Below are 72,089 nucleotides of genomic sequence, written 5' to 3'. Positions count from 1 at the left end.
ACATCTTATTTTAGATAGTTCTTACTTTGAGCATGATGTAAGCTACTTCTTTTCTGACTTTATTAATGAAATAAGCCATTAGCCACAGCCTAATGGATATTAATTTGAAAAAACAAAACAGGTTTCCCACTATATGTACAACATGTTGCAACATATAGTGTATCACTTGGAAAACCTAAAAATCACCCAAAAGGTGAAGCCGTCATAAGACTCTCCAAGTTTTTTCAACAAAGCTAACCACAAACTGAAAGGACCTGTTTTCAGCACTTAAGATGCTCTATTCTCTTAGTTTGTTTCAAGTTTTGTTTCATGTGCTTTCAATTGTAAACCTACTCTTCCCAAAACGGAAGCTGTCGTAGGTATATCAAATTCTTAGTAGTTGTTAGCTAGTTTACCTTTCAATCTATTAAGTGGTACCCTCAGCAAGATTTAGCTTAGGTGTATTCGTTGTGTTTGGCTAGAGGTAGTCAACCTTAGTGTCCTTGGCTAGAGTTAGTCAAGTAGAAGTGCTTGCAATCAGAGTATTGTAAGTGTGGAGGGACTACAAGGGTTAGTTTCTAGGCTATATAAGTGTTACTATAAGGGTGAGGGAACATGGGATTTAATTTGCTAGTTTATGATAAAGTTGTAACCTAAAGTTGCTCGTGTAGTGGAGTTTAAATTCTACTAGGGTAAATCGTGATTTTTAATCCCTTGAGCATGGAGTTTTCCACGGTAACATCCTGTGTCCTTTACTTACTGCATTGCATAAGGGAACTGGTACTCAACCAGGTCTCTCATAAACTGTTTGATGAGCACACAGCCGACAACAATTGGTATCAGAGCAGGTGTTTTCTAAAAGTTTAACACCTAGAAAGAATCTATAAAATGGCAGCGCCACCAAATATGGAAGAAGGACATTCTTTCACCAGGCCACCTAGATTTAATGGACAATACTATGGGTGGTGAAAGACTAGGATGCACGATTTCATCATGGCTGAACACTCCGAGTTATGGGACATCATTTGTGATGGCCCTCGTATTCTCATGAATCGAGATGAAGGGGGTGTAAAAACCACCCAGAAAACCAGAAAAGAATACTCTGAGGAAGATAGGAAAGTTGTTGAGAAGAACTTTAAAGTAAAAAAGATCCTTGTCTGTGGAATAGGAGTAGATGAGTACAACTGAATCTCATCGTGCATAACTACTAAGGAGATCTAGGAAGCCCTTCAAACTAACCATGAAGGAAAAACATATGATGAAAATGAAAGTTTAATGATCCTAATGGAGTTGTAATGGTTGGAGAGTTGTTTTAGAAGTTAATGTGATTTGACTATAGTCTTCTTGCATTTATGGAAGATAATGTTGCTAATGTGTAGATTGTTGGTGTAGTTTATGAAATTGAAAGAAGGAAATATGTTGTTATTGTTCTTGTTGAGTTTGGAAGGTTTCGGGTGAAGTAGTATGTTGGTTGGGTTGTTTGAATGTTGTGTGAATTGTTTGAAGTGTTCTTGAGTCATGTTAGAATGATTCCGAATTAACACTTGGATATGAGATCATTGGTGTTAGCTTGATTATATGTGGTTGAATTGAATATAAATGGGATGTTGTCGAATTATGTAGGAGAAAATTACTAACGTTAGAATGCGTCTTGAGTTGATTGTTGAAGTTGTTAGTATGATTGTTGGTATTGTAGTTGATAATTTGGCCGAGTTGAATTCTCGGATTGTTGTTGATAATTTGGCCGAGTTGGATTCTCGGGGATGGTTGTATTTACAGGGGAAATGCTGCTGAAATTTCGGCAGAATATAAATGAAGTCATTTGAAGGACTAAGACAAGCATATGTCGATGAGTCTAATGATTATGTCAATTCTCTTGAATGTACACTAGCAAGTTTGGACGAATAAGCGTAGCTAATTGGACGTGGGACAGGTATGTAAGGCTTACCCTTTCATTCTTTTGGCATGTCCTAGAGCTAAGTAAGGTATGATACGTATCTTGGGGTAATTCTATTCTTGATTCCGAGCTTGTTTACGATTCTTATTCACTTCTTGATATGAGTATGCTTAGTATAGTCGAGATTATTATATGATTGAATAACCAGCAAAGCATAAAGGGTTCTTGTTTTTAAAAGAGTTCTATAAGTATTAATGCCCCTAACTTTCGTAGACAATCTCGGATTGCTTTAAAACGTTCGTAGAGGTTCCTATAATGAATAACGTTCCTAACCTTCATATGCTAACTCGGATTGTTTTGGAAACGTAGCGTAACGATATCCATAATGAATCCATTCCTAGATGTAGGATATCCTGAGTTATTTGACCTCTTAAGCCTGAAGGGGCATTCTCAAGTTGTGCGATTTCATAATGTTGTCTAAATCCCGAAGGGGACGTTCATAAGGTCTTTCTCTTGACTATGCATTTTACATTTAAATTTGTGAGTCTCGAAGGAGACAAATGAAAAGGGTTTGATTTCAAACATGACGTCCATAATAGTTTTTTTTTTCTAGATGATTTCATGACGCGACTGAGCGTACTATATAACGTATGGCCTCGGCTTAAGTCTGAGTGTGCTATGGCCTCAGCTGATCACTGAGTGCGCTATGGCCTCAGCTTATGTCTGAGCGTGCTGTATAATATATGGCCTCAGTTTACGTTATGCTAATTGAGTTGTGCATATGGTTTCACTAATAATTTCGAGGAAATTAGTTTTATACTAAAGGAAACATAAAGTGAGATTTGAATAATGTCCATAACTTTCTTATGCTAACTCGGATTGACTTGAAACGTGTTTATGATTTTACTAATGATTTCGAGAAAACTAGTTTTATACTAAAGGGAATATAAAGTTTGATTTCCAAAACTACTCCGAAGGGAGTGCGAGATTTTACTATTTAGACTTTCAAAACCACTTCGAAGGGGGTGCGAGATTTTACTAATTAATTTTTCAAAACCACTCCGAACGGGGTGCGAGGTTTTACTATTTCATTCCATTTACGACTTATGTTTACATTTCATGCCATCATTATTATTATTATGCCCGAAGGGGCCAGGATCATTATTATTATGTCGGGACCGGCATGCCCGAAGGGGTTAGGGTACTATTATGTCGAAACCGGCATGCCCGAAGGGGCCATCATTATTATTGAGCCGGAAGCGTCATGCCCGAAGGGGCCATCATTATTATTATGCCGGAAGCGGCATGCCCGAAGGGGCCCTTATCATTATTACGTCGGAAGCGGCCGTCCGAAGGGACAATTATGTTATTATGCCGGAAGCGGCATGCCCGAAGGGGCCATCATCATTATTATGTCGGAAGCGGCCGTCCGAAGGGACTATTATGTTACTATGCCGGAAGCGGCTGTCCGAAGGGACTATTGTGATACTATATTTATATTGTGTGTTCTAGAATTTGGGTATGTTGTACTTATATTGTGTATGCTAGAGTTTGTGTAAGGCACTACATGGCACGGTTCAAAATGCTATTCCAGGTTACTCCCGGGTTGTTCTTAAACTGGTTTACTGTTACGCCTCTCCTTGTTTATGATTCAGTGATGCTTTACATATTCAGTACATATTCCGTACTGACCCCCCTTCCTTCGGGGGCTGCGTTTTATGCCACGCAGGTACACCCAGATGAGTAGAAGACTTTGCTAAAGGTGTTCCAGCGGGATTGGCGAGCTCCATCTCAGTTCAGAGTGTTGCCGGGTCAAAGTACTTATGTCATGGTATTTTGTATATGTTAGAGACTTTGCAGACAGTGTCCTGTGGATAGGGCGTCGAGAAGTGCGAATCATTTATAGATGTTAAAAGAGTATGTATTTTCAGATGACTTCAGTTGATTTGAAGTACGTAATTGATTGCAAGTTTTTCATAATCTGTTTAAAGATAACGACTTCTATTTGGAAAAGTTTCATGTTTTAAAAGTTTATGAAATGACAGGTTTTGGTAAAGCGAATGTTTAAGGGTTCACTCGACTCTGAAGAGAGTCGGGTGCCCATTATGCCCTATCAAGGTTAGGGTGTGACAATAATGCACGCCTCACACACCACCTACGCATGCCTCCCACATCCCCCACATGTCCCTACCACGTGTTGCCCCCATATTGGCTGGTTAATTAAAAATACCATTCTACCCCAACTTAACCATCCTAAGTGACTAAAATGACCCTCCGCCATCCGAAACCCTAATCCCTTTTCTCTATGCGCCGCCTTTTCTAACGTTTCCCATGGCAGAAAACATTTTGTCACCTTTCCCATTTTCGACCTATTTTCAGCCTTTCCTCAGCCTAGTTCGAATTTTGCCCTTCTCAATTTATGTAAAAGATTTTGCTTTTCTGCTAAATTCAGCACCTCCTAGGGAGATTTTCCAAGTTCATATATCAAGAGAGTCAAATATCTCTGTTTCAGACCAAGACTTCTCCATTTCGGGCAAGATCTGAAATCAAATCTTCAATACAAGACAAATCTTCATGATTTTGAGCAAGGTTGACATATGTTTACCTCTACATTTTGTTTTCCTTTTCTAACGAAATCAGATGCTTTTGGCTTTGTCCAAAAAAAAAATAGCTATGGGATTTGCCCATAGAGATTTCTTACTGTTTGAAATCCTCGTTTTAAAAAATCCCGCCCAAATGTCGACCTAACTGTAGCTCGCAACTATAAATACCAGTCCTTGCATCCGTTTCAAGAGGTGGGAACAGCCACGACTTCTCACCCTAAAAACAACAGCTGCATACCATTCGAAATTACTATATTTTCACCCCCATGTTCGAAACCTTGGTTTAATCTGAGCGTGCCCATATTCGTCGTCTTTTGAGCGTGAATCCGCGACCTAAAGCCTTCGTTCACTGCACCCAAAAAAGGTCAGTTCTATTCCTTTCTTTTTTTTCTCTTTTCAGTTCCGCTTAGTTCTTGGTTATGTGTTCGTGATTCTGCGTTTGTGATTTTTTTTCAAGTAGAAGTCTGCCTATAAAAATGTTACTGTAGACTCAAAATATGTTCTGTGTGGGGTTGAATTACTTTCCGTATAGGAATATGCATTAATACTCCTTCTTCACTTGCCTAAAGATTACACATAGCTTGTGGAAAATATGTTTGTATGTAGCATGTTGTTAACATTTTTATGAGAAAACTGCTTCACCAGTGGCGTATAATGTATACTGTTTTGATGAATCTGTTGGAGTATAACAAAAAGAGACCATGTTCTTTAGGACTTTCAAGCAATGTATTATTTGAACAAAAGTAATATTTCCTTCCACATCTCAGTCGTCTTTTCAATTCTGTGTATTTCGATTATGTAGTTAGAGTAGTTTAGTTTAAATCTATCTATTAAGCTACTGGTTGCGTAGTATAATTTTCTCTTTTATTTCTTTCTTTATTTCCTCTCTATTTTGGCATTTAGTTTAAATCTCAGTTATGTTTGTTGGTGGCTAAAAATTTGATATGAACTTAGCATGATCATATTTCGTGAATAGGTATATTTACTGTCTTAAATTCATAATAAAAGCACAGCGTAGTATGAAGATTTCTGGTCTTGTTTTGGTTTAGGAAGTATTAAACCAAATCATATTACATTAGGTTGTCTTGCTATTTTTATTACCTGTTGAGTTGCGATAGAGGTATAGAAAAAATAAGAATTTAGTTTCAGCATTCCACTTTCCATATTGAGTTCCCTTAATGCTTGCATTTCATTTTCGGTAGCCTAACTGGTTTTTTGGCATTTCACTGTTTATCATGCTTTCCCTGTGAGACTTGTATGAGTGTCGTTTGTTTTAATCCCCCTTTCTGCTATTTTATTGATCTATTTCAGTCTTTGTAAATCGGTGCTATGCCTCAAATAATTAAGTTTTAGTTCTTCTTTGTAAACTCTATTAACTCTTGAACCATGACTTGAAGAGGTAGAAATGTAGTCTTTTATCATAGCACTCCTAAAGTGCTAGTCTAAAACTGTTTCAGGGGAATTTCCTGCTGAATTTGTTTTTCTACTGACTTACGTCAAAAGAATTGTTAAGTTCAAATAGGTCTTGTTCAGTTTTTTTCTTTCACTTTCTCGTTTAACGAAACAACATGATGGATAGTGTGGCCAGTTAAGGTTTCTCTGCTTTGTGGTGTTGTGAGATTAGCTCAAAAACATGAAGATGTTTTAGTGTTGGTGGATTTAGCTACTGGTTATTGTCCTTTTCATGTTGTACTCATTCGGAGCAACTGACCATTGTGATTTTAGTGTTGGTGGATTCACTTTGTGTAACTGAATGCTAAATCAAGGTTGGGCTTGGTGTGTCTTTAAAACCAACTTGCTAAAGAATCCCCTTTTGAATATTTTAGTGCCAAGATGATAAATTTATTGATATGCTTCCTAGTTTCATCACTGCCTCAACATCCCTTGTTTTTTTTTATTCTCAAGACCATTGAGATTTTGTCTCTTAGATGTTAAGGTGTAAGGTTAATTTCTTATGAGAATCTGGAACCTATTTTAAAATTATTGGAATGTCCTACTTCTCAATTTGGTTTTCAAAATTTTGCCAAAAAACTGATGATATTTTTTTCATTCCCAAATGTTTAAGCTTCTGTTAAGAAATCAGCGTTAAGATATTTTTAACGAGATGGGCGACATGTTTACGAGTAGGTCTGAATCCGTAATATAGCCAGCATGTTTAGAGTGTATGTTAGTAGTATGGGATAACTCTGGATTTGTATTTGTGTGAAGGTATCGTTTCTTTAGCTAAAACTATGATATAGGATTTGATATCTAGATCATGCTTACATGAACCACTAGCTAAGTTAAGGTTAAAATCTAATCATTAAAATGATTTATACAATATCCCGTTGAGCTCTCTGTATTTTAGTTTGTTGTTCGCATTTATGTTTCATGTTCATTTCTCTTGCATCTTGTTGTACCCCTATTGGTTATGCTTTAAGAAATTTATTTCTGCCCATGTATTTTACTGAATCTGTCCCTTTTCTAATCCTTTATATTTTTCTTTTCTTTGTTTTCATGATACACTGGAGCACTCTTGACTCTTGCGTCGAGACTCGACATCATCGCTAGGCCTGAAACTTGCATTCACATATTCAATAGCATTCCTCACCCCCTTAAAATGCACCCAAACAGAATACAAAAGCAATGGATATTCCCTCCTATCGTGACGATAGAGTTTTTTTTTCTTTACATATTTCTTCCCATTTCTCTTGGCTCGCTGATATATTTTTATTTCCTTGCATAGATCCGTTTAAATTTAGAATACTTCAAGTAGTTAACCATATGGGGATAGTTTAGTGATAATGGATAGTTAGAGTTCGAGTTTTCCTTCAAAATAACGTATTTAAAGGTTTAATAATTTAGTCTACTTTCGTCGGTTCGAGAGTTTTTTAGTTACTCTTTTACAAGGTTAAAAATGTGGTTGAATGATCCAATTAAGGAATAAATTATATTAACATAATGAATTGTGCTTTATGCGAATTTAAGTCAACCTAACCTTTCTAGAGTCATCAGCCTTAATTAGGATGAAAAGTTTTGAAAATGGACAGCATTTGTATTCTTGAATTAACATCACGTGGTGCTCTCATTGTTTTTGTGTAAATTGCCAACATTTATTTCTAAAAGTTCAAACCTTTGTTTAAAAACAATTTTCTAAACGTATAAGACAAGATTTCCTATAATGCCTCATCATTTCATTTGAGACTTAATTAATTAATCACTTTTGTTTAATTATGATGTCCACTTATGTCTTTCTATTCATTAAATTCGGCTAGTATACTAAGTACTAAACCCATTGTGTTATCAAATGAAAATCTTTTTACTTAATCACCTAATTACTTAAGATGAAATACTTTTTCTTATATTACCTATAAAATATAAAAAATACTATTTTTGTTGCAATTTCTTATATTTACCTATGTTTGGTTGGTAACCGTAACTAACGGATTCTTAAAGAATGCTTAACCCCTTCCCTTTAGGATAACTAAGAACCCTTACCTAGAATCATTAAGTTAAGTAGACCATTAATCGGAGTTAATTTTTAGCATTACTTAGTTAATAATTAGGTGTCCTAATTCATCGTTAAAATAATTAGGTGGCGACTCCTTAAGTTAAATAATTAGGAATCACCAATATGTTGTACTATACTTTGACCCGGTTAAAAGGGGGTATAACACCCGTCTTTATGATGTTACATACTCTTTGTAGAGGCTCGTAGACAGTTGTGTATAGCTAGATGTCTCTCAGCCTTGTCGGCTCATATTTGTATACCATTTTGATAGCCTTGTCTGCTTATGTATATATATGGGCGTAGTTGATGATGTCGGTATAAAAGTGCCTTAGCCCGATGAAATTTGTATTATTGATGCCTAGGAATTGTGAGTTAGCCAGGTGGCTCACCTAGATATGATTGTGAAGGTATGATGAAGGGTGCTCGGGGAGTTAGTTCCGGGTGCCCGTCATGGCCCTCCGGTTGGATCGTGACAAAAGTGGTATCAGAGCAGTTCGTCCTAGGGTGTGTCTGCGGGCCGTGTCCAGTAGAGTCTTGTTTATGTGTGTGTTACACGCCACACTTATAAACATGAGGCTGTGGGCATTTAAGAATGAATGACCTTCCTTTCTTCATAGATCATGCGATAGAGCCATGATATAAGAATTTCTCCTTTTCTTAACCGTGTGTTATGTTTTTCTGCGATGCCTATAAAGAGAAAAGCTACAGCAGCCCAGAAGGGCAAGACAGTGGCAGGTAGGAGAATCGAACGGGTACCGCCGACCGATTTAGAGGAGGGTGATTCCCAGAATGAGGTTCCATCTCGGTCCTCTCACTCACTGCCTATTTTAAAGGAGCATGAGAGAGCCTCAGCCCCAGCTCCGACCACCCCAGTTCCTCCACTAGATGCCTCAGGCCAAGAGATGAAAGTGGCTATCCATTTGCTGACTCAGTTAGTCGCCGCTCAGGCCCAGTGGAAGGGTATGGGTCATGGTGATAGGGTTGTTAGTGCCAAAGCCCATGATTTTATTAGCTTGAACCCTCCGAAATCCTTTAGGTCAAAATAGGATGAGGACTCTCAAAGCTTTATTGATGGAATGTTGAGGACACTTCGGTTAATGCATGCTTCAGATGTCAAGTCGGTAAAGTTGACCTCCTATAGATTACGGGATGTTGTGGTTCATTGGTATACGGTTTGGATGTCTTTTAGAGGAAGTCAATGCACCTCCGCCGGTATGGCAAGAGTTTGTGGATGCTTTCCTTCGACACTACTTGCCACCAAAGGTTTGGCGGGCTAGAGCTAACAGTTTCCTGAATCATAGACAAGGAAGCATGAGTGCCCTAAAGTATAGTCTCTGCTTCAATTCTTTGGCTAGGTATGCTTCGGCCATGGTAGCGGATATGGGAGATCGTGTGCACCGGTTTGTGAGTGGCTTAGGGCCACATTTGATGGATAAGTGCTTAACCGCCTCACTTCAGGATGGTATGGATATTTCTCGCATTCAGGCACATGCCTAGAATTTTGAGGAACAGCAACAACAACAAAGAAATGAGTGTGAGCATGATAGGGGTTATAGTAAGAGGGCTAGATCTCCGGGTCCGATTAGTGAGTTCAGAGGAGGGCAAAGGTAGCAGTATTCTAGGTATTTAGGCCATTCCATGACTAGTGCGACTCCACGATTTGTGGGCCAGAGATTTGATAATCCTATTCACTCTGTGTCGGGTCAGAGTTTCAAACCTTCGGGTTCTCAGTACAGGGGTGAGTCGAGCCAGGCAAGACCACCCCTACCATGATGTTCTCAGTGCGGGAAGCTACATTGGGGTCAGTGCCGATTAGGTTCAGATGCTTGTTATGCCTGCGATCAGCCATGCCATATGATGAGTGACTGTCCTTCGAGAGGTAGTAGAGGTACGGTTCAGGCCACGGGGTCAGCAGCTGGGTCTTCATCATCTATACGCCCTCCACGGCAAGGCTCACTAACACCAGTTAGTCGTGATAGAGGTAAAGGAGGAGCGCCCAGTTCGAGTAGTCCTTAGCATCGTATCTATGCACTGGCTGGACGACAGGATCTTGAGTCCTCCCCTGATGTTGTCACAGGTATATTATCGGTATTTTCTCATGATGTATATGCATTGATCGATCCAGGATCTATATTGTCATATGTTACTCCTTATATTGCTGATCGATTTGGGGTAAAACCGGAGTCAATTAAACCTTTCGAGGTATCTACACCCGTTGGTGAATCGATGATAGCTAGTCGAGTATATAGAAATTGTGTGGTTGTGATTTGTGATCATCGTACTATGGCTGATCTACATGAGTTGAAAATGGTGGATTTTGATGTTATCATGGGCATGGATTGGTTGGCTTCTTTCTATGCCAATGTTGATTGTAGAACATAAATGGCTCGCTTCCAGTTTCCGGGAGAGCCAGCTTTGGAATGGAAGGGAAATACAGCGTCTCCGAGTGGTAGGTTTATTTCCTATTTCAAGGAAAGGAAGATGATTGCTAAAGGTTGTATTTATCATTTAGTCCGGGTTCAAGATATAGAAGTCAAATCGCCGACTCTTCAGTCTGTCCCTGTAGTGAATGAGTTTTCGGATGTTTTTCGGGATGAGCTTCTAGGGCTTCCCCCAGAGCGAGAGATTGATTTTGCTATTGATGTGCTACCGAATACTAAACCCATATCTATTCCTGCTTATAAGATGGCTCCCGCAGAGTTGAAAGAGTAGAAGGAACAATTGAAGGACTTGCTTGAGAAAGGCTTTATTAGGCCTAGTTCATTGCCGTGGGGAGCACCGGTGTTGTTTGTAAGGAAGAAAGATGGCTCCTTGCGAATGTGTATTGATTACAGATAGCTGAATAAGGTGACGATCAAGAATAAATATCCACTTCAAAGGATTGATGATTTATTTGATCAATTGTAGGGTGACAAATGGTTCTCAAAGATAGATTTAAGATTCGGGTATCATCAGGTGAGAGTCGGGGAGAAGGACATTCCAAAGACAGCCTTCAGAACCAGATATGGTCATTTCGAGTTCCGGGTAATGTCGTTTGGACTAACTAATGCACCAGCAGTGCTAATGGATTTGATGAATAATGTGTTCAGGCGTTTCCTAGACTTGTTTGTGATTGTGTTCATTGACAATATCCTGGTATATTCTCGGTTCGAGGCAAAACATGCAGGTCATTTACGTACTGTCCTTAGAGTTCTTCAGGCTCGGGAGCTATTTGCAAAATTTTCAAAGTGTGAGTTTTGGTTGAATTCAGTGACCTTTTTGGGGCATGTTATTTCAGCTGATGGTATTCGAGTGGATACCCAGAATATTGAGGCTTTGAAGACTTGGCCAAGGCCTACAACACCTACGGAGGTTCGTAGTTTTCTAGGCTTGGCAGGTCACTACAGAAGATTTATATAAGGCTTTTCTTCTATTTCTGCACCACTAACAAAGTTGGCTCAAAAGGAAGCTAAATTTCAATAGACGGATGCTTGTGAGCGTAGTTTTCAAGAGTTAAAGAATAGATTAACTTCGGCCCCGGTTCTGACACTTCCAAAAGGAGCGGAAGGCTACGTAATCTATTGTGATGCTTCAGGCATTGGGTTAGGATGTGTGTTGATGAAGCATGGTAGGGTGATTGCTTATGCTTCAAGGCAGTTGCGAAAACATGAGAAACACTATCCAACCCATGATCTTGAGTTAGCTGCGGTGATTTATGCATTAAAGATGTGGAGACATTATTTGTATGGTGTTCATGTTGATATTTATACGGATCACAAGAGCCTTCAATATATTTTCAAGCAGAAAGAGTTGAATTTACGGCAAAGGCGATGGTTGGAGCTGTTGAAAGACTACGATGTTAGCATTCTATATCACCCAGGGAAGGCGAACGTCGTAGCTGATGCTCTTAGCCGTAGATCTATGGGTAGCTTATGTGATGTTCAACCAGAGAAAAGAGAGTTAGCACGTGAGCTCCAGCAGTTAGCTATCCTAGGGGTTCGGGTAATGGACTCGGGCAATATGGGAGTTACCATTCAGAATTCAGTTGTTTCATCACTACTGGTTGAGGTGAAAGAGTGCCAGTATGAGGATCCCATGCTAGTTCATTACAGAAATGTATTTCCTCAAAAGAAAAAGTCATCCTTTGAGATTTCTGCAGATAGAGTTCTCTGATGTCGAGGCAGGTTGTGTGTTCCCGATGTTGTAGGATTACGTCATCAGATCTTGGAAGAAGCCCATTGTTCCCGTTATTCTATTCATCCCAGAGCAACAAAAATGTACCATGATCTTAAATCCATATATTGGTGGAATGGGATGAAGAAAGACATAGCGGAATTCGTGGCTCAATGTCCTAACTGCCAGCAGGTGAAGATTGAGCATCAAAAGCCCGGCGGACTGTTGCAAGCTATAGAAATTCTGACTTGAAAATAGGAAGTGATTAATATGGATTTCATCGCAGTCTTACCTCATTTTCGGCGTAAGTATGACTCTATATGGGTAATTGTGGATAGACTTACGAAGTTAGCTCATTTCCTACCAGTCAGAACTACATACGCAGCTGAAGATTATGCAAAGCTTTATGTCAAAGAGACAGTACGATTCCATGGTGTTCCAGTATCTATTATTTTCGATAGAGGGACACAGTTTATAGCTAATTTTTGGAAGTCTTTTGAAGAAAGTTTGGGGACTCAGGTGAGTCTTAGTACATCACTTCATCCACAGACTGATGGACAAGCTGAGCGTACCATCCAGACTCTCGAGGATATGCTACGGGTGTGTGTGTTAGATTTTGGAGGTAGTTGGGATGATCACTTATCGCTTATTGAGTTTGCTTATAACAACAGTTATCATTCCAGCATCCAAATGGCGCCGTATGAGGCTTTATATGGGTACAAGCGCAGATCACCAATTGGGTGGTTCGAAGTGGGAGAAACTAAACTAATAGGGCCAGACTTGATCCAGCAAGCCATAAAAGGTCAAGCTTATACAAGATCGATTATTAACAGCTAAGAGTCATCAGAAATCTTATGCAGATAATCGTTGACGAGACTTAGAGTTCCAAGTGAAGGACTGGGTATTCCTGAAGGTGTCACCGATGAAGGGCATCATGAGGTTTGGTAAGTAGGGCAAGCTTAGTCCTCGGTACATTGGGCCTTATAAGATTGTACGCAAGATAGGCCAGGTGGCTTATGAGTTAAACCTACCTTCGGATTTGGAGTCAGTCCATCCGGTTTTCCATGTATCGATGCTTCACAAGTGCATTGGAGATCCTTCCAGAATTGTACCTGTAGATGATGTCAAAGTCACCGAGCAACTGTCCTACGAAGAATTTCCCATTGCTATTCTAGATAGACAATTTCGGAGACTCAGAACCAAAGATATGGCTTCAGTTAAATTCTTATAGAGAAACAATAATAGAGAGAAAATGACCTGGGAAGCTGAGGAAGATATGAAGTTCAGGTATCCACATTTATTTCCACCTCGAGAGGAGACTCAGGCAGAGGTGCCATTGTCCTCGGGTATGTAATGCTTTCTTTCGATGATTTCTTGGTCGTGTGTGGCCATTATTGTTGTTATTATTGTAGCCCTATGAGGCGATGTATATTTTGGGTTGCTGTGACAAGGTGGTAGTGGCATATTACAGGGGAAACTCTGGCTAAATTTTTGTAGCACCCCTAAAAGTCTAACATTCAAGGACGAATGTTCCTAAGGGGGGAGGAATGCTACATCTTGGAAATTTCAAGTTGTTTGCATTATGAGTATACTAACGCGAGCCTAAAGTGGATGTGAAATATTTATAAGGTTAAGGAGAGTATTTGCTAACTTTAAGTGCATACATTAAGGTTTTGGAGTCATATGAATCGTTGGAAGCTAGTTCGTCGAAGGAAGGGGAATTTGAGCCATGTTTTGGGAAGATTCCGCATTGATTGAGCTATACCTTGTTTAGTAATGTCTTGAGGGGAGAGCTATAGGGCCCCTTTAGATGGTTAATGAAGTGTTACACAAGTACCAAGAAGGTTCCATAAGGATTGGAAATCAAACAAATCGAAGGGAGGAACTTATCGGAAAGGGGCAGTTTGACGGACTATTTGACGTACCGTAGGGTGTTTGACAGCTCGCCAAATGGTGAAGCCACCACTGTGAAACGGTCATAGTGAGGCCTGTTTGGATGGGCTATTTGATGGTCCATTTGACGGACCGCGGGACGTTTGACGGTCCGTCAAAGTGGCCGACGGGATTTTAAGTGACGCTTTATATATTTCGTCATACCTCATTTGGGTTCATTATTTCCCCAATTCAGATCCTAGAGCTCTCCAAAACCATCTCCCCAAGTTTATAAACTAATCCATACCAAATCCAAGAGGATCAAGAGATTCAAGTGCTAAAAAGCTTAGTAGGGTTTGTGAAGCTCAAGGTTTCCTTCGGTATTGATATTGGAGACTTCACTTTAGTGGAGTAAGTTGATCCAAGGCTTGTTCTTGTGTGATTAAGGTAAGTTTTTACATCTCTTGCATATGGTTAAGGTTGTTTGATTGTTGTACCATTTGGTTTAAGGAAGAAAAATAAAAAGAGAGTTCAAGTTCGAATTTGAGGAAATTATGAGCTATAAGTTAACTTGAATTATAATTCTTGGCATGTTATGAGTATAATCTTGTTGTGGGTGGTACTAATGATGTTGAGAAAGTGTTGTATACAAGTGTGTATGGGATTGTGTTGAAATTATTATTATGAGTGATTATAAAAAGAAGTTTTGGGGATTGAATGGAGCCTAACTTGAATAAAGTCTCTTAATTATGGTATTGTTAATAATGTCGTTGTTGATTGGGAGTTATTTTGCAATTTGGTAGAAGTAGATGAAATAGGGGAAATGCTCCCAATTTTAGCTAGCTCATGAATTATACTGGTGTGAACTTAAGAATGTCTTTGAGACCTAACCTTGGCATGAACCCTCTTGAATGTAGATTTCTCGGGCTTTGGAGGAGAACGTTAAGTAGTTAAGAAGACATAAAGGTATGTAAGGCTAATATTCTTTCTTAAGGCATGATCCCATTGTTGTATAACTACACGTGAAATTCATAATGTCTTCCATGATGACTCCATTCCTAGAAGCGCTAAAGCTCATGGTTCTTCCTACTCTCATGATATCATTGATCCCATCCTATGATAGTTGATCCTCTAAGGAAAGATATAGTGATAATGATGATGATGTTGCTTTTACTTATGTAATCCTATATATATATATATATATATATATATACATACATACTCGAGCCTGTATGGCCGGGTATGATATCTATTGCACACACATCACTGATCAGTTGAGTATGGATAACACCGAGCCTTGTTAAGGCCGGGTACGGATGACACCGAACCTACATGGTCGGGTACGGTATTACTATATGTATATGTATATGTATATGTATGTGAGGTCTTCTTTAGAAAAAGGGTAAGTAAATATGATAAACGTCTCAAGAGGTATAAGTGGCTCTTCTATCTTATGTTATCCTTCATATTTTTATCATGTTACTACTTATGCTTTACATACTCAGTACATTGTTCGTACTGACGTCCTTTTTGTTTATGGATGCTGCGTTCATGCCCGCAGGTGGATAGGGAGACAGACTAGACCCTTAGGCTAATTCATCAGAGATTCCTTAGCGAAGCTCCATTTGATTCGGAGCTGCAGTTGTTGGTACTATTCTTTTGTGTAAATACATGGGCATGGCGGGGCCCTGTCCCGTCTTTATGATGTTACATACTCATTGTAGAGGCTTGTAGACAGTTGTGTATAGCTAGATGTCTCTCAGCCTTATCGGCTCATATTTTGTATATCATTTTGATAGCCTTGTCGGCTTATGTATATATATGGGCATAGTTGATGATGTTGCTATAAAAGTGCCTTAGCCCGACGAAATTTGTGTTATTGATGCCTAGGAATTGCGAGTTAGCCATGTGGCTCACCTAGATATGATTGTGAAGGTATGATGAGGGGTGCTCGGTGAGTTAGTTTCGGGTGCCCGTCATGGCCTCCGGTTGGGTCGTGACAACTAAGTGTAGAGTGAGTACAGAGTAACACGTGTACTTAGAAGTATCGTTAACTGACCCTAAACTAAAGTGATGACAAGTATTGGTCCTTCCGATATTCACCTCTATACTTCATTAGTAATAAATTTTACAGTTTATAAATGCTTAGGCAATTAAGATTAGAAATTCCACATTTCAATCAAGTCATATAGCTTGGTTCTTTCCATAATTCATATAAGGTCACACAATGTAATACAATCAAGTAAGGATGGTGTGCAATGCAATGGCCAATATGCACCAGTAAACACACGCTCCTGCGGTAAGTTTCATATGACCCATGGGGGACTCATGAGGTCCATATACTCACTCAAAATTCGAGATCTCCCAGATCACATCGGGCATCCAGCCGATAGGCTATCATATCATCATCACTCCAACCAAGTACCATATCCAGTCTCTACTGACCATCCCTTATGATTTATCAATAACATTCCAATGATATCATATAATGTATAAAATGGATACAACATGCAATTACATAATATCAAGTTAATGCATAGTTCATTTTTCATGATTTAGATGAGTTGCGGACAGATGAATGCACAATGAATCAATATCACAAGTATTAAACGAAACAAGTAGATTTAACACTGCCAACCAATGCCCATAAGCTTGGTATTCTTTGCTTCACAAGATTATTCCATTTATTAATTACCTATAACATGACACCGGTACCCACACAAGTGCTCGTCACCACAAGAGTACGGGACCCCAATTCCCCATTACCCCCTTTAATTACATTAACCAACACAAACACTTCATAAAGAGTCTAGTAAGTCTCAACTTGCCTTAATTCCAAAGTCCGACAAGTCAATCCACGGCCTTTCCCTTCATTTAAGCTACCAAACTAGCCCAATATGTTCAAATACCGTATCTACGTTAGAATACAAATACGTAGATGCTCATATTGCTATACTAATGTTTCGGGTCCAAAAAGTAATCCCAAAACTAAATCCTGAGCCACGAAGGTCAAAACTATAATTTTGACATATATTCCGCTTACCCATAGTCTAATTAGTAAGAATTCCAAAAATCATTGAAATCTAACAACAATTTGACCTCCAATTTGATAATTGACATGACACTCATTTCCATGAAAACCCCTCATTTCTAAGATCTAAGCATGAATAAAATCACCAACGCAATCATGGAGAAATACTTAGATTAAGGTTAGAATCTTACCCCCAAGTCGAATCTTGAAGAATTCCCTTGAAATCATGCAAATCCAAGCTCCGTAGCTCCCAAAATTGATTTAGAATGAATGAAGTTCGAAGGTGGATTTAAATTCTGCGCAGCTAAAAATAAGCCTTCATGATCGGGAGGCCCACATGCCGTGATGGGGAAGCATGATTTGGACCAACTTTCCCTTTGAGCGATTGCGACCTGCCCTCTCTTCCTTCTTCGCGTTCGCGAGCCTTTCATCGCAATTACAATGAAGGAAACCAGAACTGTTGAAACCAGATTTTTCTGGCTTCTCCCAATTTTCGATCCAATAACCGAAACTCGTCCGGGACATCCCAGACACAAAAAATATGTATTTCAGTCATAAAACACTCTACAAACCTGCTCGCACACTTAAAATACCAAAAAGAGATCGTCTTAGCCCGATGTTGACCTAGGTCAGCTCCAAATCCTCAAATTAGCTAGTTTATCAATCAACAACCCAAATCACACCCGAACACCTCGAGACCCAAACCAACGACTCAACTAAGTCATAAATCAAGTTTCGGACCTAATACAACCGACGAAACTCAAAAAAGACTCATTGACCCCCGATATTGATTTTGGTCAAACTTTTTCATTTCCCTAACTTAGAAACATCTAATTTCACTACAATTCGATCTGAAATCCAATTGATTATCTCGGGAACCGCTCCACCCATCCCTGCAAGTCACAAATACCAATTTGAAACTGCAGGAAGGGTATTTTGGAAAAAACGAGTCCAAAAGCTAAAAACGATCAAACGGGTCGTTACAATTAGAGACGATGATGGGACATATACATTTCTGTAGTTTGGGTAGGCGTAGTTCTAGGATAGGTCTTGTTCAAAGTAATATCAACCCTGCGATTAGTAAATTAGATTCATAACAATCAAATACCCGTCGATAACTCACCGGATTGTTAGCAATCATAACCCTAGGATCTCTTGTTCCCTTGCACTCTTCTCGTTTTCTCTATTTGTTGTTTTATTTTGTCATATTAGTTTAGTTAATTTACTCCCTTTCTAGAATCGCTTGAAGAAATAAGCCGTAATAGTTTGATTTAGTAAATAGTTAAATCATAAGTCCTCGAGTGGAATGAGACTCTAATTATCACTTTATTACTTTTCAACCACGTACGCTTACGTTTAGTTGGAACCGACGAAGTGCATTGAATCATAGTATACTGTAATTACTGGTTATATGATATTCATAATATACGAAGAATAACATACCGCAAATACTATTGAATTACATAGTGATTGCTTGTATGTTAAATGATATTACTGGTATGTTAAATACATAGTTCAAACAAATCGTGATCGCATCTGAAGATGAAATTGAAAAGAAAAAAAACACAATTAAAAGATCATCACTATGGCTAATTATTTTTATTTGGCTAAAAATAATAAATCTCTAGCAGTTTTTTGTGGCTTTTGCCCCCAAAAAATATACAATTGAAATAAATAATCATCTCTAAATAAGATATAAAAGAAGTTGGAACTCCATTACTTTGATTTAAACTTTTTTATTCGAAAAATAATGAAGCCTTAGCCAATCTCTTTTATAAAATGTACTTTGAGGAATCCATTAAGGAATAATATCATTGAAGAACTACGCGACGGACCTCTCGAAAAACTCGAATTTGCGGCTTTTGGATGGAAAATACTTGTAGGTGAAATCTAATTTTGAGCTTAATAGTTCGTGTAGACCATTGAATAAAGCTGAAACTTGTGTTTGACTATTGTTTTGGTGACTAAAATGTGAAGAAGCAAAGTTAACCATCATTGATGAAGCTTCAAGCTTCAAATTTGAAATTCGGGTTTGCAAAATCAGAGTCATTTTCGACTGGCTGTTGTTTCAAAAGCTTGGAACATCTTGAGAAGGTTATATCTCAAGTTTGGGACAATTTGATACAATTTTGGTGAGATTCTTGATCTAATTTCATATTGAATTTCGAGGTTGAAGAAGAACGTTGTAGTTCCATATGTCATTTTGTATGTCGTATGTATGTCTATATATGCACTTGTACCTCATATGTACATCATGTGTGTCATATAGATAATATTGATGCACAACATAAATAGAATATATGCAAGATATACACATGATATATACGCGATATACAGATTATATACATGAACTGAAGGCATCCTTTACGCTACGAAAACACATTTTCTCTCATTTTTCACACATTATGCACCATACCACCACTAGAAATAACCACCAATCATTCCACCATAACAAAGCAAAAACCATTTTAATACAAGGAAAAAAGGAGAAGAAAGTTTCAAAAACTTGAAAACTTCAAGTTGAAGCTCAAGTGAGGGATAACGGTGGTTTCAAGTTTTTCTTCATTGGTTCTCACTCCAAAAAGTGTAAATCGTGAAATTCAGCTTCAGATAATGATATTCACAATTATAATAACAAAAAGCAGCAAGTTCAATTCTTCAAAGAACCCATGTATTGTGACTTCACTAGTCTAACTTCTCAAACTGGTTGGATAATCCCAATTTGATTTCAGTAGGCGACTACTCCACGAAAGATTGGGAAGGATAAGTTTTACCTGACATGGAACTTGAAATCAAGGAATACAGTGGTTGACTTTAATTATTACAAAACGAAAGATAATGTTAAATTGGGTATACCTGAAAGCGTCGATAAAAAAAAATGTAATTGGGGCTCCTAAATCATGACGTGTATAAAATTCCCAAATAACAAATACCACAAAACCTAGTCAGTGTAATCAAATATTAGATCTCTTCACCTAATAATTTATCTTCTATACAATTATAAATTCCAATACGCTAGAGTAACTACATGTCACTCAACAAGTCCATATCTCGTACTCTATTAGTCTGCACGTTCCACTCCTAATTGATGTTTTTATTTTCTCTTTCATCGTAATCTTAATTAATGTTAGCTTACGGTGCTGGGAAGATGAACCATGGTTTCTGTTCGAGTGAACCAAGGATAACAGAGATGAAAATATTTAGTCCAAAAGCTGTTTGGAGAACTTCATCTTTTAAAATAAAGTTACAGCTAAAACAGTTTGAAATCTGCACAATTGTCATATTTATTAGTTAATAAATGGAATGAATGAAGCATCATTTTTTCCCATTAGTTAAAAAAGGAATGAGTCGCGCAGCTTTTTAGTTTTTAAATTTTATTTTACGCCTTCTTCCTGAGAAAACTCACTCACACCTCACATGTACGCTTTTATACCAACCCATTAAATGCCTGACCTGTGCTTTGAAATAAACAGTTACTCTATTACTTAAAACCATGTTAATTGATTCTCACCTCTATGACTTAGAGCCTGTTTGGATTGGCTCATATTAGGCGCTTTTAAGCCAAAATAACTTTTAAGCACCTTTGTAGTGTTTGGATAAGATAAAAACAAGTGCTTAATTTTTAAGCCAAAATAACAAAAATAAGACAAAAGTCATAAGTTGGGATTCATAACTTATGGCCTATGCTTATAAGTCATTATTTATAAGCTCATCCAAACAAGCTCTTACTATGATCAACTAATGTAGTTGAGGACAAATACTGTAAGTCTGTTTTTTTCCCCTTCTCTTGTCAATGGCATGGTAAACCATAACAACCAAGGAACAAGGTCAAACAATTATATGATCATCGAGTATGCCCTATGTACCAAACTAATGCTCGCTTATACTACATGTATGAGATGCGTAGAACTAGTTTTGCTATTCCATATAAAAGCGATAACCACTTCCACTAATACAAATGCCAAACAACTAGCCGATTGATACGTGTACTACAAAGTGGACAAAGCTGTCGTATCAATGGTTCATGGATCGGGCAAAAACCCAGTCGATTTGGTTCTTGTTGAACAATCAAATATACTCATAATTTTTACAGGTATGTCAAGATAGTTCACGTGGAACCAATAGACATGGGGAACTGACCTTCTGCAATAAAACTACAGGCCTTGGCAATTACATCAACAATTTTCTGATATTTCCATGGATCCAAGACAGGTGAGAGAGCACTTCTTTCATTTCTCTCACTCAAAATGACAAATCAGTCCCCTAATAGTATACAATCTGAGTGTGGTCTCTTCTGAGAAGTAAAGTATTACGAGAACGGTGCAGCTGAATTTGGGTGGTTAAAACAGTTGGGACAGGTTGGTGAAGGGGCGGATAAATAGGAAAAGAAGGAAAAGAAAAGAATGACACATTATGGTAATCTCAAAGAATCTTGCCGCCTCAAGGGGATACCCTCTTGCTCAAAACCGTTCTCCTCGTCGCCGTGCTTCGGAAGTCGCACAGGCAGCATGACAGGACCTGTATTTGATTTCATAAAAAGATGCTTTGAGAAATTGGCACAATCTACCACAACTATGCCAACTTAAGCACCAGAAGAAAAACTGCAGAACAATGTTACCTTATTCAAAACAAACAAACAAACAAAAAAAAATCTAGAACATACCATCAACCATGTCTTTGGTTTTGTGAAGAAGAAAAGTTCCAGAAAGAATTGTCACAAATCCACACATTTCTGTTACGATTTGAGTAGGATTTTGCCTATCCCAGTCCTGTTCATTCAAATACAATAGAGAAGAATAAGATATATTGAGGCTACCATCAAAAATAATAAATATGCATGTTCAAAAAGCTTCACATTGTCCTGAAGCATTAGAACAAATTGCCTTCAAAGATTCACCACTCAAGACCTCAAAATGTTATTAAATGGCCAAAATGCCGAACTTCATGCATGTCCCTGTTTATTGTGTTCAAATGAACTGAACGAAGAAAATCATATTTGGGCACCTCCTCCAATTGGCCACAACAGAGGACCAACTATATAATGAAACAACCAGGAGAAGGCTTCGGCAAACTTAATGTGCCACCAAGTTCAGTTCCAGCACATGTAGTTGCAATTCACAAAGCAAAACTGAACACTAAAATGTCTAAGATCAGTGAAGGAATCACCTTGAACATGATTACACTGGCTAAAATAGTCAAAGAGGTAAACATGACATAGTATATAGGAGACACAACTGCTGTATTGAATGTGTCCAGGGCCTGCATTGAAGATTCATCAAAGAGAGCGTGAGGGATAGATAAAATAATGACTAAAGATCATGCAAGGAAAATATCACTTTTTCCTTTCTTTGGGAGGATAGATCCTTAGATGAGTACAAAAATGGTTGAATTTCATCAAACAAGTCGAGCTCAAACCTTAATAAGCTCTGCTCAAGTTGGTACCTTGGTTAACTATGGGAATTTAAGCCTAATAGTAAATTCTCCTCCCTGTACTGTTCTTCTGGTACCTTGACCAATTTTCTGATTTGGTCACTTAACACATAAGAGAAAATATGGAAAAACAAGGTTAATTCTTTCTTGATTTGGTAAGCGGACACTCTTTTTGAACAAAAAAATAAAGGCTGAATGAACACTCTTTTTGAACCAGGAGTAGTTGTTATATAGCGACGAGATGATAATTCCCTTTACGAAAATAAAAAAAACAGCTTTGCATTTTCTAATTGGTTATTTTCATTTCTACGATGAACCTAAGTTAAATGTATGCTTTAATCATGCCGCATCTTCCACATGAGACTGTGTTGAAAGAGCAAGTGTAGACTGGCATAATCTTAGCAACATATGCATGAATTCCCCGATAAGTAGCAAGATATGCACAAATTTATTAAGTGAACTCCAGATATGATGGAAGAACTTAGAGCAAAAATTCATTAAGCAGATAGCAAATATGTTGGAAGAAAATAAGGAGATAAGGGAGGACACACCTTATTCAAATAATTCATTTGGGTAAGAACACACACAATGACAATTAAAGTAAAAGCCCAAGTCTGGGGATATATTAGCTGATTCGTTCCTGATAAAGTCAATTTCAAAGCAATTCCAATTGCTTTGACACTCATGACCTGTTACAGAAAAGCTGATATCTCAATAAGAAAAATACATATGGGAAATAGGAAAAACACAAATACACAATTTTTTTTTTTTTAGAAAGATAACAAATACACAAATATTTGGAAGAACCAAATCAGAAAATTCATAGTTACATACCGATAAAGAACCCATTAGTGAGCACACTCCGATATAAAACATAATGTGTGTCTGCCCATATTGGGGAAGATAGTGGAATATAAGAATTAGGACAGCTATTATGACCACCACTGCATAGAGGAGAAAAGCTGCAGGAGATTTAAAAGATGTTAAGCTCGAGAGATCAGGTAGAAAAAGGAGAAACAAACACCATCAACATGAACCAAGAAACTACCTGGTTCAGTAGCAAGATCCCACACTTCCTTCACAGATTGAATCTCACGTTCTTGTGGAGCATGCAGCACTATTGTGGTGGAGCCAACAACACATAAAGCACAACCTAAAATTCCAAAGGTGTGTAGCTTCTCTCTCAAAATAATGTGTGCGAGCACAGCACTGTTGTTTACACACAAACTCGTCAATAATCAAACCCTAAAGTTAAATCTGAAATGAGTTAAAACTTATACTATACCTGATTATAATACTGACTGCACCAAGAGGAGTGACTAAAATAGCAGGGGCAAATGCATAAGCTGCAAAATTAGCTACCTCTCCAATAATCACTGTTGCAATGCAGCAAGCAGTCAGAGTTCTATCTTCAAGAATCAGACCCCAGCAAAATATTCAAATCTAGACACACTTGTCGGAAAACAAAATAATCAGATCCAAGTACAATGAAAAAGAAAAAAATATGGTTGAACAATTTAATAGGAAGCAAATTTTCATTGGAGACGGTATACATCATATCTCCACAGAATGTATCAAGAAATAAAGTCAAACACGGAGTATTTTATCTTCCATCTTAAACTTGTATAGATACTTCAATTATAAGTATTAACACAAGAGTTTCAACAGGTACCAAGTAGATAGGAGCCATGTCGATCCTGCATAAAAGACGTACACCCCAAAATAAGTACTAACAGCATCTTCATTCCCTCCTTTTAACTAGGGTTATACCAAATAATGTCAACTTTACCATTGTATGTTTTGTTGCTTTTTAGTAAGAAAATACAAGCGAAATGGTAGGGTAAGAACACAAGGGGTCACCAGATTTTGGTCAACCAAACTTCAATTCATGTCAATGGAACCATTAATTTCTTAAGAAGCAGTTGAATTCCAAGTCCATGCAGATCTTGCCAACGTTAACAGCATTAACATGATGCTTAGGGAAGAAAGAATTTTCATCAGTTAAATGGGAGAACAAGAAATTAACAGATTTCATATAGGTTAAGCAGAAATCAGATGGGTCGCCGTAATGCCTTATCTAGTGGCTGCCTCTCTCAAGTTCGAAACCCACTGGGTGCAAACAATTTCTGAGGGCCATCGGACTGGGGTAAAACCCTGAATTACCCGTGGTGCACTTGCGGGAAACTCCTTGCCCCCTACACCTAACCTTGAACCACCAGAGGCAAAGCCACCACTGCCAACACCCCCCTCCCATGGGCAAAGACAACCTTCATCTAGCAAAAGAGACCATTAATACATCATATTTTAACCTAATCTTACCTTCTCAAATCATAAAGAGACCAAAAAGCTGTCCTACACTTCCAGTTTTACCCTTAGCCGCACAAAAGTTAGGGTATGTTTAAAACCATAAGTTTCAAAAGTCTAAAATTCACACAAATGTTACGGCATGTTTAAGACCACAGGTTTCAAAAGTCTAAAATCCGCGCAAATGTTACGGCATGTTTAAGACCACTTGTTTCAAAAGTCTTCCTTTATTTCTTTAACACTGTGGCAAGGGAATATTTTTATTTTATTATTTATTTGGGGAAAGAAGAAGAAGAAGAGCCAAGAACACTTACTTTATCAAAAAAAAAAAAAAAAACTAATGGAACCGTAAGATTCTTATTCATTTCTAAGGCAAGAGATTCTAAGGCAAGAGAGAGGCTTAATCACAACATGCATATTACAAGAACATGCAAGATGATCTAGTGGGGCAATAAAAAAGTTAAATCTTAATCAAATAAAGCACAGAATTTGATCTTTTTCAAAGAGCATGAATATTAGCATTTAACAGTGATAAATATGCAACTCAATGCATAGAAGCAAAAGGGGGTTTTCCCATTTCTTTAGTTTTACAGGGGATAACAAGTGAATCCATTAACTGCACTGTAGTATATAACTCACTTGTTATCATGCCCACCCACCAAAGCGGCTCTTGCAGGTATGAGTATCCTCCAACTCCTGTAAAAATAAATTATGTTAAGTCACAGAAACAATGTATCACCAAATGGTGATTTAAAGAAAGCACTATAAGCCACGTGGGGGATTGAAAAGGCACTTGGTAAGTATAAGAATCCTAAAAACCTAATGTGAATGTAGATGGAAGATCAAATATCACATGTTAAATTTTCTAAATATAAGTTCCAAGATTAAGCATTAGGCATACTGCCCTCAACTGGTTGATCAGTTGCTCTAAGTAATGAACAATCTTTCAAACAAATGTTTTAGGTAAAATAATTAAAACAAAGCAATGTTAGTACTAAGAAACAACAAATGCAAACAGGGTTAGCAAAGACTTATAGATGGATTTGTTGGTTGACCATTTGAGGCTGCACCACACTCACCAATCCACCACAGCACACTAAATACCACTTGAAACAGCATCAATTATTCTAACATTTTATATATTCACTGGATTCAATCAAGTCCAAATAGCATCGGAAGGACAATAAGATGAAGATCATGTTTAAGTAACATCAAGGGCAGGGACAGTTATCTGAAGAGATCAACATCATCTCCGCATTCCAGTTGGAGAAGGCTAATATTAAGCAACCTAAGCACTGCCTGTAATTGAGACCGTAACACCAACTTGTCACAGGGAACAAAGATAGGAAAACAGGTTTCTTATTAGACTAAGGGGGAAACCGGGTAATGAACCAAACACCTCTAATGAAATCTTAAAAAGAATTCTTTAAAGATGATTTTCAATTTCTATGAGAAAAACTCTAGACCAGTATACCAGCTTACATAATCATAAACTACAAGTCATCACAACAGGTACCAAGTAACTCGGTCCACCAAGGCTAGAACAGATGGGAAGAAATACCTAGAGTTTTTGTTTCTGATGGGAATTGAACCTGAGACGCTCAATCCACTTCATTGACCACTAGGCCACACCCTTAAGGTGTGTAAAATAAGAGAATTACTTGGTTATATAGCACAGCTTTTTCCTTTTCATGACAACTCTTCCTAGTATGTGACTGATACAACAATATTTACTGCTACTACTACACCACAATACCATAAAACTTCGAATGTATGATTATAGTAATTAAAATTCAGTTTATTTAAACACTGCAACAGTGAACATAGCAACATGCAGTTTAGGCCTTTAGCTGATCATGTCTAAAGTGGATTAATCAAATAACGGAAGAAGAAAAAAAAAACATTGCATCACTTTTTAACTGCCAGTCAGTTACCATATTGATGATATGTAAATGAGGTCACTTGTCATTCAGAACTTCACCAGCTGAACTCTTAACTGATAAGAGTTTATGATCTCCATGGCATAGTTCATTTCAAAAACTCATTAATGCACCCGCTTTAGCCATAAATATTCAGTACAAGCAAATAAGTGCCCACCATAAAAAATGAATCTTACCAATAAAGATCATCAAAGTTTTAGCAACAACCCTTTATTATTTACTAAAGCAAATAAATTCACAAAGACATGCAAAATAAAAAAATTTAAAAAATCGGATTAGGGGTCATTTGGTATGAGGTACTAGAGAAAATAATGCTGGTATTAGTTTTGGTATTATTTAATCCTTGTTTGGCAGTGTTTTCAGCCTATGTATACCTAATACCTATATCAGTTATACGTACTATTCTTACACATAGTAAACCATGGCATTAACAATACCAGCACTATTGCTATTCTAATACACCCTATTCATTTAATACAACAAACCAAACAATCCATAAAAATTAATGGCAGCATTACTAATACACCCTATTCAATACTATTCTTATACACCTACCAAACGACCCTTTACAGTTCAATCGGGCTTAATTGGGTTCAACTATATGAATCTTCTACATCAATTTCAAAATATAAAAGGAAGTATAAATGTTGTATGTACCAGCTCTAACACCAGAAGCACCAGCTTTCTTTAAGCCTTTTTTCTTAACAATGAAACTAGCACCAATGAATAAGCTTGATGACAAAGCTAGAACCAATCCTTTAATGTTGTCAGATGACATGCCCTTGTACACATCTTTCCAGCTTTCTGTATCCATACCATCAACCAGACAAGAAAAACAAATTCCTAAATCCAATTCTTCACTCTATCATAGATACAACAAGTTTCAAGAACGCTTATTAGTCTCAGTTAAAAGCTGCTTCTACAGGATCTTGGGGAGCAAAATATGCAAAAGGGCAATTTGGAAAATATAATACAAGAATTTGGGAGATCTGGGGTTTGCTGGGCAAAGAGACATACAAGAGTGAAAGGAAATGGTAGGCACTAGGCATGAAGGGTGTTTGTTCTCTTTCTTGATGGACTGGGGGTGGGAAGAAAGAGAGAAGAAAATGGTTTTACCAGAATTATTATGACACTTCTATGGCTCAGGTACACACTTTAAATTATCCGGCTCTATTCTTTTTTTTTTTAAAATTCCTTCCTTTTTTCGCTGCTTTTATTAGAAACATCTTTTGTGTTAAAAAGAAGAAATGACAAGGATGTGGGGGTGTTCATGGTTGGTTTGGATCGGTTATTGATTAAAATCATAACTAAATTAATTTAGTCAATTTTAAATGTCTAAAATCATAACTAAACCAAATAAAATAATAACCACTGGTTTGGCTATTGTCGGTTTGGTTCGGTTTGGTTCCATTTTTCGGTTTATGACTAGCAGTCATGAGACTTATCAGTAAAACATTAAAAAGTTGAAAAAGACACATTTTTTTTTTCGTTCAAACGATAACTTTTATTTATAGTTTAAGGGGGAACATACATTATAGAAATATTTTCACTATTAGTGATAGTGTAGTACTCAAGTTACCCAAAGTTGCTAAACTATTACATATAGAGCTAAAAACTAACTTAGTAGTGGTTGCACCATTTTTTTCATTTTAATACACATACCTGGAAATAAAGTAGAGTATAGGAGCTTTTAGTTGTTGGTACAAACATACATATTAATTAAACATAAAGACTACCTAAAACTAAAATGAAAATATATGAAATAAAAAAACTTTGTGTAATGATCCCAAACTTTGGGGCAGTACTTGCATTTTGCCCTCAATTCTCCCATTTTATTAAAAAAAACTTTGTGTAATGATCCCAAACTTCAGATGTTTTTCTATCATTATCCCCAAGGCTAGGGTCTCGACTACAAGGAGTTGTTCTTTTCTGCTTGTTAGAAGGATTACCCACGGAAGAAGTATTAGGGCATTACCATGTGATTGAGTTGCAACAAATGCTATGTTACTGAAGTATCTTCTATAGGAACCTCCAAATCTACAACCTCTGTCCTTTTCATATGAAAATTATTAGAAGTTTAGGACCTATTCAGACAAGAAAAAAGAAATGTATAAATTCGAAAAAGAAAAAAAAAAGAAACAACCTAAAATCAAATGGATGATAAAGAAAGACTAAAAATTTAAGTTAAAGACATTAGACTCTATCTGTTGGTAGGTTTACACTTAACACTTAAAAGAGTTAAAAGACTTAAAGACATGTGCTTGCACATATTCTTAAAAATATGGGCCTTAAACAATCATGTGAAATAAGTAGACCAAAAATCAAATTAATGATTAAAAGGTATAAAATATTTATAATTATTTATGAAAAACTAATATTATATATATAAATAATTATAAAATTTATGTATATAATTTATCGGTTTGGTTCGGTTATTTATTCGGTTATTTTTTAATAGAGCCATAACCAAACCAAATATTATCGGTTTTTAAAATTTAAACCAAATCAAACCAAACCAAACCAATGTCTGTTTTTTTATTCGGTTTGGTTAAATTTTTTATTTGGTTTTGGTTTTAACCAAAACCGTGAACAACCATGTGACTTGAACTGCTTTTCTTAATTTAATATTTACGTGGTTAATAAGGGAGTTTAAAATTTAAAATATCTAATAGCAATATTAGCAAGTTGATCGAGGTCTCGGGTTGGAAATTTAGGAATGAATTTGTCTTTGATACGGAGTGATTTACCTCTAAAGTGAACTTTGCTGCGCAAATGCAAATTAATTGAACCCCAATATAGGTACCGGATATCAAATAAAAAATTTTAAAAAATGTATGAGGTTCGTGATAGTATGATTTATATTGTTGCCTCTTAGTAACCGCTCTTTCCGTCTCATTTTTTTGTAATAATATTTGACTATACACAAATTTAAGATTTTTTTTTTTTTTAGTACTTGTGGTCTAACATATGCCTTAAACATTTATGTGTCTGTAAAATCATGTCACTAATAATAAAATAAAAAGCTTTAAGTTAAATTATTTCAAAAAAACAAATACGTCATTTTTTAGGACGAACTAAAAAAGAAATTGTGTAACATGAAAAATAGGAGTGGGATGTTTCTCTTGAGTGGTGGCTCTTTATGAATCTTCTTTCTTTTTTCTTAACGTGAACTTGTGATACTTATTACATTCACTTTATGAAAACACAGAGATAGAGAGAGTGGGGGAAGAAATCAATTTCAATAGTTATTGATAATGTTGTTATTATTCCTAGTTCCCTATTTATACAGAGAATATTCCAGCATAAGCAAACTACAAAATTCCCTTACTCACGCACAAGTCATGTGCTTTCATCCACTATATTCATGTGCCTTCTTCACTTGTAGTCGTTAGCTCATTCTTGACAAATCTGATCGGGTGTTCATAATCTGGAGTAAAAGGATTCGAACCTTTGTATGCCGGTATCAAAAACCGATGCCTTACCACTTGGCTATACTCCATATGCCTATTTTGGACGGTGGGAACGGGGAGAGGGGGAATGGAGAAGCAGGGCTCGAAGAACGAGCCGAGCCGTGCAAGGACACGGGGATATAACAAGTAAGCAGCAAGGTAAAGTTCAGCAGTAACAAAAAGTAAAGTTCGGAATAGTAAACCACATGAATATTACGTGAAAAACTCCTTGTTCAAGGGAGTTAAATAAGGATGGAAATAGAGCGGGGCAAGGCGGGTTATAGCATTTGTGAGGAGGGGCGAGTTTGAGTTTTTGCAAGGGTGGGGCGTGTTTAAATTGAAAAACAGAACAGGCGGGGCAGCTGGGTTCACGGGTTAGGATTTAAATCTTTTAAACTAAAACTAAAGCCTAAAAGCCCTAAAATTTGTATGCTTGTACGCTAGTCTCTTGTAATACCCCACACATTCGGATTAAAGAATGAACCACTCAATAAACGTCATCAGATTCGAGCCTTAGAGAATTTGGGATATACCTACATGTAATCATGAGAATTTCACTATAAGAAAAGTTCGACCTCAAAAGTTAAAGTGAAAGTTGCGCTCAAGTGAAGTTTTCGAAATGGATTTGAACCTGGTCCAACTTCGAGTGAGTATTTCCACCCGTGTAAATGGAATCCCAGGGTGATCTACTATCAGATTAAATATCTACGAGTCTATTTTCTAATGCATCAAACCGTTCGTCGATACGACATCGGAGTAAAACATTATGTACGTTTTACAACACACTTTCTGGGTAGAAAATTCCACCGCGACGCGATGGACATAGCGATGAATTTCAGTATGATGGCCACGGCGACGCACTGAGGTTTTGAGGCGGTGGGATGGACCTATATATGTATAATTCATTGGGAAATCATTTCATACGGTTGTGGGTTTGTTTTTGGGCAGAACCCTCTTCAAATACTCTCAAAAATCATCTCTAAACATCAAGATCTTCAAGGCAAGTTCAAATCAAGTTTATACATGATGATTCTCCCTCTATCAAGGTACGATCCGTCGTCTACGACCTTCTATGAGCTAGTGTGAGCGTCTAAGATATATTTTCGATAAACACTCATGGGACGGTGATCGGAAGCTGTGAGTTCAATTTGTAGTAGTTGTATAAAGTGATTATGGGTTTTTCCATGAGGTATGGAGTCTGGGATGTCACGCCTGTTACATCCCGTAAATTTATACGTTAAGTTCGTTATAAGTTTAATCGACATGAGCTCAGAAAGCGGGATTATCTTTGAGTTTAAAGAAGGTTGAACATATTAATCTTAAATTTTATAAGTATTTATAAACATGATCAATAAGTGTCGGAAAGTCTGGAGGTTAAACGAATCGAAGAAAATATGTTTCGCCGAAAGCCGGCAAATTAGGAATGTTGTAGCCTGTACTTTTGGGGTAAGACTAGGAGTTCTTAACATGCTAATAAGGTCATGTTGTGAGGTATTTGAATCATATAATATTCGTATGTTATGTTTTGAAGTCAAAAGAGTTATAAAACAAAAGTCGACAAAGGTCGCCGCAAGTTGCATTTATAAATTCGCTGAAATTTGGGTCAGATATAGTGGAGCTTTTCTCTCAATAGAATTGGAGTTATGGGGTGATCCACCCACCAATTGAAGGTCTACGAGTCTAGTTTCCAATGCATTAAACCGTTCATCGATACGACGTCGGATTAGAGAGATATTCGCATTTTTGTGAGACTGCGCAAGTAGCCCCTTTGGGACCTACTTGAGGCAGTGGAATTCCTTTTTAAGTATAAAAGTCGGCAGATGCTTTGTATACCGTTTCTAGATCCTAAAACCTCTCAAATACTCTCTCAAGTTATCCACACCTATCTAAACTAAATCTAAGGGGTTTCAACCTCATCAACCCTCAGAAAGATCATAAAGCTAAGGAAACTCGGATTCTCTTCGGCATAGTCGCATTGTAAGATTTTTTCTAGGTCAGATAAGGTTGATCTGCACATAATCTCATGATATAAGGTAAGATTTACCTCCTCTACATGTATTCTAGTTGGTAGGGATCATATCTAGATTATATGATGAAGAAATGGGTGAAACCACGGTTGGAAATCGTAGTTAAGATGCTCGTGTATATTGGGTTGTTTTCGAAGTTGTTCTTGTGATATTTTAGGCTGGTAATTGGTAACATAACATGAGTATATTGTTTTTATGGTTCTTAACCTGTTCATGAAGAAAGAAAAGAAATTAAACAATAGCTCATTAATTGTAAACTGAGCTTGCCGCTCGTTGTGATTGTTTAGTTGTTGAAGGAGCTTGCTGTAAATATTATTGTTGTTTGGGCTATGATAAGCTCAAGTGCATTCGTGTTTTGATGATTGTCAAACTGATTTAGAACCAGATAGAGACCTGGTTTGTGATCTGCTCTTTGTGCATCTTGCACGGTAAGCAAAGACAGCTGTAAAGCCGAGCTACTCACTGCACACAAGTACAACAGTTGAGCTGGCCCATGCTTTAGGTCAAATATTGAATGAGTGGTCTTTATCCATCCCACATACTTCCCACTATATATACAATATGTTGCAATATATTGTGCATCACTTGGAAAACCTAAAAAACACCCAAAAGGTGCAGTCGTCACAAGACTCTCCAAGTGTTTAACAAAGCTAATCACAAACTGAAGGACCTGTTTCCAACACTGAAGATGCATTATTCTCTTAGTTTGTTTTAAGCTTTGTTTCATGTGCTTCAACTTGTAAACCTACTCTTCTCTTATAAGAAGCTGTTGTAGGTATTTCAAATTCTTAGTTGTTTTTAGGCAATTTACCTTTCAATCTATTAAGTGGTACCCTTGGCTAGTTTAGTCTAAGGTGTATATGTTGGGTTTGGCTAGAGGTAGTCAACCTTAGGTTCCTTGGCTAGAGTTATTCAATTGGAGGTGTTTGTAATCGGTGTATTGCAAAAGTTGAGGGACTAGGGAAGTTAGTTCCTAGGTTTCCACTATTGTAAGGGTTGAGGGATTATGGGAGTTAGTTCCTAGCTTACGATAGGTTGTAATTTGAAGTTGCTCGTGTAGTGGAGTTGAAATCCTACTGGGGTAGGTCGTGGTTTTTAATCCCCTGAGCAAGGAGTTTTCCACGGTAAAAACAGTGCCTTCTTTACTTATTGCATTGCATAAGGGAACTGGTACTCAACCAGGTCCCTCCATACGTTGTTTGGTTGACATATAGCCTATATTAATTGGTATCAGAGCAAGTGCTTTCGAAAAGGTTAACACGTAGAAACAATCTGTAACATGGCTGCTACACTCAATATGGAAGAAGGTCAATCTTTCACCAGGCCACCCAGATTTAACGGAAAATACTATAGGTGATGGAAGACTAGAATGCATGACTTCATCATGGCTGAAGCCTCAGAGCTGTGGGATATCATCTGTGATGGCCCCTATATTCTAGTACACACAAGTGAAGATGGTGTAAAAACCACTGCCAAAAAAAGGAAAGAATAAAATGATGCTGACAGGAAGGCAGTGGAGAAAAATTATAAAGCCAAGAAGATCCTTATGTGGAATAGGACCTGATGAATACAATCGAGTCTCAGCGTGCTCAACTGCTAAAGGGATCTAGGAAGCTCTTCAAACTGCCCATGAAGGAACAACACAGGTGAAGAACTCCAAGATCGACATGCTCACCACAGATTATGAAATGTTCAAAATGAAAGAGGGAGAATCTATGCATGATATGCAAACTAGATCCACCTTTATTATAAATGAGCTTCATTCGCTAGGAGAGGACATCATAACTACTAAACTGGTGAGGAAGCTGCTTGGTGTTTTTCTGGATTCTTGGGACAGCAAGTTAAATGCTATTTCAGAAGCCTAAGACCTCACCAAGCTGATGGTCGATGAACTCATAGAAAACCTTAAAACCTATGAGATGAAGATGACCTTGAAGAAGGATGAAAATAATGAAGTAAAAAGAGAAAAGAGTCTTGCTCTCAAAGCTTCCAAAGAAGACTCAAGTGATGATGAATCTGAGCTGGCATATCTCACACGAAGATTTATTAAACTGATCCGAAGAAGTCGTAGAATCCCGAAGGCAGGAAGCTCCAACAAAAACTCTATAGGAAATGACTATATCTGCCATCAGTGAGGTAGACCTGGTCACTTCGCCAAAGAGTGTTCTCCGAGTAAACAAGACAGTTATGACAGAACTGCAAGGAGAAACCAGTTTCCTAACAAAAGGTTCATAAAAAGGGAAGTTGCTGATGAAATAGTAAAGTAGGCACTTGCTGCATTAAGGGACTCCTCCAGTGAGTCTGAAGATGAGAACAACAGAGGGGATACATCCATGGTGGTCATTGATATGAAGCCTCCAAGTATGAGTCTATCTTTGTAATCATTTCAAAGTCAGATTCAGACGATAGTGATGAAGTGGAAGCGGTAAATTTCTTGGAGGTAAAAAAAAAAACATGAAAGCCTACTCTTTAAATAAACTCATGTCATTGTCAGGTGTGTTAATTAATGCCTATCAGACCCTTACTACTGAAAAGGATGCACTAACTCTTGAAACCAGTAATTCCGAACTTGAAAGAGATAATCTGTTGGTGTCGATTGGAGAGATGAGAGAGCAGGTTGATGAGACCAATCAACTGAATATTATCCTGGAAGGTCAAATAAAAGGGGATACATGAGCGTCTCTTAAAGGGAAGGGTGAAGCTAGTAAAATTTACTTGGAGCTTGAAGATGAGATCAAAAGGGGAAAACTAAGTCTCACTACTAAAGTTGAGAGGAGCAAGCAATTGAAAGAAGACTTGAACAGAATTAAGTTTGATCTGGATAAAACTCTCAAGTGGACCTGGTCCTCTGACATAATTACCTCCATATACAGGAGTAAAGGAAGCGGTAGGGAAGGGATTGATTACAAGAAGACACCCTACAATCTCCACAGCAAGTATGTCTCCACCACTGAAAATTGGTTGTGCTGTAACAATATCATAATTCAAAGATTATATTCAAATTATACTCAATTAGTCCCAAACTTCCTTTTATAATCAATCCATAACAACAACTTCAACATAACACCTTTTTGACCTTTTCTCCAATTTCTTTTCCTCAAATCTTTAGCATAATTAGCAAATAAACATATAAGCATGAAAATAGGATGAAATGTTACCTCAAAATTCAAGAACACTTCAATTCCAAGGTTACTCCACCTGAAAATACCTTCTCAAGCTTTACAAGAAGAAGAGATAAGTTTAAACCTCACTTTGAAACCTTCAGCACTTTAATCCTCACTTTGATCTTTGATTTTGGCTTGGAAAAATGTTTGCATGTGTTTTGGAGAGGTTTCTAGAGCTTCCTTGAACTTGGGGTTATGTTTAGAATGACTAAAAATGAAGAGGGGTCGTCATACTTAAAATTTGGAAAATTCCACTGACATAATATTATACTGGATGTATTTCTCGGCCGTATAAATTATACGGTCCGTAACTCAAATCGTATAATTTTACACGGGCCGCACCTTTGGCCATATTTTTCAGATTTGCAATCTGTCAGTTGCATTATAACGACGACTCTCTGAACTTGAATTTACATGGGTTATGCATTCTGTAGCTCCTCATATGCTAAGAGGTATGCCTCCCTCAAGTTGGACAAAAAATCCTGTCCAAAATTCTGCCATGTTTTTCCAAAGTTTCAACAAACTTAATTTCTTCGATATGTTTGATCCCTGAACCTTTGGATACTTGCTTAACACTTGTTAAAAGTATTCCTTACCCTTATAAGGGTTCCATGGCCTCTCCGGCTTACGCTAGTTTACCTCTGACACAACCAAAGCGAAAATTTGCGAGGTGTAACATCATATATATGTACGGTCCATATCTTTGGCAGTATATGTCGTATAAAATTATACGGTCCGTATGGTTGGCCGTATAATACCACCTCCAAAACTACCTTCTCTGAAATTTTTTAAAATAATTAAATACGGTCCGTATCTCAAAATACGGACCATATCTCAATTATACAGTCTATATTCTATATTTTCCAAAAAAATAACTTTTAACGAACCTTTCCGCTTCGATTCACTTATCCTCTAATCCTTCCGTAACTTACCAAACATGAACTTAAACACTTTAAACATAAGTTAGGCTTGTTCAATCTCATATAACCTCCGAAGACAAATCCCGATGTCCAAACTAAGATAACTTACATATGATGATTCTAATTGTATAAAACCATAAGGTATAACACTGCCTCACCCCTTAGAAACATTCGTCCACAAATGTTAAATTCCAGGAATCCTATAAAAATTTGGGCAGAGTCTCCTCTATAACTGCACCGCTACCAACTTGCCACACATCAACCCAAACTATACAATGCCACACAAGGCTACAAAAAGCAATAACAAAAATGGCCCCACACGATCAATAAGAGTAGCTGATAAATAATACATACCTGAAGATGATTGTGTTGCAGCTTGTATTTGCTCTGAATCTGGAAATAAATGAGGATACCTAGACTTCATATCTTCCTTCGCTTCCCAAGTCATTTCCTCTACCTTCTTGTGCCTCCAAAGGACTTTAACTGGAGCTACATCTTTGGTTCTCAATCTCCGGACTTGCCTATCTAGGATGGCAATAGGAACCTCCTCGTATGATAGTTGCTCTGAAACCTGATGTCACGACCCGTCTAGGGGCCGTGACGAGTACTCGATACTTGTACCGAGCACACTTTGTCTATCGTTTTACCTTTACCTCTTAGCAAGCCATGTAAACAGAGCCATTTTTTTTTTGAACATTAACATTAGCGGCGTCATTCTGAACATAGACTAATAAACTTCGTTATCACTTATACATCAACATTAGCATGCCAAAACACCATATACCTAACTATACTTAACTGACTGTACATATCTGTCTACGAGCCTCTAGACGTAATACACTTATACATAGAAAGGGCTGAGTACTGCCATGCCCAAATATATATACACAAAATAGTACCAAGGAAGTGAGGCTCCGGAATAACTGGAGCACTGTCAACACTGCTGGTAGAGCTTCTAAGGATCAAATCCGCCTGTCTGCTGACCTGCGCGGCATGAAACGCAGCGTCCACAAGAAGGGACGTCAGTACGAATAGTGTACCGAGTATGTAAGGCATGAATAGTAATATACAGAAAATATGAATCATGTATAATGACATAAGAGAGTTACAACACATGTCCTGGGATAGAAACATAACCTGTATATATATATACCCTTGGCAGGTGCTATGCGTACTTAGCTTTCCTTTAAGAATCTTTCCTTGTTCATATACATATACATATAAAATAGGACATCTCATATTGCCGAGGCGTCGACAGCCGATCCATTTAACCATAAATATACACATCCCGCGTCCGGGACGATATCATATCATGTAATGCCAACTGATCAGGTGGATATGCGTTCATAACGCTCTGCCCTTACCTCCATTTTCCCCGTATACACATGCATATATCATGTACATATATCAGCGTCTATAGCGCTCTAGCTCTTTTATCATATACATATACGTGTGTCGTGTAGGTACATCAGCGTCTATAGCGCTTTAGCTCTTTCGTCATGTGCATGTTTTAAAAAAATATATACACATATCTTACATACATTTACATGTCTTATATGCATTTACGTATCCTATATACATATGTCTCATAGGCACGCAGGAAAGCCCAAAGAAGAATCATGTAGTCATCGGAGTGACGTAAGGTCGGTGACCTCCAATTATATTATAGAATACTCGTGATCGCTTTGTCTCACCTTGAAGGAACGAGTATTTTAAGGTGAGACTACCAACGGGGAATAATATTAAAGTAAACGTAGAATGAAATCGGGGCATCATAGATGACGATTCATAGACTTTGAAATCTTTTAGAAAATAAAGTCATAGCTAGGAAATATAAATAAGATTCAAAAATTAGTTTATCATTTTCATGTTTACATAAGATACTTAGCTTAGTCATCTTAGTCATAGAGTCGTTCCGGTAGTACGTATCATAGGCATATTCTCTTATCTAACATCATTGTTATCATTATCGTCATGAAAGTGCCCTCGTTAGAGGAGTCATAGTATTTATCATTTGGTATCGAAATCGGGATCAAAGGTTCCCTTTGGATTCACTTCAAGTAAGTCAAGCAAGACTGTAAGGAAAAATCCGAGAGTAGCGGGCCCACCTCGGGCTGGATGAGGTAGCGTATACGATTTACGTATGTTACGTGTCATAGCGTTACTTGTGAGGGTCTTAGGGTAATCGGGTCCCATTTATACAAGTTCTAAGGGTGTAGGAGGTTTTTCCAACAATTGGCACACTTTCTAGTTCAATTCTATTGAACAAAAAGTGGAAAATTTTAGGTGCGGTTTCCGGGGAACCGAGTTGTCCCCGAGGCTCGTACCCAACTTATTTCAACTAAGACATGCCATAGAAAGAAGGGTGAAGCCTTACATACCTCTTTCCGCTTCTTTTGCTATTCCGAATTCACGTTGCAATCTCGTCAAAATCTGCAAATTGGTCACATTTACCCAAACTTTCATTAGGGTACTTAGAGTTAGAATCTTAAGGAACCACTTGGCTACCGAAATTTCGGCAGCACTTCCTCTGTAAATATACCATCCTCAACATTCAACATAGCCAAATTCTCATCAATCACAATCCGGGAATTCAAACCCGGCCAAACTATTAACATAATTCAACAATCACACTAAAAATTCACATATTCCATTCAAGGTGCATTCCAACACTTCAATTAATATTCTACCTCCTTCAATACTCTCCAATTCCAATGAAACAACAATAACCTTATAATACATATATTCCAACAACATCATAGTAATACCATTACATGTCTTCCATACAAAAACATTATTTTCAATTTACACAAACTTCCAATTGCCAATACTTCACCAAACTTGTCAAGTCTTTATTTGCGATATAACATCTACAACACAACGATTAAGATATTAATTACAACTCGCTCATTATTCTTTCACAACTCACCAATATACACGACTATACATCAAGTATACACGGCCACATATACCATGCACACTCACACGGCTCCAACATGTATACACCACTAGAATCTCTCCAAACTCATTCAACTTCCATTTTCCACATATCATTCACAACAATAACAACTAAACACTAATTAAAATAATTGAAGCATGACTCCCACACACATATATATATACACGGCCATATACTATATTTCTCTCCTTCATGAATTTCATCCATTTTAGCATACTACAACACATATAAACCATATATAACACATAAAACAAGATCAAAACTCACCTTTCTTCTTCAACTTCTCACTTGACTACAACTTGACAACTTGTATGATTTTGAATTTTTCTTGCTCCAACAACAACTCCACCTTGTTAATCACCCTTTACTTGGTAGAAAATGATTTTTGGAGAATTTTTGCAAATTTTTCTTGTGAAAATTGCTCTTGGCCGAAATGGCCTTAAGTTTTTCTCCTCTCTCTCTTGTTCTTGCTTTTCTTGAAATTTCTAGAACATTATGTGGAATAAGATGACTTAGTCATCTTATTTATTGACCAAATGTTATTTAATATGGGCTTGGGCCATAACCATGGCCGGTTGGGCCTCACAAATTTGGGCCTTATTATTGTTTTTTGATTTTTTTGGGCCAACTCGGTTTGGTCCCGAGTTGGGCCTAGCCCACTGACCTTTCGACCTTAAAACGTTCATATCTCCTTGTACCGACGTCACCTGGGCACCCACGACCTATGGTTGGAAAGCTAATTCAATTATCTACAACTTCTAGTTCTTTGTACTTTTCCAAATTCCAAACTTATAATACTGTTTTTTCCCCTTGAAGTCAGATCACCCGAAAACGTTTTCTTAAAATATTCGTTTGGAGGACTTCCACTTTGATTTGGCCCAAGGGTCCTTCTTGAGTTGTGTTTAACTTCTCATATGTGATTCATATGAGTTTTCAGATGTCCCAAAAAAATCTCGATGTGTGGGTCCCATCTCAGCAAATAATCCGACGTTCAAAAATACGGGATACAACACCTGAACATCATCGATAGGTACAATTCTGGAAGGATCTTCGATACACTTATGAAGCATCAATAAGTGAAAGACCGGATGGACTGACTCTAAATCTGATGGTAGGTCTAATTCATAGACCACCTGGCCACTCTACGTACAATCCTATAAGGTCCAATGTATCGAGGACTAAGTTTACCCTTCTTACCAAATCTCATAATTCCTTTCATAGGCGATACTTTCAAGAATACCTAATCATCCACTTGGAACTCTAAGTCCCGTCGGTGGTTATCTGTATAAGACTTTTGACGACTTTGAGCTGCCAATAATTGATCTTGAATAAGCTTGACCTTTTCCATGCTTGCTGAATCAGATCTAGTCCTATTAACTTAGTTTCCCCCTCTTTGAACCATCCAATAGGTGATCTACACTTTCGCCCATATAAAGCTTCATACGGGGCCATCTGAATACTGGAATGATAACTGTTATTGTATGCAAATTCAATAAGCGGCAAGTGATCATCCTATTTACCTCCAAAGTCTAGCACATCTCCTCGTAACATATCTTCGAGAGTTTGGATAGTACGCTCAGCCTGCTTATCTGTTTGGGGATGAAATGCGGTGCTAAGACTCACCTGAGTACCTAGACCCTTTTGGAAAGACTTCCAGAAGTTGGTTGTAAACTGTGCACCCCTGTCAAAGATAATGGATACCGGAACACCATAAAGTCTTACTATCTCCTTAATGTACAGCTTCGCATAATCCTCGGCTGAGTAAGTAGTCCTGACAGGCAGAAAATGGGCTGATTTTGTAAGTCTATCAACAATCACCCATATGGAATCATATTTACACTGAGAACGGGGAAAGCTTGTAATGAAATCCATGTTAATTACTTCTCATTTCCATGTCGGAATCTCAATAGCTTGCAGTAACCCACTGGGCTTCTGATGCTCAACTTTCACTTATTGACAATTAGGACACTGGGTTACAAGCTCTGCTATATCTTTCTTCATTCTGTCCCACCAATAAACTTCCCTGATATCATGATACATCTTCATTGTCCCTGGATGAATAGAATAATGGGAATAGTGAGCCTCTCCCATAATCTGACGACGTAATCCTGCAACATCAGGTACACATAGTCTACCTCGATATCTGAGAACTCTATCTGCAGAAATCTCAAATGGTGACTTTTTCTTATGAAGGGATTTGTCTCTATAATGAACCAGCATAGGATCTTCGTACTGGCGCTCCTTAACTTCAACTACTAGAGACGAGACTGTCGAATCCTGAATTGTAACCCCTGTATCGCCCGAGTCCAATAATTTGAACTCTTAGGCTAGCTAACTGCTGAAGCTCATGAACTAACTAACTTTTCTCTGGCTGAACATCACGTAAGCTACCCACAGATTTGCAGCTAAGGGCATCAGCTACTACGTTCGCCTTCACCGGATGATACCAGATGCTAACATCATAATCTTTCAATAACTCCAACCATCGCCCTTGACGCAAATTCAACTCCTTTTGCTTGAAAATATATTGGAGACTCTTATGGTCTGTATAAATATCAACATGAACGCCATACAAGTAATGACTCTATATCTTCAATGCATGAATCACCGCGGCTAACTCTAGATCATGTGTTGGATAATTCTTCTCATACCTCTTTAGCTGCCTTGACGCATAAGCTATAACTCTACTGTGCTGCATGAACACACAACCTAGCCCAACACCTGAAGCATCAAAATAAATAACATAGCCTTCCGATACTTCTGGAAGTGCCAGAACTAGAGATGAGATCAACCTGTTCTTCAACTCTTGAAAACTATGCTCGCAAGCATCAGTCCACTGGAACTTAGCTGATTTCTGAGTCAGCTTTGTCAGTGGTTCAAAAAGGGAGGAAAATTCCTCTACGAATCTCCTGTAATTGCTTGCCAAGCCCAGAAAACTACGAACCTCTGTTGGTGTCGTGGGTCTAGGCCAATTCTTCACGGCTTCAATCTTCTGTGTATCAACCTTGATACCCTCTTCTGATATAATATGCCCAAGAAAGCCACAGAGTTCAACCAGAATTTACATTTAGAGAACTTCGCATATAACTTCCGGTCCTGAAGAACTCTGAGTACTGCACGCAAATGATTTGCATGCTCAGCCTTTGATCTAGAGTAAACTAGAATATCGTCAATGAATACAATCACAAACTGGTCCAAGAAAGGTCTAAATGCACGATTCATCAGATCCATAAATACTGCTGGAGCATTAGTCAAGCCGAATGACATCACTCGAAACTCAAAGTGGCCATATCTGGTCCTGAAAGCTATCTTAGGAATATCCTTCACTTTGACCCTAACTTGATGGTACCCTGATCTTAGATCTATCTTCGAAGAATATCTGGCACTTTGCAACCGGTCAAATAAATCATCGATTCTCGAAAGCGGGTACTTATTCTTTATTGTCACTTTATGCAATTGCCTGTAATCAATACACATCCGCAAAGAGCCGTATTTCTTCCTCACAAATAACACCAGCGCTACCAATGGTGATGTACTAGGCCTTATAAAGCCTTTCTCAAGCAAGTCCTTTAATTGGTCTTTCAATTTTCTCAACTCAGCAGGCGCCATTCTATAAGGAGGAATAGATATCTGGTAGTATGTCAATGGTAAAATCTATCTCCCGCTCTGGCAGAAGACCTGGAAGCTCATCTAGAAATATGTCTGGAAAGTCATTAACCACCGGAATAAACTGGAGAGTTGGTGGCTTTGCTTCGGTATCCTAAACCCAGACTAGATGATAAATACAACCCTTGGCAATTATCTTCTTTCCTTGAGATAGGAAATAAACCTACCTCTTGGCGATGCTGTGTTATCCTTCCATTCCAGCACTGGTTCTCCTAGAAACTAAAACAGTACCATCTTCGTTCTACAATCAACATTAGCATAACAAGAAGACCAATCCATACCCATAATAAAATCAAAGTCTACCATATCTAGTTCAATCAAATCTGCCATATTATGACGATTACAGATCATAACTACACAATTTCTATATACCCATCTAGCTATTACTAGATCACCAACAGGTGTAGACACCTCAAAATGTTTAATTGACTCAGGTTTCACCCTAAACCGACCAGCAATGAAAGGAGTAACATACGACAATATAGAACCTTGATCAATTAATGCATACACATCATAAGAAGATATTGATAATATACCTGTAACCATATCAAGCGAAGACTCGAGATCCTATCGACCAGCCAATGCATAAATATGGTTGTGAAGACCGCTCGAACTGGGTACTCCACCTCTTCCTCTTCCACAACCGGCTGATGTTTGAGAAGCCTACCCAGGGGGACGTGCCGATGATGAAGAACCAACTACATGTCGAGTGAACTATGCCCCCTCCACCTCTCAATGAACAATCTCGCATAATGTGGCCTAGCTGACCGCAAATATAACAAACATCTGAACCAAATAGGGACTGCCCTGCATGTAACTTATCGCACCGAGTACACTGTGGTAGAGATGGCCTCATCTGATTGGAACCACCCTAAACTGGGAACTAGAAGCCCTGGAACTCCGGGCCGGCCCAAAATGAGTGGGTCTGTCAAATATGGGTCCTGGAAACTGTGAAGGCGCCCTAGCCGCTGAATAGGCTGAACGCCTGAAGAACTGCTGCCTTTAACCACCTCTGAAGTCATTAATAAATCCTGAAGATCTAGCTCTCTTACTTTAACCCCTATCATGTATACGCTCGGTGCTCTGCTGTTGTTGACGTTTCTTAAGATTCTGAGTGTGCGCCTGGATGCGAGAAATATCCATACCTGTTTGAAGGAAGGCCGTCATGCAATCATCAACCAAGTGAGGCCCCAATCCACTTATGAACCAATAAACACGATCCTCCATATCAGTTGCCATTGCAGGAGCATATCTAGCCAATGAATTAAAATGAAGACTATCCTCTCGAACACTCATATTCCCCTATCTAAGGTTAAAAAACTTATCAGCTCGGGCCCGTAGAATCTCTGGTGGTAAATAATGCCGAAGGAAGGCATCTGTAAAGTCCTGCCACACGGGTGGGGGTGCATTTACTCCTCTAGATTCCATCCAGGTTTCATACCAATAAATAGCAACATCCCGTAGTCTATAGGAAGCCAGCTCTGTTGACTCAGTAACTGAAGCATGCATTAGCCGCAACGTCCTCAGTATCCCATCTATAAAATTCTGCGGGTCCTTATCTAGCTTCGACCCAAAGAATTCTGGAGGATTTAAATTAATAAAATCCTGAACTCTGGCACTAACAACCTTGTCACCAGGACTCGTACTCTGACGCTGGGCCTGAACGGCTACTAACCGGGTCAACAACTGAATAACCTCTCTCATCTCCTGACCAGAGGCATCTAGTGGAGGAATTGGGGGTGCTGGAGCTGAACCTCTTCTATGCTCCTCTGGAGCGGGCGGAGTATGGGAGGACCGAGATGGAGTCTCATTCTGGGACTCGCCCTACTCAACATCTACAAGCGAAACCCGTCCAGTTCTTTTACCTGCCACTGACTTGCCCTTCTGGGCCGCTGATGGTTACCTCGTCACAGGCACTACTGAAATCATAACACTCGGCCAGAAAAATAGGAATCTTTATGACATGGCTCTATCGCATGATCTAAGATGAGATAGAAAGGGAATTTTCCAAAATGCCTTGCAACCTCCTGTTTATAAGTATGGTGCACTACACACCATAAATAAAACTCTGCTAGACACGGCTTGTAAACAACCCTAGGACGCAACTGCTCTGATACCAAATTTGTCACTACCTAAATTGGAGGGCCATGACGGGCACCCGGACTCTAGCTGTCAAGCGACGATAACATACCCTCCTTATGTAGTCATAAACAAGATAAAAATCTGCTAAGTCATATAATAAATATGCTAAAAAGGAATGAGCCCACAAAGATATAATATACAATCATACTGGACAAAATTGTACGGCAATTTATAACCGTGTCTAACCATAACATGACTGTCGATAAGCCTCTACTAGATCATATGTCATAAAGAGTTGGGATAGGGTCTCGACATATCCATACATACACAATAGAATGACATAGCAAAACACGACAGCAGCTTCGGAGCCAGAGGAGTGCTTCAACGTCAGCTGAGCAACAACCTACTGAGGCGGATCACCAGTCTATCTATCTGCACCTGCCAGCATGAAGCGCAACGCCTCAAGAGAGGGATGTTAGTACAGACAATGTACTGAGTATGCAAGACATAAGAGTAATAAGGAAGAGACATAAGGTAACATAGGAGGTCATAAGATGTAATAAATACAATCTATATGTCTAACCTGCCTCTGTAGACCAATGATGTTCATAAGTGTTGTGCATGCATGCATGCATGAGGTCATACATATATATATATACGTATATAACATCTGTCAAGCCACTGTGGGCATCCCATCGTATCGTACCGGCCGACATCATCATCATCATTGTATCATCATATGACCACCTGATCAGGTGGTAGTGCGTATATAATGACGTCACGTTCCCCATACCCCATATATATATATATATAATACATAATATACGCGCATATAGCGCCTGAGGGGTCTCAGGTCTGTATATGCATATGTGTATATAAATGCAATGCAATGCATAAACATGATAGGAGTACAAGTGACTCTAAAGACCAAACTAGATCTAAGCAAGACTTTCTAAAGATAGACCTATGGAGCATGAATCAAATGGTTCATTCCTAACTCTAAGAGTAGAGTAATTATGGATTAATGTTACGTGTACATTTGGTTCACAAGGATCATGCCAAAAAGAAAGAAAGGAATAGCCTTACTGTCACGACCCAATCCGATGAGTCGTGACGAGTGGCCGACCTCTACTGACAACATGGTGGCCCATAAATAACTTATCACTGAGCTATACTATCTCCTGTCTGATTAACATAATGGACTCTGCATCAAGAACTCACAAGCAGCGGATATATATATATATATATATATATATATATATATATATATACATACGTGCTGAGGATAGTAGTGCAAGCCGACTAGGCCGCTACATATGTTGTACCACAAAAATGAGAGCCGACAAGGCTACATAACATCCCAACTATATACAACTGTCTACAGACCTCTATGGAACTCAAGCTGTAGAAAGGACAGGACAAGGTCCCATCATATCCATATCTACATATCAAAATAGCATACCAAATGGGACTGCAGCTCCGATCCGAATAGAGCGCATTGTCTGCAGCTGAGTGGAAGACCTACTTGAGCTGGATCGCCTGTCTGGCTACCTGAACCTGCGGACATGAACGCAACGCCCCCAAGAAAAAGGGACGTCAGTATGAAATGATGTACCGAGTATGTAAGACAAACGATAACTGAAACTGAACTGAAAACAATACAATCTGGAGGCCAAAGAATTCCCAGAATATCTCAACTGACCTGTCTCATATGAAATGAAAAATATTACTAATATATATCTCATTGAACAAGTGGCCAGGAAACTGTAAGATCTTACTGGCCCAGTAGCCAGGCAATATGTCTCACTGACCCGTAGACCAGGCAATCTGTCTCACTGACTCGTAGGCCAGACATATCTGTCTCATTGACTCGTAGGTCAGGCATATCTATCTCACTGACCCGTAGGCTAGGCATATCTGTCTCACTGACCCGTAGGTCAGGCATATCTGTCTCACTGACCCGTAGGTCGGGCAAAAGAAAATGTCTCACTGACCAAGTGACCAGGCTAAAGAAAATATATGTATATCATGCATATGCTGAAAATACTGATATTGTAACATGCCTCTTCTGTCTCTCTATAAACTCAAGGACATAGGGAGGGGATATGGCCCCTCGAAAAGAACAATATAACACTCGGAAACTATGCAATAATATAACAAGCTCTACTTTGACAATTCTCTAGTCATAAGGTTCATTACATTCTTACCATATATGGAATCATGCCAAGAAAAGAATGAGCAACCTTAACATACCTTTTGGGTCTCCTTAACTACGCAATGCTTATCCTGCCGAGCTTGTAAATCTACATTTAAGATGATTCGCACTAAGGGTAAGTCATTGAAACGCTTACAAGGTCAAATTAGATTAATTGGTAAGCTAAAGAAAATCAGATAGCATTTCCCTTATATCTTCTACCTCCTCCAATCTTCAAAACAACTCCCAAAGCACAATAGAACATAAACAATTCCATAATCAAAAGATTGCATTCAAGCTATACTTAATTCAATCCCAAAACTTCTTTTCATAATCAATCCATAACAACAACTTCATACAACCCCTTATACACTTGTATACGATAATACCTTAACATCATTATTATCCCTTATAACAAGATTATGCTCAAAACATGCTAATAATTATAACTCAAGTTAATTCACAACTCAAAATATCATCAAATGCATATTTGAACTTTTCCTCCAATTTTCTTCTCCGCAAATCTTAACATAGTTACTAAACAAACTCATAAACATGAAACTAGGATGAAATCTTACCTCAAAATTCAAGAACACTTCAATTCCATGGTTACTCCACCTTAAAAATACTCACCCAAACATCTTCAAGAAGAGGAGACAAGTTTAGACCTCACTTGGAATCCTTAACCACTTTAATCTTCACTTTGATCCTTGGTTTACGCTTGGAAATAGAGGTTTCTAGACTTGTAGGAATATATGTGCATGTTGTGGAAGGGTCTAGAGTTGGGAAATGACCCAAAAATGACCAAAAATGGTCCTTTTATACTTCCCAAGGTCGGCTCCACCGACCTAAAAATTTCGCGCACTGTAGCTAGCACATTCGCGCATTGTAGCTGCGCGTCTTTGCTCTGCCGGCCTAACTTGTAACGTCCTTAACTCTCTACTCCGATGTCATATCAATGAGCGATTTGTTGCATTGGAAAATAGACTTCATGAACTTCATTTTAGGACTTTACTTTACCTCAAAACTCTTCATATACTAAAGGATATACTTCTCTAAAGTTGACCCAAAATTTTCGTCCAAAATTCTGCCAAATTTTCGACAAACTTATTTTCTTCGATTTGCTTGATCCCAAAACCTTTAGATACTTATTTAACACTTTTTAAGAGTATTCCTTAACCTTATAAGGGTTCCATGACCTCTTTAAGCTTACGTTAGTTCACTCACGACATAAACGACGCGAATATTTTCGAGGTGTAACACTTACATACGCAACTTATGATCCTCCTCACGGTTCCTTGGAGGCGATACACCTTAAGTTAATAAATCATAACCATAATTTGCAGACTTATGACGCTATATCGATTTGTTGAAGCGACAATTCCCTCTTTTTCATTTTGGGGTTTAAACCTTTGTACTTATGGTCGATTCAATATTTTCTCATATTCTGCTGGTGATTTCTGAGAACTTATCCATTAACCCCATCATTCATATGAATAGTGATCAACTTGATGTTTAGATTTTCCTTCCTTTTTATCCCTATGAGCCTTACGCTCTATTTCTCAGTTGATTAACAGTTGTACTTGGAGCTCTTCTGCTGAATTGTTACTCCATTTCTTGTCTGCATATCGTTCAATTGTGTCAGTACTGATTGATTCTGCTCAACTAGTTACTATTCTCCTTAACTCTCTTGGGTTGCCTTACACTGCTTCTTTGGCATTCCCCAGTCTTACTGCAGTAGCATTCGATAATTCCTTACACTGGAGCGCCTCAATTTCTGACGATTAATCTTTCTGGATTCCTTGGTTTCTTTATATGAGCCGTAACATGGTTTCTTCTTACCATATACAGTCCTTCCTCGTGTAATTACTTGCTAATCGTCCCTACGTATATTTATATTCTATATTCATGGTTTCCTGATTCTTTTGGTATTTCTTGATTACTGTTATTTTACTACTAATGGGTGTATTCTTGAGTTTGCTGAATTTCTTGCCTATTAATTCTTGAATATCATCCTCCTTTTCTTATGGATAAAATTTATGCACGTACTAACGGTTATCCCTTTTTTCTTATCACCTGTCTGTCTACTAGTTCACGCCTTATCATTCTCGTTGTCCCTTTGACCTCTGTCGTTTACACCCTTATATGCTCTCTTACCCAGTACTTACCACATACCTTTATTTGCTTTTGGTCTCATCCTCTTTATCCCTTTTTTATATGTCAGAAACTTTGACTCCTTCGACCTTTATGTATCTTTCCTATGCTTTACTGATACTCCATACCTTCATCTTCTTAGAGTTTAACTTATTCTTTTCGCCCTTAAGGATTACCTCAGAAACTGGTAATATAGTATCCCTTGATTTCCTGTAGCAATTGAATCGATCCTTGCGATATTTTATCCTCCAGCTAATTTAACGTCGAGACTTTCTTCCACCCATACACTTTACTTGGTTCTCTCTTTCTTCTATATTCTCTCATAAGGATTTTTATACTCGGTCTGGGCTATTGGTAATTCTTGTACTTGCATCAAGAATATCTCGAATCTCTTCTTCAATGATCCTCTTCTTTCAATTTACCCTTGAAGTTGCTAATTCTTAGTCCGACTGATAAATTAGGGATAAATTTGGAAATTTTCCGAAATGTGAACCAGGCTCCTTACCATGCAGTGAATTCAAATAATTTCACTCTTCCCTTTGTCTGCAGTTTCCAGTCATAGATGTCTAGCAGAATCATTACCTTGCTCGTTCTATGCGATCTCATTGCCACCGGCTTTGTTCCAATTAGGCGCATCATCCCTTTATTACTTCCTTTGAGATTCTTCTTTGACTCTTGGCCTTCGCTTGATTCTTACTTGATAAATCTTCCCTATAGTCTGGCATCCTCTATTTGTTGTTTGAGTTTATCAGTCGCACAGATACCCATTTCCCCTATTTACTTTTTTTCGATTAAAGTTTTTTGTCTGTTCCTTCTTCTATACTGACCTTATATTTTGGTCAACCCAATCTGGTTTCTCCTTTTAATACCATCGTAAGTCGATGCATTATCGCATCTATTTTCCACGACCCGCTCTTTTATGTGCCTAGCTCATACCGTTATGTAGTTCTTCTTTACTAGGTGGTTGTACCATAGTCTGGCGTTATAATTATTCCAATATCTTGTCAATCCTTGTCCCTTTCTTATCTTCCCTTTCAATACCATAACTATTTCCTATTTATACATATCCCTTGTAACATTCATCCTATTTCCTTTATGATCGAATTTCTGTATTCCTTATCAAGACTCTCGTTCCATGCTATTGATGTTTTGCCTCTTGGCCAGACTTATTAGCTTATGAACCTTCCTCTTGTCCTTGATGGTTATACAACTTCCTTTAACCAATTCGTTAGTGTACTTTTCTTACTTTCGCTCTTAGGGTCTTTCTTGACTTCCCTTGGTCATAAATTACTCTTCCCCCATCTGCCATTCTATAGCATTAGCCCTGGAATTCATAGAATGTTCCATTAGAAGTACGAATCCTTTCTACTCCTAAAATCGTCTTTTAGTGTGGGGGGGGGGGGGGGGGTGCTTTTCCGTTTTCAAGGTGAACGTATCAATATGGCTTCATAATTATCCTTTCGGATGTGCCTTAAGAGTCAGAAATCCATTGACATCTTTCATACAACCTGATTATTCTTTCTCAGGTTATATCCATACCCATCGTTATTATACTCCAATCCTGCTTATCAGGATCTGTTTCCGGGATCTTCGCATTCGTCCTTTATTTCATATTGCCATACTTTATCCTTTCTGCTTACTTACTTTAAAAATTTATCCAAATGGCTCTTCGCCTCTACTGCCGCCTTAACCCTTTTCTTGAAAACTTTAGTTGACCCTTACTAGCAACTTACTTCCCTTGCTTACACTTCTCTTATTTCTTCGGATATCATAGTCTTCTTCTTACTCTTATGTACACATATTCTTCTTCTCCCTGATATTGTTGCATCATGATTATCCAACTTTAACATTTGGAGAAAACAATATCAATCTATCCTGTAGTACCTACTATCTTACTTCAATACCCGGCTCAATCAATACCTTTAGCATATCGTAAGATCGATCATAAGGGCACGCACAATATTTAATGTGGCCACACATGCATTATCGTTTACATCGCTTATTATTTCCTCACTCACAAAATATCCCAATGCTATTTAAAATCGTCCTGAATCTGTGGCTTTAATACATCTCCCCTCTTTTTGCTTAGTTAGCCAAACTCCTACCTCACGATCATTTAAAATTCCAATCGTAAGGCTCATATACTCCTAGTTTCCCTCGGCTATTCTGGTTTCGCATATTTTCGTAAGTCTGAATCTGTAGGTCTTCTTAGCATATTTTCTAAGTCCTGATTATGAGCCTCTGGCAATATAGACTTAATGAATGATCTCCACGTGAACACCTACTCTTCTTTCCTTTTTATTCATAAGCCGACATCGCTCTTATTCTTCTGTCATCAAGCGACCTTCACCATATCTCTCTGAAAAATCAAGATAACCTTCTTATAAGGATCACATCCATCTTTTTTATTACTGCATGGTCTTTTATCACATACCTTTAAAAACCAATTTGAAGTTCTACTGGGAAATCCAAATAAGGCTATGTAATGTATTCCCCCAAGGTTGGAAAGGTCCCTTACTTTCCTGGTTGGATAAATACTATCGTAACCTTTGAAACTTCCAATATCTAGAAAATTTTCACAACCACAAGCCAACACATACGTCTGCTTTTCGTTCCTAGTCCCGGGGGTGCCTAATGGTAACCAAAATGTCTTAGTCACACTTACCCGTAAATATGTCAGTTATCGGTTTCTTTAAATTCCCATTCATCAACTATTAGATGATATCCCATAGTAATTGCACATAACATAAAGAGTTCCAGTAAGATGTTTCGCATACCTGTGACCATCCTGTCCTGATCCCGATCTTGGGGACTATAAAGTGAAATATCCCTCTCATCACCCTCCCACCATTTACTGGTCTGACCATCCTCATCTCTCTCATCATAATCCGAAGGTTATGAATACTCTAGCAGCTCCTGATTAACTGAAGGCTAAGATATGGGGCTAGAATACTCCGTAACACTTACACTCGTGGCTGCTCTGACATAATGCTTAATCATAGGAGAAGCTGGAGGTGACAAATCTAGTGTAGCCTCAGGAGCCTCCTGCTCCACTGGTGTCTCATACGAACCCTCAGATGGGTCCATCTCATAGCTATCCTCTGACAGATCCTCCTCCATGCAAGTCACAGGCTCTGGGGAATCGTCTCAATATCCTCAGAAGGATCTGTCTCAATGGAGTAACTAAGACTCCTCCTAATCTGTCCTTGTTCCCATGGTCCGGGGTCCACCCTGGGGGCTTTCCTTGCACCCTTATTATCAGAAGCCGACCTCTTCATCTATATCAATCTGCACTTACCTATAGGAAAAAAGGGTCAGGAACGATCTTTCTTAGACTCTGCCTCTACTGCACGATCTAAGATAGAAATAAAGGTCAATGATTCCTAAATGCCCCGCAACCTCTTGTTTATCAGTGTGGCGCGCTTCACACCTATAAACAAGACTCTGCTGGACACGGTCTGTAGACAAGCCTAGGACAGAACTGCTCTAATACCACTTCTGTCACGACCTAATCCGATGAGTCGTGACGAGTGCCCGACCTCTACTGACCAAGCACCCCTAAATCCGTACTTGAATCTCACTAAGCAACATGGTGGCCCATAAATAACTTATCACTGAGCTATACTATCTCCTGTAAGATTAACATAATGGACTCTGCATCAAGAACTCACAAGCAGCAGATATATATATATATATATATATATATATATATATACACACACGTGCTGAGGATAGTAGTGCAAACCGACTAGGCCGCTACATATGCTGTACCACAAAAATAAGAGCCGACAATGCTACATAACATCCCAACAACATGCAACTGTCTACAGACCTCTATGGAACACAAGCTGTAGAAAGGACAGGACAAGGCCCCGTCATATCCATATCTACATGTCAAAATAGCATACCAAAAGGGACTGCAGCTCCGATCTGAGTGGAGCGCACTGTTTGCAGCTGAGTAGAAGACCTACTGAGCTGGATCACCTGTCTGGCTACCTGAACCTGCGGGCATGAATGCAACGCCTCCAAGCAAAAGGGACATCAATACGAAACAATGTACTGAGTATGTAAGGCAAACGATAACTGAAACTGAACTGAAAACAATACAAGGATTAGCCTAATTTCTGATTTCAAGCAAAACCCCTAATTTGGATATAAACCCTAACTCTTTGATTCCGAAATTCAACACTAGAAAGGGAAGATATATGATTAACAAGCTTAGATTCATCAAAATCTATCATAAACACCATCTATTTATCATTAATAAGCCTAGTATGTTCATCAAAACCCTCTTCCAACTTCCATCACTAAGGGCTTATTAAAGGGAAAGGGGGAACCTGAGATGATTATGATTAAAGAAAGAGTAAAGGAATAAGCAAGATTTACCTCCAAGAATATCTCTAAAATATCTCCAAGAACTGTTCCCCGAAGCTCAAATTTCGAAATGGGAAATAATGAGGGTCTAAAGGCTTTTAACACTTTATTAATTTGACAAACTGCCCATCACCCGCTTTAGCGGCACTAGGACTGCCCCAGCGGCGCCGCTTCAGCGGTCAAGGCAAAAAGCCTTAGGCCGCTCCAGCGGCAGGACTACCGCTCCAGCGGTGCCGCTGCCGCCAAAGCGGGCACCAGACACCAGAAAGCTGTCCAAGTTTTGTAAATTGATCCAATTTTTTGTCTAGTTTTCGAGGCCATCTGCTCACATGACATATGCAGACACACATAAAAATGCGCTACGAACGCACTCGTGGCCTCGGAATTCCCAACAGAGGTCTCGTTGACCTAGTTAACCCTCAATGCCTTAGTTCCAATTTCCAACCCAAGTCCCAAAATGCATCCGAGTGCATTGGGAACCGAACCAAAGACACACGCAAGTTCTAAACGACCGTCTGAACTTCTCGGAATGGACAAAATTTCGATAAAGGTCCGTTTACCCAAAAGTCAACTTGGGGTCAACTTTTTTTCACTTTAAGGCCATATTTTACAAACGTTGCCCGAATCTGGTCGAGACACCTCGGGAAGCATGCCAACCATCCCCTCAAGTTAAAAATGAGCTAATCGATGCTCGGGGATGGGCGAAAAGGCCAAAAAGACTATAACGACCAAACGGGTCGTTACATCAGGTACCAATCGAACCGTTGCTTTTCCTCGAGTGAAGAAAAGAAAGAAAGTGGGGAAATACCTGAATCAGTAAACAACTGAGGATATCGGCTACGCATATCGGAATCGGTCTCCCAAGTTTCCTCCTCACCAGGACGGTGCTTCCATTGTACCTTCACCGAAGAAATCTCCTTTGACCTCAACTTTCGAACTTGCCTATCCAAGATCGTGATAGGCTCCTCATAATAAGTCAAATTCTCATCAAGCAATATAGAATCCCAACGGACAATGTAGGTACCGTCGGCATGGTACTTCTTCAGCATCAAAACATGAAAAGTCGGGTGAACTCCTGCCAAGCCTGGTGGCAATGCCAACTCATAAGCTACATCACCTATACAGTCCACAATCTCAAATGGACCAATATACCTGGGGCTCAACTTGCCTCTCGTACCAAACCGCATAACACCCTTTATGGGTGAAACCTTCAACTGAACCTGGTCACTAATAGCAAACTTCTAATCCTGGATCTTCTGGTCCGCATACATCTTTTGCCGACTCTGAGCTGCCAGAAGCTTGGCCTGAATAACTCTTACTCTATCAAAGGACTCTCTCAACAAATTCGTACCCCAAGGCTGAGCCTTGAGCCCATCAAACCAACCAATCGGAGATCTACATCTCCTACCATACAAGGCCTCAAAAGGCGCCATACCAATACTCGAATGATAACTGTTATTATACGCAAACTCTACCAAGGGAAAGTGCTAATCCCAATGACCACCAAAGTCAATAACACACGCTCTCAACATGTCCTCGAGCATCTGAATGGTCCACTCGTACTTGCCATCAGTCTGGGGATGAAAGTTGTACTGAGATCCAATCGGGTACCCAACTCCTCATGAAATGCCCTCCAGAATTGGGAAGTGAAAATAGTACCCCTATCGGATACGATAGAAATTGGAACCCCATGCAATCTCACAATATCCCGAATGTACATCTTTCCTGACTTCTTCGCGGTATAGGAAACCTAAATTGGAACGAAGTAAGCGGACTTAGTCAACCTTTCCACTATCACCCAAATAGAATTAAACTTGCCAAGGATCTTCCGAAGACCAGTGAAAAAATCCATGGTAATCCTCTCCCACTTCCACTCGGGAACGTACATCCTCTGAAGCACCCCACCGAGTCATTGGTGCTCATACTTTACCTGCTGATAATTCCGCCACCTAGCCACAAAAGTGCTGCCGCAAGTCACAGAACATCTTAGTCGCCCCCGGATGAATGGAATAGCGAGAGCTATAGGCCTGAATAAGATCAACTGAATCAGGTCACCAACACGAGGAACGCACACACGTCCTCTAATCCTCAGAATGCCATCAGAATCAATCACGGCCTCCTTGGCCTCACCTCTCAAAACTCTATCTCGAATCTTGCTCAGCTGAGCATCCTCAAACTGATGAGTCCTGATCCGATCCAATAAAGACGGCCTCGCCTCTATACAAGCCCAAATCCTATCCGGGACTGAAATATCAAGACGAACGAAAATGTTGGCCAGTGCCTGAACCTCCATGGCCAATGGACGGTTGAAAACAATTAATCGAGCTAAAGTCCCCATAGTCACTGCCTTGCGACTCAAGGCATTAACCACCACATTGGCTTTTCCGGGATGGTATAGAATAGATGTTACACCTCGAAATTTTTTTCGTTGATGCACAAGTGAAGAGCACGAGTATACGGTATTTAGATAAGTAAGAAACAACATTCGATGACCCTAGTTAATATTTCAAAGATGTTTGAGATAGGGTAAGAAAGTTGGCCAAGAGAAGGCAAGGCATACGATAGGTGACGGAAAGGAATTACGAGTAATGAGTTAACGAGGATTTAATGATGTCTTGGAGAAGAGTGATAACATCCCTTAGATTGGTATTGAGGAGATAAACAAGTGTTAAGAAGGTTACATAAGGATTGGAGATCAAACGAGTCGACGAGAACGGACTACGGGACACTGCGGATTATACGGCCAAACATACTGGCCGTATAAAATGTACGGTCCGTATGTTAGGACCGTATAATCAGCCCAGGATGGCACATTTCTCTGGAGCAAACATACGGCCAAACATACGGCCCGTATAAAATGTACGGACCGTATGTTGGTCAGTATATCTGGTCGGGATCAGATTTGTTTCATTAAATAAGGGACCAAGTTTCATTTCATTTCATTTCCATATCACCCCCCTTCTCTCTAAAACATCTCTCTACATTTATTCCACAAGAATTCAAGAGGTATTAGTGATCAACAACATAAACTAAGTGAATCAAGTGTAAGAAACCCATTAAAGATCATCCGAGTCAAGAAACCTCATTGAAGATGAACTAGGGTTTTGGCTCAAGTGAAGTATTTCCACCGAAGGATTGTTTCTACAACATATAAGATAAGATTTATGATATTTCCATGTTGTTTAAGGTATTTTAAGGTTTAAATACTTGGATTGTAGAAGGGTATAGAAAAATGGGTCATGAATGTGGAATAGTGCCATTTTGAGTAATAGCTTGAATTGAGTCATGATTCTTTATGTGTTGTGATATAAAAATGTTATAAATGATGTTGAGGACATGGGAATGAACGTAGTCGTGTGTTATGACCATAGATAGGGGTGATTGGGAGCGAATTGAGAAGTATAGACAATGTGGATGAATAAAGATCATTGTTATGATATTGTGAATGTATTATTGATGTTTGGGAGTTGATATACGATATGGAGGTATGTCGTATAAATAAAGGAGATGCTGTACGATTTTCTCTTGTTTTAGTCGTGTATGCTAGCTATCGATTTCTAATGGTAGTATGACTTTAATGAAGATAGAAACGCGAGCGTTGAAGGAGAACGTGCAAGTGTTAAATAGTTGAACGAAAAGGTATGTAAGGCTAACCCTTTCTTTCATAAGGCATGGTTCTTTGGTCAATCATCTAAATCTTCTATAAGTCTATGACGTATTCCAAATGATTCTATCTTCAAAAGCTACTAAGCTTATGACTCTCGATATGTATTACGATTGTACTAAGTTCCTCATATGATGAGTAATCCTATAAGGATAGATGTAATGAACGACGATGATAGTGATAGTGATAATGATAACGATGATAATAGCGATGGCGATAACGATGACGATAATGATAGTGATGATAATAGTAAGATGCTTATGAGCTATTATGTATGTGTATCTATGTATGACTATTATGGAACCCCGAGCTTATGAGGCCGGGTAGGATATGTATCTATTTACGTAACGCGCGCACACCTCTGTAAATGGTATGGATAACCCTGAAGCCTTGGTAGGGCCAGGTATGTGTAACCTTGAGCCTTGGTTGGCCAAGTATGTATGATACACCGAACCTTCGTGGTCGGGCATGCTATGTAAATGCTATGTATATGCTATGGATATGTATATGATATAAATATGTTCATGATATGGATCCGTACATAATGTGGGTACATATATGATATAGTTATGAGTATGAATAATGATATGTATATGAATACGAGTACGAATGTGAAACGGATACAGATACGAATGTACGTACACAAATACGCGTTAGAAATGGAAAGTCCCTATGAAAGGCAAGTAAGTGCTTATGACGATGATACTACTTTCTCCCTTCTTATGCTATTTCTTATGGTGCTTATTATGATTCCATATTGATATTGACCATGCTTTACATACTCAGTACATTCTTCGTACTGACGTCCTTTTGTTTGTGGACGCTGCGTCATGCCCGCAGGTGCCCAGGGAGACATACTTGATTCATAGCTACATTATTCAGGGACTACATAGTGGAGCTCCATTTCTTTCGGAGCTAAAACCTTTGGTACTTATTCTTTTGTGTATATAAGTATGGGCATAGCGGGGTCCTGTCCCGCCTATATAATATGAAATACTATCCTTAGAGGCTCGTAGACATGTGTATGTGGTTAGATGTGTTTGGCCTTGTCGGCCTATATTTTGTATATCATTTTGTTAGCCTTGTCGGCTTATGTACATTGATATGGCATCGATGCCAACGATGGTATAAAGGTATTGTTGTTCAAAGGGACTAGTATGATTGATAAATAGGAATGTATGATTTAATATGTGGCTCACCTAGATGAAAGGAGTAATGTATGATAAGGGGCGCCCGGGTGGGCTAGTACCAGGTGCCCGTCGCGGCCCTCCGGTTGGGTCGTGACAAAAGTGGTATCAGAACAGTTCTGTCCTAGGGTGTGTCTACGAGCCGTGTTCATTAGAGTCTTGGTTATGGGTGTGCTGCGCGCCACACTTATAAACAAGAGGCTGCGGGCATTTTAAGAATGATTGACCTTATTTCGTCATAACATCGTGCGATAGAGCTATGATATAAGAACTTCCTTCTCCTTAACTGTGTATTGTGTATTTTAGAAATGCCTGTAAAGAGAAAGGCTACGACAGCCCAAAATGGCAACACAGCGGTAGAAAAGTGGGCTAAAAGAGCACTGCCAACAGTTGTAGAGGAAAGTGAGTCCCAGGATGCGGCTCAATCTGAGTCCTCCCAGACAGTGCCTATTTCTGAGGAGTGTGAGGGAGCCTCAGCTCCAGCTCCACCACCTCCGGATGCTTCGGGCCAAGATGTGAAAGAGGCCATTCATTTGCTTACTCAATTGGTTGCTGCTCAGACTCAGCGGCAAAGTGCAGGGCAAGGTGATAGGGCTGTTAGTGGAAGGGCTCGTGATTTCATTAGCTTAAACCCTTCGGAATTCGTTAGATCAAAGCCGGATGAGGACCCTCAAAATTTTATTGATGGTATGTTGAGGACGCTTCGATTGATACATGCTTCAGACACCGAATCGGTGGAGTTAGCGTCATATAGATTGAGAGATGTCTCGATCCATTGGTACGCGGTTTGGATGGCTGCACGGGGAGCTAATGCACCTCCCCCGGTATGGCAAGAGTTTGTTGATGCTTTCCTCCGACATTACATGCCTCCAGAAGTTCGGCGAGCTAGAGCTGATAAATTCTTTAATTTCATGCCAAAGAATTGAAGCGGAGACTATACTCAAGCACTCCGCTTCAATTCTTTGGCTAGGTATGCTTCGGCCATGGTAGCGGATATGGGTGACAGGGTGCACCGATTTGTGAAAGGCCTAGGGCCACATTTGATGGATAGGTGCTTGACTGCGTCCCTTCAGGACAATATGGATATTTCTCTCATTCAGGCCCATGCTCAAAATTTAGAAGAAAGTCTACAACAGCAAAGAAGTGAACGTGAGCATGATAGGGGACATAGCAAGAGGGCCAGATCTTCGTGTTACACCTCGGAAATTTCCCCGTGAACGTACAATGAATAGACTAATGAAGAATACGAGTATACGATGTTTTAATCAGAAAGGAATGACGTTTGACGACCCTAAGTAAGATTTCAAAGGCAATGGGAATAAGAGATAGGTTATGCTCCACAATGACTAATTATAGGTTTTGAAGATGTGAAAGTTGCAGATTTGTACTTCAGCCCAGTCGATCGTAAAATGAAATACGGACCGTAAAGTGGTATACGGCCCGTAAACTACCATGTCGTATTTCAACCTACAAAACTTCAACTTTCTGCCAAAGACTTGAATGGTTAAAAACGACTTGAAATACGGACCGTAAACTGAAATACGGCCCGTAAACTGAGTCGTAAACCACCATGTCCTCACCCAACCTTTCTGGTTCTGTTATGCTTAAATACGCCCGCAGAATACAGACCGTAAACTGGAATATGGACCGTAAACTGGGTTTACGACCACTGTGCACTTTAACTACTATTCATTTCGGATCAGATTTAAGTCATTAAAAAGGAGACCTAAGCTTATTAATTCATTTCATTCCCACGATACTTCTCTCTAGAAACCTCTAGAATATTCTCCACTCTTCATCTACAAGAAAACAAAGGAAATCAAAGATCAATATCAAGAATCCAAGTGAATCAAGTGTATGAAACTCATCAAAGTTCATCTAAGCTAAGAAATTTCAAGAGAAGCAAACTACGGTTTTGGTGCAAGAAGAGTAATACCACTTAAGGCTTGTTCCTACAACATCTAAGGTAAGTTTTATGGCATTTAAATGTTATTTAGGGTATGGAAGAGTTGAAACACTTGGATTATAGAAGGATGTAAGAAATGGGTCATGAAAGTGTGAATAGTAGCAATGTTGAGTAAAGGTTTGAATTGAGCCATGATCATTGATAATTTGTGATTATAAAAATGTTATGAATGACATTTAGAACATGGAATAAGTATCCTATGGGATAAAATGCAACAATGAACCATGACCATGATTATGGAGAAATTGAAGACAAATTGTATACGGATATTGTAAACGAATGATGAGTGTTGTCTATCATATTGAGAATGTTGTTATGAACGTTTGAGAGTTGATATAGAATGCGGGGAAAGTAGTATAAACAAAGGAAATGCTGCTCAATTTTTCCCTAGAGATAGTAGCTCGCTCTTATAGCCAATTAACTAACGTTAATGCGAAATTCTCTCTTGAAGGTAGAAACGTGACATTGAAGGAGAACAAGCGAACGATAGACTAATTAAGGGAGAAAGGTATGTGAGGCTAGTCCTTTATTTCTAATGGCATGAATCCTATAGCACAACTTTCTTTCCTCTTCATGAATTCCTACATTCCGGAAAGCTAAAAGTCTATGTCCATGAATAGCTAAACAAGATAAGAGATATGCTATGAGTCCTATAATGATGATGATGAGTTAAAGTATGGAGATTCTAAAATGTATGATATGATGATCTTATGATGTTAACGATGTTATTTATTGCGTACACTCACCTTATATGCTAATTCCTTCAAGGTGAGGCAGAATGTCAATGAATGCTCCATAATGAAATCGGGGGATTGTGACCTTACGTCACCCCGACAAAGTATAGTTGTCCTTGAGCCTTATGCAAGTACTATGATAAACATATTATGATGAGTATATTATGATGAGCATATTGTGACATAACACCGCGCCTATGTGGCCGGGCAGCATATACACCATGGCTAGATGGCATGGGCAGACACCACTAGTGGGCGGCATGAGATGATACCCCAGACGCGGGAGGCCTGGACGCAGGCTAATGTTATGATTATCACACCGTACCTATATGGACGGGCAACTTATACATTTATGCATACATGACATGATGATGATTATGAGTAAGCTAGCATGCACTATTTCCTTTGTACTTGACAGTCAGATACAAATGTTCCATATTGATATTTATTTTATCTCATTGTCTTATTTCATTGCTTATGCCTCTCATACTCAGTACAATGTTCGTACTGACGTCTGTTTTCTTTGGATGCTGTGTTTATGCCCACAGGTAGACAGGGAGGTGAGCTTGATCCTGATTCGTAGAAGCTAGTAGCTGATTGAGAGCACTCCATTGTTCGGAGGTGCTTATGATGAGTCTTTTGTGTATATTCGTGTATATGTATTTTGGGCATGACGGGGTCTTGTCCCGTCCTTATGTTTAGCACTCCAGTAGAGGCTCGTAGATGCGCAGTGTGGGTTAGATGGTCTCACGAGATTGTTATTATGTATATATATTATTTTTATGGCCGAGAGGCACATGTATATAAAAGTATTTATGTTTCCATATGAAATATGATTTTACTACAATATGAGTATAAATGTAAAAAAGAGTTAAATGAGCATGATGAGAAATAGAACGAGCGGTGCTCGGTGGTTAGCCCCGGGTACCCGTTGCGGCCCCTAGCTCGGTCGTGACACTTCGGGTCCGATGAGTGAGTTCAGAGGCGGGCACAGACAGCAGCTTTCTAGGCATTCAGGCCATCCCATGACTAGTGTGCCTCCACGATTTTCAGGCCAGAGATTTGATAGATCCACTTATTCCGGGCCAAGTCAGAGCTTTTCGGTATCTCAGTTTAGAGGTGATTCAGGTTAGGAGAGATCACACGTGCCACGATGCTCCCAGTGTGGGAAGTTACATTGGGGTCCATGCCGATTGGGTTCAGAGGTTTGTTATTCATGTGGTCGACCAGGCCATATTATGCGTGATTGCCCCTCAGTTCATGGTAGAGGTAAGACCCAGCCTTCAGGGTCGGTAGCCGGATCTTCAGCGTCTATACACCATATGGGACCAGGTTCACATACGCCAGTCGACCATGGTAGAGGCAGAGGGAGAACCCCCAGTTCTAGCGGTCCTCAGCACCGTATTTATGCTTTTGCTGGACGCCAAGATCTTGAGTCTTCTCCTGATGTGGTCATAGGTATACTATCGGTATTTTCTCATGATGTATATGATTTGATTGATCCGGGATCCACATTGTCATATGTTACTCCATATATTGCGGGTCGATTTAGAGTCGAGCCGGAGTCGATCAAACCTTTTAAGGTGTCTACACCTGTTGGTGAATCGGTAATAGCTAGCCGAGTATATAGAAACTGCATAGTTGTGATTTGTGACCGTCGTACTATGATTGACTTGCATGAGTTAAAAATGATAGATTTTGATATTATTATGGGAATGGATTGGTTGGCTTCTTGCTATGCCAATGTCGATTGTAGAATGAAAGTGGTTCGTTTTCAATTTTCGGGAGAACCAATTCTAGAATGGAAATGGAATACTGTGTCACCAAAAGGTAGGTTTATTTCCTATCTAAAGGCAAGGAAAATGATCACGAAAGGATGCATTTATCATTTAGTTCGGGTTCAAGATGTAGAAGCTGAACCGCCGACTCTTCAGTCAGTTCCCGTGGTGAATGAATTTTCGGATGTGTTCCCGGAAGAGCTTCCAGGCCTCCCTCCTGAGCGGGAGATTGATTTTGCTCTTGATGTGTTTCCAGACACTAAGCCTATATCTATTTCTCCTTATAGAATGGCACCCGCAGAATTGAAAGAGTTGAAGGAGCAGTTGAAAGACTTGCTTGAGAAAGACTTTATTAGGCCTAGTTCATCCCCGTGGGGAGCACCTGTATTGTTCGTCCGAAAGAAAGATGGCTCCTTGAGAATGTGCATTGACTATCGGTAATTGAACAAGGTGACGATTAAGAACAAATATCCTCTTCCGAGGGTTGATGACTTATTTGATCAATTACAAGACGCCAAATGGTTTTCAAAGATAGATTTGAGGTCCGGGTATCATCAAGTGAGAGTTAGGGAGAAAGATATCCCTAAGACAGCATTCAGAACAAAATATGGCCATTTTGAGTTCCGGGTAATGTTATTTGGGCTAACTAATGCACCGACAGTATTTATGGATTTGATGAACAATGTGTTCAGGCCCTTCCTAGATCTGTTTGTGATTGTATTCATCGACGATATCTTGGTGTACTCTAGATCTGAGGCATAGTATGCAGATCATTTGCGTACTGTCCTTAGAGTTCATCAAACTCGAGAGTTGTTTGCAAAATTTTGCAAGTGTGAGTTTTGGTTGAACTCAGTGACATTTCTGGGACACATTGTTCCAGCCGCTGGTATTCGGGTAGATAGCCAAAAGATTGAGGCCGTGAAGACTTGGCCAAGGCCTACAACTCTTACGGAGGTTCATAGCTTTCTGGGCTTAGCGGGTTATTACAGGAGATTTGTTGAAGGTTTTTCTTCTATTTCTGCACCACTCACGAAGTTGACCCAAAAATCAGCAAAGTTTCAATGGACAGATGCTTGTGAACGTAGTTTTCAAAAGTTAAACGATAGATTGACTTCCGCCCCAGTTCTGACACTTCCAGAGGAATTGGAAGGATATGTTATTTATTACGATGCTTCAGGCATTTGTTTAGGCTGTGTCTTGATGCAACATGGTAAGGTGATTGCGTATGCTTCAAGGCAATTATGGAAACATGAGGAAAATTATCCAACCCATGATCTAGAATTGGCTGCAGTGGTTCATGCATTAAAGTTATGGATACATTATCTATATGGTGTCCATGTGGATATTTATACAGATCATAAGAGCCTTCAGTATATCTTCAAGCAGAAAAAGTTGAATTTGCGGCAACGACGATGGTTGCAATTGTTAAAGGATTATGATGTTGATATCCTATATCACCCCGGAAAGGCAAATGTTGTGGCTGATGCTCTTAGCCGTAGATTCATGGGAAGTTTGTATGATGTACCACCAGAGAAGAGAGAAATGGCTCGTGAGCTCCAGCAGTTAGGTAGCCTAGGAGTTCGAGTAGTAGACTCGGGTAGCAGGGGAACTACCATCCAAAATTCAGCAGTCTCGTCGCTAGTAGCGGAAGTGAAAGAGCGACAATACGAAGATTCCATGCTAATGCATTACAGAGATACACTCCCTCGGAAAGAGGAGTCATCATTTGATATTTCAGAAGACGGGGTTCTTCGATGTCAAGGAAGATTATGTGTTCCCGATGTGGCAGGTTTACGCCACCAAATATTAAGAGAAGCTCATTGATCCCGTTATTCTTTTCACCCCAGAGCGACGAAAATGTACCATGATCTTAAATCGATATATTAGTGTAATGGGGGATGAAGAAAGATGTAGCGAAATTCGTAGCTCAATGTCCCAACTGTCAACAAGTGAAAATCGAGCACCAAAAGCCGGGCGGATTGTTGCAAGCTATAGAAATTCCAACTTGGAAATGGGAAGTAATTAACATGGACTTCATTACAGTCTTACCCCGTTCTCGACGTAAGTATGATTCTATATGGGTGATTGTGGATAGACTCACGAAGTCGGCTCATTTCTTACCAGTCAGAACGACATATGTTGCGGAAGATTATGCAAAGCTTTATGTTAAAGAGATAGTGCGACTCCATGGTGTCCCAGCATCTATTATCTCTTATAGGGGGACTCAGTTTACAGCTAATTTTTGGAAGTCCTTCCAAGAGGGTTTAGGGACCCAAGTGAGCCTTAGCATGGCATTTCATCCGCAGACCGATGGACAAGCTGAACGCACCATTCAGACTCTTGAAGATATGTTACGGGCATGTATGATAGATTTTGGAGGTAATTGGGATGATCACTTTCCACTCATTGAATTTGCTTATAACAATAATTATCATTCTAGCATCCAAATGGCACCGTATGAGGCTTTATATGGGTGAAAGTGTAGATCCCCAACTGGGTGGTTCGAGGTAGGAGAAACTAAATTGATAGGGCCATACATGGTCCAGCAAGCCATAGAGAAAGTTAAGCTCATACAAGATCGGTTATTAACAGCTCAAAGTCGTCAAAAGTCCTATGCGGATAATCGTCGAAGGGACTTAGAGTTCCAAGTGAAAGATTCGGTATTCTTGAAAGTATCACCAATGAAGGGTGTAATGAGATTTGGCAAAAAGGGGAAGCTTAGTCCCCGGTACATTGGGCCTTATGAGATTGTGGGCAAAATAGGCAAAGTGGCCTATGAGTTAGATTTACCTCCTGATTTGGAGTCAGTTCACCCAGTTTTCCATGTCTCGATGCTTCGTAAATGTGTTGGAGATCCTGCTAGGATCATGCCAGTAAATTATGTTCAAGTGACAGAGAAGTTGACCTATGAAGAGATACCCATTACCATATTAGATAGGCAAGTACGGAGGCTTAGAAACAAAGAAGTGGCCTCAGTTAAGTTCTTATGGAGAAGCAGTAAACGAGAAGAAATGACATGGGAAGCGGAAGAAACTATGCGATCCGAGTACCCGCATTTATTCTAGCCCTTAGAAGAAATCCAAGATGAGATATCAAGATCATAAGGTATGTATGTTTTCCTTTTATGCTTTTGGGTCGTGTGTGGCCAAATTCTATTGCTATTATCTTGTGGCCCTATGAGGCATTGCTATTATGGGTTGTTGTGACAGGATGGTAGTGCCATATTACAGGGGAAACTCTAGCAAAATATTTATAGAATCCCCGAGAACCTAACATTCGAGGACGAATGTTCTTAGGGGGGGGGGGGGGAGAATGTTACACCTCGGAAAATTTTTCGTTGATGCACAAGTAAATAGACTAGTGAAGAGCACGAGTATACGGTATTTTGATAAGTAAGAAACGACATTCGATGACCCTAGTTAAGATTTCAAAGATGTTTGAGATAGGGGAAGAAAGTTGGCCAAGAGAAGGCAAGGCATACGATAGGTGACGGAAAGGAATTACGAGTAACGGGGTAACGAGGATTTAATGATGTCTTGGAGAAGAGTGATAACATCCCTTAGATTGGTATTGAGGAGTTAAACAAGTGTTAAGAAGGTTCCATAAGGATTGGATATCAAACGAGTCGACGAGAACGGACTACGGGACACTGCGGATTATACGGCCAAACATACTGGCCGTATAAAATATACGGTCCGTATGTTAGGACCATATAATCAGCCCAGGATAGCACATTTCTCTGGACCAAACGTACGGCCAAACATATGACCCGTATAAAATGTACGGACCGTATGTTGGTCCGTATATCTGGTCGAGATCAGATATGGTTCATTAAATAAGGGACCAAGTTTCATTTCATTTCATTTCCATATCACCTCCCTTCTCTCTAAAACATATATCTACATTTATTCCACAAAAATTCAAGAGGTATTAGTGATCAACAACGTAAACTAAGTGAATCAAGTGTAAGAAACCCATTAAAGATCATCCGAGTCAAGAAACCTCATTGAAGATGAACTAGGGTTTTGGCTCAAGTGAAGTATTTCCACCCAAGGCTTGTTCCTACAACATCTAAGGTAAGATTTATGATATTTCCATGTTGTTTAAGGTATTTGAAAGTTGACATACGTGGATTGTAGAAGGGTATAGAAAAATGGGTCATGAATGTGGAATAGTGCCATTTTGAGCAATAGCTTGAATTGAGTCATGATTCTTGATGTGTTGTGATATAAAAATGTTATAAATGATGTTGAGGACATAGGATAGGAAATGTATGTGAATGAACGTAGTCGTGTGTTATGACCATAGATAGGGGTGATTGGGAGCGAATTGAGAAGTATAGACAATGTGGATGAATAAAGATCATTGTTATGGTATTGTGAATGTATTATTGATGTTTGGGAGTTGATATACGATATGAAGGTATGTCGTATAAATAAAGGAGATGCTGTGCGATTTTCTCTTGTTTTAGTCGTGTATGCTAGCTATCGATTTCTAATGGTAGTATGACTTTAATGAAGGTAGAAACGCGAGCGTTGAAGGAGAACGTGCAAGTGGTAAATAGTTGAACGAAAAGGTATGTAAGGCTAACCCTTTCTTTCATAAGGCATGGTTCTTTGGTCAATCATCTAAATCTTCTATAAGTCTATGACGTATTCCAAATGATTCTATCTTCAAAAGATACTAAACTTATGACTCTCGATATGTATTACGATTGTACTAAGTTCCTCATATGACGAGTAATCCTATAAGGATAGATGTAATGAACGACGATGATAGTGATAGTGATAATGATAATGATGATAATAACGATGACGATAATGATAGTGATGATAATAGTAAGATGCTTATGAGTTATTATGTATGTGTATCTATGTATGACTATTATGGAACCCCGAGCTTATGAGGCCGGGTAGCATATGTATCTATTTACGTAAAGCGCGCACACCTCTGCAGATGGTACGGATAACCCTGAAGCCTTGGTAGGGCCTGGTATGTGTAACCTTGTGCCTTGGTTGGCCAAGTATTTATGAAACACCGAACCTTCGTGGTCGGGCATGCTATGTAAATGCTATGTATATGCTATGGATATGTATATGATATAAATATGTTCATGATATGGATACGTACATAATGTGGGTACGTATATGATATAGATATGAGTATGAATAAGGATATATGTATGAATACGAGTACGAATGTGAAACGGATACGGATGTACGTATACAAATACGCGTTAGAAATGGAAAGTCACTATGAAAGGCAAGTAAGTGCTTATGACGATGATACTACTCTCTCCCATTTTATGCTATTTCTTATGTTGCTTATTATGATTCCGTATTGATATTGATCATGCTTTACATACTCAGTACATTCTTCGTACTGACGTCCTTTTGTTTGTGGACACTGCGTCATGCCCGCAGGTGCCCAGGGAGACAGACTTGATTCATAGCTACATTATTCAGGGACTACATAGCGGAGCTCTATTTCTTTCGGAGCTAAAGCTTTTGGTACTTATTCTTTTGTGTATATAATTATGGGCATAGCGGGGTCCTGTCCCGCATATATAATATGACATACTATCCTTAGAGGCTCGTAGACATGTGTATGTGGTTAGATGTGTTTGGCCTTGTCGGCTTATATTTTGTATATCATTTTGTTAGCCTTGTCGGCTTATGTACATTGATATGGCATAGATGCCAATGATGGTATAAAGGTATTGTTGTTCAAAGGGACTAGTATGATTGATGAATAGGAATGTATGATTTAATATGTGGCTCACCTAGATGAAAGGAGTAATGTATGATAAGGGGCGCCGGGTGGGCTAGTACCGGGTGCCCGTTGCGGCCCTCCGGTTAGGTAGTGACAATAGAGATATCATAGTCCTTCAGGCGCTCCATCCATCGGCACTGCCTGGACCTAAGATCTCTCTGGGTAAACACATGCTGAAGACTACGGTGATCGGTGAAAACCTTACAATGAACACAGTACAAATAATGCCTCAAAATCTTCAAACCGAAGACCACTGCCAACAACTCCAAATCATGGGTAGGGTAATTCTTCTCATGAACCTTCAGCTAACCGGAAGCATAAGCTATCACTCTACCCTCCTGCATCAACATAGCACCCAAACCTAGATGAGAGGCATCACAATAGATAGCGAAATCCTTATCCTCCATGGGTAATGCTAAGATCGGGGCTGTAGTCAAAAGAAGCTTGAGCTTTTGAAAGCTCTCCTCACAATCATCTGTCCACTGGAAGGGAATATCCTTCTGGGTCAGTATGGTCAAGGACGAAGCAATGGCAGCAAAATCCTTCACAAATCGACGGTAATAACTGGCCAAACCCACAAAACTACGAATCTCAATAACAGTAGTGAGCCTCATCCAACCCCTCACAGCCTCAATCTTCTGGGGATAAACCATAATCCACTCCATGGACACCACATGGTCCAAGAATGCTACAGATTCCAACCAGAACTCACACTTAGAAAACTTAGCAAACAGGCTATGTTTTTTCAACAACCCAAGAACAGAACGAAGATGGCTCTCATGCTCCTTTCTACTCTTGGAAAACACCATGATGTCATCAATAAACACAATCACATAGGAATCAAGAAATGGCTTAAAGATGCCATTCATCAATGTCACGACCCGACTAGGGGCCATGACGGGTACCCGGGGCTAACCACCGAGCACCGCTCATACTACTATTCATCATACTCATCTTGCGCTCATTCATTATTCTCATGCTTCTAATCATAGGGAAACCATTGATTCTACATTTAAGCTCCATATTCTATGTTATTCCATAATCCAAGTCTTTCAACCCCTCAATAATAAGAAATAAACATAAAACTCACCTTAAACACTTGGGAACAAGCCTTGAGTCACTCTACTCCATTAGAATGGAATCCTTCACTTGCATGCCAAAGAAATTCTCACTCTCCACAAACCCTAATAGGCTTCATAGTATATGAATTTCTTAAATTTTGGCTTTTGCTCTTGATTTCTTGGTATAGATTGTTGTAGAAATAGAGAGAAAGTTTTAGAGGGTTCTAGAGAGATATAAGGTCTGTTCTTGGGAGAAATAATGAAATAAAACATGGGAGCTTATATTTATAATCAGGGCTGGAAGCTTCCGGATCCGCGGGTCGACGAGCAGGGTCGACGGCTCGTAGACGTGCGCCGTCGATTCTCCGCCTGAGAGGTCTGATCATAGAAACTCGTCGACGGTGCCAGGCGACGGCTCATCGACGGGTCGACGGTCTGTCCCTTGGGCCGTCGACGCTGACTGGTGTCAGCAGTTTCCTGAACTGCTTCGTCTTGCTCCGATTCGATTCGTTTCACTTCCAGTTTCCTCGAAATGTCAAGAATACATACTTATACACTTGTACACATACCAAGAAAAATATCTCATGACCAAAACTCTGGTGCGGACTATCGTACCGAAGGTATACACCACCAATAAGCCGAAATCTCCTTGAAATAAAATGGGAGGTGTAACATTATTCCCCCCTTTAAAAACATTCATCCTCGAATGTTAAGTTCTCGGGAATTTTACGAAAATTTTGCCAGAGTTTCCCCTGTAATATGGCACTACCAATCTGTCATAACAGCCCATAATAACAATGCCCCACAGGGCCATAACATCATAGTAATAAGGTTTGGCCACACACGACTCGAAAGCATAAAAAGAAAACATGCATACCTCATAATCTTGACGTTTCATCGTGGATTTCTTCCGGGGGCTGAAATAAATGTGGGTTCTTGGCCTTCATATTTTCTTTCGCCTCCCAAGTCATCTCTTCCCAGTTTTTATTTCTGGATAAGACCTTAACTAAGGCTACCTGTTTATTTCTAAGTCTCCGTACTTGCCTATCTAGTATGACAGCGGGTACCTCTTCATAAGCCAACTTTTCTGTCACTTGAACATCGTCTACTGGGACGATCCTAGTCGGATCTCCAACACACTTACGGAGCATTGAGACATGAAAAATCGGATAGATTGATTCTAGTTCCGTGGGTAAGTCCAATTCATAAGCTACTTGACCCACCTGGCGGACAACCTTATAAGGTCCAATGTATCGAGGAATCAACTTTCCTTTCTTACCAAACCTCATCACTCCTTTCATTGGAGACACCTTTAAGAATACCCAGTCATCAACTTGAAATTCTAGGTCTCATCGACGGTTGTCCGCATAAGATTTTTGGCGACTCTGGGCTGTCAATAATCGATCTCGTATAACCTTGACCTTTTCTACTGCTTGTTGAATTAAATCAGGGCCTATTAGCTATACTTCTCCTACTTCAGACCACCCAATTGGGGATCTACACTTCCTTCCATATAGGGCTTCATACGGAGCCATCTGAATACTGGAATGATATCTATTGTTGTATGCAAACTCAATGAGGGGTAAATGGTCATCCTAAATACCACCGAAATCTAGTACACATGCCCATAACATATCTTCCAAGGTCTGAATAGTACGTTCGGCTTGCCCATCAGTTTGTGGGTGAAATGTTGTGCTAAGCTTTACCTGAGTACCTAATCCTTCTTGGAAAGACTTCCAAAACTTCGCTGTAAATTGCAATCCTCTATCAGTAATAATGGATATCGGAATACCATGGAGTCGCACTATTTCCTTAAGGTACAACCTTGTATAATCTTCTGCTAAGTAAATAGTTTTGACTGGAAGGAAATGGGCTGATTTCGTGAGTCTGTCCACGATCACCCATATGGAGTCATACTTGCTTCGGGAACGAGGTAACCTTACAATGAAATCCATATTTATCGCTTTCCATTTCCAAGTTGGAATTTCCATTGCTTGCAATAACCCTCCTGGCTTTTGATGCTCGATTTTCACTTGTTGACTGTTTGGACATTGAGTTACAAATTCTGCTATGCCTTTCTTCATTCCATCCCACTAATACATCAATTTGAGATCATGATACATCATTGTTGCACCTGGGTGGATAGAATACCGAGAATAATGAGCTTCTTCTAGAATTTTGCGACGTAATTCTGCAACATACGGAACACATAGCCTGCCTCGGTATCTAAGAACTCCATA

General features: G+C 39.1%; 1 protein-coding gene across 1 annotated transcript; it reads right to left on the bottom strand.

The window, feature by feature from the left end:
* Positions 1-21,021: 21,021 nt before the first annotated feature.
* Positions 21,022-27,837, bottom strand: LOC132621857 (probable magnesium transporter NIPA4). Its single transcript, XM_060336322.1, has 9 exons — positions 27,356-27,837; positions 25,398-25,454; positions 23,740-23,830; positions 23,503-23,663; positions 23,289-23,416; positions 23,006-23,143; positions 22,191-22,283; positions 21,688-21,793; positions 21,022-21,542 (listed from the first exon to the last, which is right to left on the bottom strand). The coding sequence occupies exons 1-9, from the start codon at positions 27,510-27,512 to the stop codon at positions 21,436-21,438; spliced, it is 1,038 nt and encodes a 345-aa protein (XP_060192305.1). The 5' UTR covers positions 27,513-27,837; the 3' UTR covers positions 21,022-21,435.
* Positions 27,838-72,089: the final 44,252 nt, after the last annotated feature.

Source organism: Lycium barbarum, chromosome 12 (assembly GCF_019175385.1).
Source record: "Lycium barbarum isolate Lr01 chromosome 12, ASM1917538v2, whole genome shotgun sequence".
Taxonomy (NCBI): Eukaryota; Viridiplantae; Streptophyta; class Magnoliopsida; order Solanales; family Solanaceae; genus Lycium; species Lycium barbarum.
This window is presented reverse-complemented; position numbering and strand designations above follow the sequence as displayed.

Coding starts and splice junctions, on each gene's coding strand:
- LOC132621857 (XM_060336322.1), bottom strand. CDS start 27,512: ATGGATACAGAAAGCTGGAAAGATGTGTACAAGGGCATGTCATCTGAC. Junction 23,144..23,288: donor CACTAATGGGTTCTTTATCG/GTATGTAACTAT, acceptor TTTCTGTAACAG/GTCATGAGTGTCAAAGCAAT. Junction 21,794..22,190: donor CCAGTGTAATCATGTTCAAG/GTGATTCCTTCA, acceptor TTGAATGAACAG/GACTGGGATAGGCAAAATCC.